General features: G+C 30.3%; 4 protein-coding genes and 2 long non-coding RNA genes across 7 annotated transcripts; 3 read left to right on the top strand and 3 right to left on the bottom strand.

Moving 5' to 3' along the window:
- The first annotated feature begins 5,788 nt into the window (after window positions 1-5,788).
- On the top strand, window positions 5,789-8,889 carry LOC125577837. Its single transcript, XR_007316236.1, has 2 exons — window positions 5,789-6,743; window positions 8,486-8,889. It is a non-coding gene; the product is annotated as an uncharacterized LOC125577837 (long non-coding RNA).
- A 13,711-nt stretch (window positions 8,890-22,600) lies between these two features.
- Window positions 22,601-24,260, bottom strand: LOC111197758 (NADH dehydrogenase (ubiquinone) complex I, assembly factor 6-like). The gene is made up of 2 exons (XM_022692446.2): window positions 24,038-24,260; window positions 22,601-23,691 (listed from the first exon to the last, which is right to left on the bottom strand). The coding sequence occupies exon 2, from the start codon at window positions 23,654-23,656 to the stop codon at window positions 22,739-22,741; it is 918 nt and encodes a 305-aa protein (XP_022548167.1). The 5' UTR covers window positions 23,657-23,691; window positions 24,038-24,260; the 3' UTR covers window positions 22,601-22,738.
- Window positions 24,261-26,813: 2,553 nt separating this feature from the next.
- On the top strand, window positions 26,814-29,775 carry LOC125577835 (hsp70-Hsp90 organizing protein 2-like). The gene is made up of 7 exons (XM_048739774.1): window positions 26,814-27,822; window positions 28,349-28,637; window positions 28,714-28,799; window positions 28,890-29,113; window positions 29,206-29,272; window positions 29,350-29,409; window positions 29,499-29,775. The coding sequence occupies exons 1-7, from the start codon at window positions 26,959-26,961 to the stop codon at window positions 29,610-29,612; spliced, it is 1,704 nt and encodes a 567-aa protein (XP_048595731.1). The 5' UTR covers window positions 26,814-26,958; the 3' UTR covers window positions 29,613-29,775.
- A 43-nt stretch (window positions 29,776-29,818) lies between these two features.
- Window positions 29,819-32,790, bottom strand: LOC125577834 (elongation factor G, chloroplastic). Its single transcript, XM_048739773.1, has 3 exons — window positions 32,317-32,790; window positions 30,221-32,151; window positions 29,819-30,130 (listed from the first exon to the last, which is right to left on the bottom strand). Exons 1-3 carry the CDS (start codon window positions 32,543-32,545, stop codon window positions 29,963-29,965), a joined length of 2,328 nt encoding a protein of 775 aa, XP_048595730.1. The 5' UTR covers window positions 32,546-32,790; the 3' UTR covers window positions 29,819-29,962.
- Window positions 32,791-38,493: 5,703 nt separating this feature from the next.
- On the bottom strand, window positions 38,494-39,575 carry LOC106366546 (pectinesterase inhibitor 10-like). Its single transcript, XM_013806158.3, has one exon. The coding sequence runs from the start codon at window positions 39,394-39,396 to the stop codon at window positions 38,734-38,736; it is 663 nt and encodes a 220-aa protein (XP_013661612.1). The 5' UTR covers window positions 39,397-39,575; the 3' UTR covers window positions 38,494-38,733.
- A 5,232-nt stretch (window positions 39,576-44,807) lies between these two features.
- Window positions 44,808-48,686, top strand: LOC106364275. 2 transcript variants are annotated; one of them, XR_002654147.2, is made up of 5 exons: window positions 44,808-47,389; window positions 47,467-47,533; window positions 47,659-48,006; window positions 48,095-48,206; window positions 48,302-48,686. It is a non-coding gene; the product is annotated as an uncharacterized LOC106364275 (long non-coding RNA). The 2 variants fall into 2 exon arrangements; XR_001273153.3 differs by having other exon boundaries at window positions 45,320-47,389; window positions 47,755-48,006.
- Window positions 48,687-51,927: the final 3,241 nt, after the last annotated feature.

The following is a 51,927-nucleotide window of genomic DNA, read 5'->3' as shown; positions in this document are numbered from 1 at the left end:
TAAGAAATTATCCAGTCTTTAAAAATTCATGTGAAGAAAAGTTCATATATGAACTTATTGGTATTTCTACGCTGATCATCTCATAAAAAATATTTTTTTCACTGTTAACGATCTTAGGGAATATATATTTAGTTAAAAAAAAACGATCTTAGGAAAAATCATCTGCTTTCATGTATTTTGCTTAGCTTGTAACAACGGCAACATTGAGTAGGATGAGAGGACAGTAAATGATGATCATCATCGTAATCATGATAATGGTTAAAAAGGTAACAAGTTTCAAGAGAAAAAGTTAAATATATGTGGAAATATCTGACAAGAAAACCCAAGACCTAGAGACAGAGAGATGATCAAAGATGGAGTAAAACCTTCAAAGAAAGTTAGGCTCTATACCTTAGCAAGCTCGAATACAGCCAGATTCAACTCAAACCTTTAAAAAGATCCGAGTCTGAGTTAGATTCTACTGAATCTTCCTCTTAGCAAAGATCGACCACTTCATGAAATACACTATAAAGTTAGAGCTAGAGAGAGATAGAGAGGGAGATAGCTAACCCTAAAGGAGAGGTTGTGCAAATGGAGAAGATTTGACAGTTATCATCGGGAATAGCCACCGGAAAGAGATCGAATCCCAAGAGAAAGTTAAGAAAGAGGGAGAAGATAGGAAAAGAGAAAAGAGAGTAAGGTTAAATAAAGAAAATCAGATGATGATGAAGAAGGAGGAGAAAGAGAACAAGAATAAAAAGTAGACAACCGTGTCCTAATAATCTATACTTTTATCTCTCTCTCTCTATGTCATCAATCATAGTCTCTCAGTGTCCTTTAACCTCAACCAAGATACTTTTATGCAAAAGCTTCGGAGAAATGAAAGGCGGATAAGAGGGCTCAAGCAAGATTTTGAGAGAGAGGGATGGATGTCAACCTCTATTACCATCCACCAGCTCTTGATGGAGACCGTCTAAAGTGTAAAGAAAAAACTATTTCTTGACGAACATTAACTCTTTTATCACAAACACAGCATATCGTGGTGTATGCCGTTCATTAAATCTAGTCTAGAGTTATAATCTTGGCCGATAATTCATGTATATGTTAGTCCAATAAAAATATCAGAAGTTCTATGGTTTCTAATATATGTTACTGATTTCAACTTTTATGATAACCATGGATAGAGAAATACCCTACAATATCACTAAAACTCTTTTGTTCTAAAAGTAGCACATAAAAAGAAAAGAAAAAAGAAAAAAATATTAATAAATAAAATTAAAAATTAATATATATTTGGAAGTTTTAATGATTAATGTTTCATATTTAGGAGGTGAGATGGGGGTTTAAGGTTAAGAGTAATTTAGTTATTTTAACCTTTAATTAATGCTATTTTGAGGATTTTTCCCCTCTTGTGCTATTTTTATTATAATTTGTATGTGTACCTAAGGCATTGCCCCCAATGGATATTGTATATACACGTAATGTAACCGTTCTAACCCCCAATTATTTACTCTTTGGATTTTCTAAACCTAATGAATGTTTGGGGAATGTAGCTAGGCAGCTAGCTCGATATTTCATTTTCAAAATATTATTTTGAAATAAAGAAAATATTCATTGGTTACAATTTTGTTCATCATATGAATTGTATATGTGGATATCATCTCTGAGCTGAACTTTTAAATTGTACACCACGTTATATAAACTGATGCTACCCATACTATACAGATTAAAAGTATGAACAATCTAATACCAAATCTTTTGTATTAATTAAATTATATATAATGTTAAAACATTTGAATAATGTATGTAATAAAGGAAAAAAATTAAAGTTATACATAAAAAAACTGTCTAGAATAATCAATACTATTAAAAGGTAAGGAGTTTTAAAAAAATCTACCTATAAAAGTTGTTTGGACCCTTTCATTTAACTCATTATTTTTTGGTCTTACCTTAAATTTAGACTAACAATATGTTACCATATATTTCTCTAACAATAATTTATTCAATTCCTTTATTTATTTAAATCCCACTCTTAAATCCTAATTATTACTATTACTATATTTACCATTTTGATTTTTAATCGTAAAAACATTGAAACTAATGTTTTATATTATCACTTTTATCATATAATATATGATTTAAAGCAAGAGAAGTTATACGACATATATGTGTACATTCTAACTTCCCCTTTCCGCTATAATAAAGTAATCATATCATATATAAACTTTTTCACTAAAATCTCATATCATATACTAAACTTTCAACCGTCTATCGTTTGATAGATATTCTCATATTTAAAAATGAGTTTTCTGAATATTCATGTTACCTTCAAAATGTAGAAATTCATTGGTTATGTTAAAGCTAACCCGACTTCACGATATCAGTATTGATTATTCACGATTTTGAAAATTATTGGTTTAGATATTATACTTTTATATACTTTTCACTTAAAAATGAATCAAAACTAGTTTTTAAAAATCTTATATAAAAAGTTTTTGGAGTCATGTATAACTATTTATTATTTTTTTGGTGATACCATTAATCATTCTAACCATACAATATTTTAAATATTTTTAACAGATCCTAATATTATTCCTTATGATACTTTTTCCAAGAAAAATATTTCATCAACCATGTTTTTGTACAATAATGTACTTGAAACTCCAAACAAATACCTATAAAATTCAAAATTCAAAATCTGACATGATGAACTAAAAAATATCCAAAATTTTATTCAAATAACCAATTTTTTTAATTTGAAAATTTACCTGAAATAAAAAAAATATAATCGTAAACCAAAAACTTAGAAAAATATCCATAATACCGAAACATATTCGAAATATCCAAATATACCTAATAAACTTAACGTATTTATGATCGGGTCTAGGGTAGGACCCGGACTCAAACAAAGACCTGCGGGTCCAAAAAAAACCAATATATAGGTTATCTTCTCTGGACCTGACTAAACCTATATTTTCGGGTCGGTTCGTTTTTTATTTTGATCCGGATATAATTCTCATACCTAAAAGAAACTTACATAAAAGTGTACATATAAAATCTCAAATAATCTAATTCATAGATTATATAACTGTTAAAAATTATATTTTTCGATATAATAAGACTTTGTATTATAATATAATCCAATAAACCCGCGCTTTCCAAGCGCGGATCAAAATCTAGTTGCTAGTTATTAGAGCATCTCCAACTTATTGTTATATTCGCCTTTAAATGCTATAATAAAAGAAAACATGTTCTATTTCATATCTATTTATTTTTCTAAAATAGAAATTGCTATTTTTCATCTATCTATAGAAGAAGAAATAACATTAATTTATTATAGAGTCATACTTTATTATTTTCAAGACAGTCTTTTAACTTTGAAACTTTTACAATTATAACTAATACATCTATTTTATAGGGAAATACAGTTTAGATAAAATTAGAATCACACTTTTTATTTACCTAATAATATTTTAAAGAAATTTTAGTTTAAAAATCAGAATTTTATGAAAATCTTGTAAATAATAAAATTAAATAGGGTTAATTTTCAATTTTCATAAATAAAAGGTACATGTTGTAAAGTAAAAAGAAAATATTTTACGAGAATACTATTTTTTAAAGTCAAAAATAGAGGAATATACATTGAAAGAAACACATCTCTAGTTTAGAATTGCTTTAATTTACAAATAAAAATAGCGGAATACATTGGAGATGGTCTTACAAATGATTACCCAAAATGCGGCAACTGAAAACACAATTAACAGTCTCAAAAACAACTTGACAACAAAATATATCTTAAAATCCACGATAAAGAAACTGTTTAAAATCATGAAAAATATAGCATGCCATCCAAGAGTTTCATGTATTGTCTAGGACCTTCTGATCGGGTGGTAAGGGGTTAGGCTTGAGATGCCAACACATTTCAGGTTTAGTTTACTTACTGCGTGAAAATAATTCACAATTATTCTGAATATCCACATGGATATGGATTTTTGCTTTTAGTCCATTTGAATACCCAAGGAAATAATCTATCTATGGGCTGCATTTTTTTTTTGGATTAGTCTGGATCTTTCAATAGGTCCGGCATAGTCCCAGGTTAATTAAAAAAAATTCATGTTTCAAATTTTCGACCAGACGTCTCAGAAACATTTTCGACCAGACGTCTCTAGCCCATGTTTTGTTTCTTTCAGCTTTCTCACATATCGCATATTTGACGAGTAAATTTCACGACGCCACAAGTTTACTTCCAGTGGCAGTAACAATAAGATCCTTTACTTTCAGCGTCGCAGAGATATATATATATTTTTTGGTGTAAGTCGCAGAGATATTTATTTGTGAAATTCAAACAAAAGGTTCGAAAGACTTCAAAAGTCTTTCTTTATGCAAATTCAAAAGGCACTTTCAAAATATGTATGGTCATATCTATGCATTTTGTATTCATATGATCATTTCCAACGATAGTAAATGTGGAGATTACCTTAATTATTGTCAAAGTGCGTGTATCTTCTTCAAGACTACCCAATTATATATAATATATATATATATATATATATTATATATATATATATATATATATATATATATATCCAATGAAATCACTAAGTAATATATACATATGATACTTTTCAAAGGTAATTATTGTACTCTATGGATATTACTTTTATTATATTCACATGTTCATTCTATTAGAACATCCTTTGGCAAATAAAAAATTATATTAGATGGACGTATACCAGCTAGCGTCCGTTTTGGTTCGATTCATTTGATAAACACAATCTTGAGAAGAAAACACAATCTGAATTTGACAAATTTGTATGCATTTTAATATGCTGCGAGTCGACCAGTAATAGTGTATTTTGGGGCTAACATTTGGAAGTTGCTGACGTGGTAGCTGACGGTCCGGCGTGAGATAGGCTTCGATCATTAATCTCACAATTTGTTCTTGGTCGTGTGGGTCCGATCCTGTTTTCTCATTTTCTTCATATGATCTTTTACAAGTTGTAACAAAACTTTACCCAACAAGAAAAATCACTTTGGTACAAAATGTCATGAAAATCTAAAAGTTTAATTTCAGTTTCACCTATATAAAGTTAGTTTTGGATAACTTATAAGTATCAGGTGATTGTTATGATGAAATAATAAGAAAAGATAGGTCAGTTCTCAAAGGAAAAAATACATTCATTTTCTTTTAACAAAAATAATATTTTCATGTTATTATTTTATTAAATATTATGTTTTGTATTTTTGATTTAAAAATTGGTGTGAAATCATAAGAAGTTTTCAGCTCTTAGGACTTCTGAAATAAATTTGCCTTGAGTTGAATTGTTGACGGTGATAATTTGAACATGTTATTAGATAACATATCATATCTGGTAACTTTTAGGCGAAGTTGTTGTTCTTGTTGTGTGGAAATGCTCTAGAGAATTGGGTGAAAGTTTTGGTAACTAATTAACTAACCAACTAACTTATACTATATACCAGTTCAAAAAAAAACACTAACTTATATATATATATAAGAATAATATTTTAAAATCCAAATTCGTGTATGATATATATAATAAAGTAGCCTTTTATAAAATAATAATAATAGTAATACAGTATAGCTTTAGATTAGGGATGTTCTGCGGCTGAGATTATGGACTTTAGGGCAAGGTTTCTCTTCCTGCTAAACTAAAATCAGCAATACAGCGAAAGGCTGTCGTCCTGACTAACCTTGACGATAGCAAGTGCCGTCCGAGCTCATTACCAACTTTTTTAGTTTCAAAAAAAAAAAAAAAAAAATACAGCTAAAGGGCATTAGAGTTTATTCTTATTTAATATTTGTGTTGTTGAAACGAAGCATAGAAGTGAAGCAAAAGCAAAGTCCATGATCCTAGAAAGTAGAAAGTGTCATTTTCTTATCCCACCTTGTCTCTTGTTGATTACCTATTTGACACTGGGACTAGATTATTACTATACCATGTAACAATCCGTGCCGTGCACAAAATAAAATATTTTATAAAATAATTATTAAATAATAAATTTTACTTTAATGTATTTTAAAAGTAATAACAAAAATAAGTAAATACTCTTTAATGTTTTGAGTAAGGTAAAATTTCTAAAACAAATTCAGTTCATGTATGATACTTATTTCTAAAATTTTGAATTTAAAATAGTTATGGATTTTTAAAATAGTATATAATTTAATTGAAAAAACATTAATATATCTATATATATAAAGAAGGGTTTCTCTCCTTCTTAAGCATGCCACATGGGATTCCACGTCACAAATTCGGAGACTGAGAGTGTGACACGTGTCACTTTAACCAAAGTGCACCGTTTCATTTAAGCGAGATACATTGTCTGTTTGCTGGGCTTTAATTACTTTTCCTTAGAATAGTCATGTTGAAGTTGGGCTGTCTGTATATTTCTTTGTTGGGCTCTACTAATAAAATTAACTGAAGTCCAGAAAGATTACCTTTATCACATATTATCTTATTATCTAACGACGATCTTCTGCAGCCGCAAGCGTTCAACTCCGTCTTCATCTAACCGCAATTAAGAACAGTGACAAAAAAAAGTGTTGCAAGAAACGTTATTTCCCGACCAATCTCTGTTCGGAATACAACGGATCTCTCTTCACGATTGATTTCCTCCCACCGCCTTATGAAACCAGCACCGTTACGGAAGTCGGAAGACCTATACATTGAATGATCATCATTAATGCCACCTTCCCACCACTGCTTACATGATGTCTCATTCAATACCCCCTTCTTTCTTCCATGGTATGAATCTACAATCTATAAATATGTGAGATTCTTGACGTGAAATTCATCAGTTCCTCCCCTCAATCATTATAATCAATCTCTCTCTCGATGGTCTGTTTCCCTTCTTTTTTCATCGCTGATATATTGCATGGATCGATTTTATTTGTAATGCATCTCTAATCTCTTTTGATGTACTTTGCTAGCTTATATTACTCTAAACAGTGACTCGATTCGATTTCTCCATGGGTGACGGTGATGATCTGGAAAATTGCTCCAAGTTTGTGTTCTTTTTTTTTTCTTTTGGAAAACACGTTTGTGTTCATTCTCAGTAATGGGAATCGTATAAAAGCTGGAAACTTTGATCCTTTCATCGAGTTTCACGCAGCTTTTGTTCCTGATTCCAGCAAATCTTTCTTACTTATTCATATTGCAAAGATTCATCATGATCTTCATAGGATACATTCGTTTTAAGAAGTTGCATTAGTATTAAACTTTGTTTTCAACATTACATTAGGCATCTGACATTAGTGAACCGTGCTAGAGCATAGAGTTTGGCTAGACGTGCTGATCTTTGTTTCAAAAATAACAATAAAATTGCCAGGATATGAAGAATGTAGTGGAAAACTTGATAAACATTATTATTAAAGAATTAGAGAGTGAGATTGTTAGATAGCCATTAGCAATTAAAGTAATGAGGTAAGAAACAAGAGGCTGAAGGGAGGAGTTAGTGTCAGAGTATATTTTTTGCAATGCTTGGTTTCCCAAAATTATATAATAAAGAATTAGCTTCATATAAATTCTAATACTTGAACATGTAATTCTGTATTGCATATGTATTTTTCGTAATCCAGAAGAAACACGAACAAATGTTAACCGTATGCCAAGAACAAATGTTATAATTCACACAGGCACCACGTCTATTCAACTCTTACACTCCCAAAACCTTAGAGTAAAAAAAAAACAAGAAAATAACTAAGAAGTTGATGGCTCTTTAGCTTCATGTTTTCTTTAAAATTTAAGCCAAAGTTGAATTAATCATTACATATGTCAAAAATATTTATAGATACCGGCTATTAGAATAAGTAAAATATTATATCACTTCTGTGTTACTAAAAATTGATTAATTCAGTATTATGTTTTAAAATTATTTATTTAAATAGTGAAAAGCTTACAAAATAGTAGATCAAAACAACCTTAATGATCAAATAATTTCTGTTTATTTTTTAACCTATTGTTTAAAAACTATTTACCATTTGTTCATCCAATATTTACTGTGTTAGTAAATTTAATATCTGAATACTATACTATCAGATACATAGTAAAAATAAAACAATATATATTTTCTAAATAGTAAATATTAATATTATGTTTTCATAATGTCTTACCCACTCAAGATACTTTAATCACGGTAAATAAACTATTTCTTTTCTTACATCATTTGAATTGCAAGCATTGGGTTTGAAGTTTGAATTATAATATTACGAGTAGACAGTTATATTTGTAAATAGTCATTAAGATAATGTTTATAAATTTTACATTCATTTACTGCAATAAGAGACATTATCCAAGATAGGTTAGTCAAACAAATTCCCATGAACAAACTAGAGAATGATGAGAATGATGACACAGCCGATCAAAAGACATAGATCATTTTACTCATGAACACGTTTACAAAACTCCTATAGTCTCTCACTCTATCTCTCTTTATCTCAGTAAAATGCATTTACTTAATTAACATATAATATCAAATGTTTTGTAAGAACAAAAGGGGAGGTAACCCACTATTCAGCGCTAATCATATAACGCGGTAATCAAGCGGGGATGAGCTAGACGCCACGGCCGAGCCATTGCTAAGGGTTAACAAGAAGGTTGGTAACCATTGCTAAGGGTTAACAAGAAGGTTGGTCAGGTCAATTATCATGATCAAGCCAAGGTTCATGAGCTTCAAGTCATGTTTGCAGGGGAAGCAGCACATAGATCCCATTACTCTACGATTCATCCTTACTTTAGTGGTTTCAGGCCAAGCATATTTATTATGATTTTTTAGTGACCGTTTTAAGATATGTTTTTTGGTCAATGTGTTTAGAGAAGCTTAATTAGTTTTGTTAGGTTTAAGAAAAGAATGTAAAGATATTTGATTGAATTTGCATTTTTCTTTGTTCTTCGCTACAAGAGAGATAGGACTCTACTATATGTAAGATCTTTATAAGGAGTAAGAAACATAGGACAAAAAATTTAGTTAATATACACAAAAATATAGGTTTATGTTAAAATACACAAAAATAAAAAGCATAAAAATTGACTATCCAATTAATTCTCACATGAGCGTAGAGATATGTAACATTACCACGGGTTTAACTGGTTTTTCCGCTACCACTACATTTTACGGTTATTGGCGGTTGTTGATATTTGACAATAATCACAAAATGTTATAAATCGCTTTAAACCGCTCCAAACCTTTTAAAATCAAAGATAGTTTCTACTACGGACAATTGCAATGAATAAAAAAATATATAAAAAAAATTTAAATTTCAAAACTGAAATACTTTAAACAAAAAAAAAAAAAATATATATATATATATATATATATATATCTTATATTTTAATTCACTAAAAGAATCATAAAAGACAAAATATATAAAAGGATTTGTACATATATAAACAAGACAAAATATTTTTTAAGAAGTTCCAATAAAAATATTCAAAAGGTTTTTAGTGAAATTATAAATTTTTGAAAAATAATAAAATAAAATAAATAGATGTAATATTGTTTTTAATTATATTATATTAATAATTATTAAATTTTATCATAATATTATGTTTTTAATATTTATAATATTATGTTTTTAATATTTATAATATTATAATGTATTAATATTGGTCGTTTATTATTAAATCGCAGGAGTGTCTCATAATTAACTTGGCATAACTATTTCGCAACAACGCTAATTTTTAACCGATATAACAGTTTTACAAATTTCTTAATAACGCTAAAAACCATAACCATCCACGTCTGCAAACTTTAACAACCGCACCCGTAACCGCTACATTTTAACCATTCATACCCTAAAACGTGTAGAGGGAATACTAAATGTTTATATGCTACTTCGTTTATGTTAATATACTACAAAACAATTAAGTTACAGCACATCAAGAGTGTAAACATTACATCCAAATGCAAACCAACTATTAAAACATTGCTTACCCAAAGAAAATATATCTCAAACAATATATATGGTTGTAAATTTAAGGGAGGGAGAATCCATTAAATTACTTAGAGACTAATTGGAAACAAACATTATAAATAGTTTTAAGTGAAATGAAACATGTCTACAATTCAACCAATTAAATACCATAACTAAAATTTAATTAATTTTTTATTCTGCTCTTCACCTTATATATAGTTTTCTATAACAAGAAAAATTGGATACTACAAATTTTGAATCGTTTAAGATAAAAACAATGAATAATTTAAAATTATTTTATATTTGTCTATAGCTACTTATGTTTTTATAATAGATTCTAAATTTATATTATAAAAACATATTAAATATTCTAAAATAAAAAAAACATACATATTAAATATTAAATATATTTAAACAGACATGAATTTAAACAGAACATATTAAATATTCTGTTTAATACAAATTAAAACAAAACATATTAAATATATAATTAAAAGTAAGAAAAATACCAAAACATGTAATTCTGTATAGTTATATTAGTCTGCTAATACCAAAACATGTAAGAAAAATAACTAATATGTATAGTTTTCTATGATATAAATATATATTAAATACATACTATACCGGTTCAATTTTTATTTAATATACATCCCGCCCGTAGGGCGGGCCGATCCTAGTATATATATATATATATATATATATATATATATATATACTAGGGTCGGTCCGCCCTACGAGCGGGATATTAGTTAATTTGATATTCACTAAATGCTCGAATTGAAATTTGTTTTAAGATTCAAAAATTTGGTTATCTGTTATGTGTTACTTATTAGTATGTGGTGGTATAGTTATTTTTCGATTATTCTTGCTTTGGTATTGTATCAAATTAACTAATTGTCCAACTCATAATTATAGATGTACAAATGTGGATTTGTGATAAAGTTTGATGACAATACTGTTTTTTTTTAAATTCTTATTCATAGTGGAATGTGCATGTGTCAGAAAGAGGCATATATCAAGTTTTATGTTTTTGCGTATAGATTTTAAATATATATTATTTTGTATAATGCATACTTGCTCTACAACATTTGATTGTAGACTAAAAAAACTGTTTTCTATATTTTTAAAAGAGAAAATATTTGGTCTAAAATATAACATGGACATATGTATTGACTATATATAGAAGTTGAGTGTTATTTTAAAATGACATATGTATAGAGGTTTTTCAACTATTACTTCACTGGCACAAAACATTTATAACTGCAAATACTTTTTTAAAAAAGCAAAACTAATAAAAGCGTGTACAACAAATGTATTTTGATATATATTATATGCATCAAGTTATAAAGGTTGGAAACATTGCAAAACTGTTTGGAGCAAAGTTTTTAACTTCACGATCTTCATCTTGACGTCAGTTCAGTGCCGGTCCTGGCCACAAGCAGAAGAAGCATGGGCTTTCAGCCGACACGATAATAAGTATTTTCGCGGTAACATATTTATAAAAAGTGACTTTATCCTAGTGGTTTCAAGAGAAATTACCAGTGCTGGAGGTGATGGGTTCAATTACCCCCGACAGCCTTTTTTTTTATTTTGGCCTCAAATATAAAGTGGGACACGTGTTACTCCCATAACACACGACTTGATGATGTGGCATCACAGGAGAGAGGCGAACATATTTTTATATATATAGATATATGAGGTTTCTTACTTATATGGTTTCTCATCATTAATATATTTTATAGTAAAAGATTAAACCATTGATCACAAATATTTTAGTTTATAATAATTTACAATCGTTTTTAAAATTTAAAATATAATATATACAGAACAATCTATATTTTTATTTTATGGTTAATGTGATTGTTTAATTTATTTTACTAATAAAAAATAAAGAAAAATGATAGAAAATATAAAAATAGTTATCAAATTTTTATTTTTCATTATAGTTAATTATAATATATTTTAAATAATATTAGGTAATTCCATGCTTAAAAGAAATAAAAAATAATAGTTTTTGTGAGAATGTTTTTGATGAAGACACGTCAGCATAAATAGTTATTATTGAGTTCACCTCCTAAGGTGAACCTAGGTTCACCAACCAATAGAATTGTGTTATTCATATTTGATATTTTTTTAAAGGAAATAAAATATTGTCAAGTTATACTATGGTTTTAAAGTTAAAAAGTAAAAAATAAATAAATAAAAATAGTAGTAGTTACAGAAAAAAAAATTTAAGAAAAATATATTTAACGTTGTCAGCAAAACACTAAATCCTAAATCATAAACCTTAAACCCTTGGGTAAACTCTAACCACTTGAATAAATCATAAATTCTAAATCAATAATACTAAACCATTGGGTAAATCCTAACCCCTTGACTGTTTTAGTGTTTAGTGTTTTTGCTTTAGAGTTAAGAATTTATCCAAGGTTTTAGGGTTTATCCAAATGTTTAGAATTTAGGATTTAGTATTTTGCTGATGACTTAAAAATATTTTTAAATTTTTTTATTTTTCTGTAACTACTACTATTTTTATTTATTACTTTTTTATTTTAAAAATATAATATAACTTGACAATATTTTATTTCCTTTTTAAAAGATATCGAATATGAAATAATACAATCATATTAGTTGGTGAACTTAGAGATTCACCCTAGGGAGTGAACCTAAGTCCAGCATTGAGAATCATTGTGGCGATGATACGTATATATGAATTGTGTTAAAATATTTTAGGTGATGTCTAACTCACAATGGAAAACTTGTTAATAACACTTAAAGCAAAGTTATTTAATAAAATGATTATTTTTAATATATAAGGGGTATTCCACACTTAATGTTAATATAAACTCATGTGTACATATAAAAATAACAATATAAGTTTTGGTGAGCTCCTATTGGCCACCAACCGTAAGTGGAATAATCATATATGACAAGTTCGAACAATACTTTTTCATATATGTAGGCTTCGTATGTTACGAACCGCGCCGTCCCGCACCGCAGTTAACATTAACAAAAATATTTACATATACCATATATCTATATATTTTTATAACTGTTAAAATTGCGCTGCAGTTAAACTGCTTGTCCCGCACCGCTCAAACCGCAGTTATCATTCGGAGCCTTAATTTAATTTAAAATATTTAATTTATTATCGTTTATTATTAAATTTGATACAGTATTCTCTGATGTTTTTCTTGTTTTTATTTTATTCTCCTTTTTAAATCTTAAACCATGCATTATAGTTGATAAAAATGCCAAAAATGTTTTTTTGTAGATCCTGCTAAAATTTCACGCTATAATTATGAATCTAATCTATTAAAAAAAGAGTACAAAATTAGATTATCCCTTAGTTTTCCACTATATTTACAATGACATGCCACTGAAGTTATTAATTAACCTATCTTTTAGGATTTTTGTTTTTTCTCTTCAATTAATATATTTCCAAAATCAAATTCTAACTAAAAAATCATGGCAGCAATAATTAATAAACCTAACTTTTAATATTCTTTGTCTTTTCCTTTTTTATTATACATATGTGTGTTTGAAAATAATTACATACATTATACGGTAATTATTTTACTAATTCCACATATACATAATAAATAGTATACAACATTTTTATTATACATGATCATAAAATTTTGATCCATAAGAACAGTTTATACAATAATTTTATTATATATAATCATAAAGTTTTGATCCATAGAAAATAAAAATATATTTGTGTGACTTTACATGTCATATTCTAAATAAATGGATGATATAATTAAGGGTTTACATGATAAAATAAAATTACTCAATATAAACTATAAAATTATTATGTTTAGAAATGTCATATTAAAAAAAATTAAATGGGTAAATTTTAAAATATATATTATCACTTGTACAAATAAATATTCATTTATAAAAAAAAACTAACACCTGCGCGGATGCGCGGGTTAAGCTCTAGTTAGGAATTAAAATAACTGAATCCATTGATATATGTATAGTTTAATGTGTACATAATGTTATGTTTTTTCTTCTTTTTGTTGTAAAAGATAATGTTATGTTTTTAGGAATGTACATTATAGAAGAAAAACTACAGATATATCTTTTGGAAACTTTTAACCATATTTGATGTCAAAAAAAAGAAAGGAAGAGGGCTACATTGTTGTTGAGTCATGCCCTTTTACAAATATTAATTTAGAGCCTAAAACATATAGCGTTCGTAACTTTGTAATACAATGTATAAAATGGACAAGACATCGAATTATAATATTCTACATACGCATGCCAGAGGTGGCAGAAGCTTGCTAATTTACTCTAAATATAAATAAATCTATATCCACCCAACTAGCTAGTATATTAAACATACATTATCCATCATGCAATTTCAAGTCTATTGAGTTAATTATTATATACATGGCTATATAATTTGATAGCTAAGAGCATCTGCAAAAAAAACTTTATAACTACAAATATAGAATTTTTTTCTCTAAAAAAAAGATTTTCAAAACTTCAAATTCTATATTTGAAATTTCACAACTCAAAAATTAAATTTGAAATTTCATATTTTTATTTGCATTTTGGTCTTTACATTTACACATTATATTCATGATACTTATTTTTTTTCATTTGCCGTCTTAATCCTTAATTTTTATATCTCATAAATATTTCAAATTTATTTTCATAAATTTAAGTTTTACACATAAAATTAAATTAAAAACTTAAAAATAAAATTAAAAATATTCTAAAACTAGAGTTAAACAATAATAATATTACAAAAAAAAAGTAATAAAAAGTTTTTTAAAATTTACATGAGAACATAATTGATTATATGGCAGAAAATGAGGATACCTGATTTCAACAATTTTTAGCTCACATTCTACAAATTAAAAATATAGTTATCTCTACTTCGAAATACACTAGTTGATCATATATAAGAGCATTATGGAAATAATTTTATGAAATAATATGGTATGTTACTCGTAATTTAATATTTAATAATTTATTTCTATTTATAAATTTAGATATTAGTGTAAAGTTTTATCAATTAATATTTATTTAATATTTTTATATATGTGCTAGTTATTTATAAAAGTTTTATAAATTTAAACTTATGATAAATATAAGAACCATAATACAAACGAACAACCCAATACTAATATTTTTTCCTTAAGATACTGGAATTTTTTGGTAAAATAAATGCTTATTTTACTTTAATTTTCATCTACAATAACTAATAACTAGAGTTTATCCCGCACACCGTGCGAGTATATTTTTATTTTATAAATATTTAATTTTGATATTATTATATAAATTTAAATATACAATTTATATCTTAGTGTTATGTATTTTATAACTCTTTAATTTTATTGTTTAGGTTTCTTATTACTTTATTAATATAGGGGTTTGTTTTATACATTTTACCTTTTTTATTACGTTTTTGAGTTTTCATAATTTGAAATAATCAAATAAAAAAATATTTTTCAACATATGATTTTTGAAAATATATAGCTGTAGAAATAATTTTTTAACATATGTTAATAACTTCATTTGTATAAAAAAAGTCTGACATGATTAACAAATTTGAACCCGTTTTAGTGGTAGATGATAATTTATTTAAATGAAAGCATTATATTACTTAATTACAAAATTAATTAATGCAATATTTAATAAAAATTATTTAAAAATTTAGTAGGATTTTGTTAGATTTTTCTCAACAGATTTTGTTATAACTGAAGATAAAATTCAAATTTATAGTTAAAATTAATTTATTATTAATATTCCTATTAATTATTATATCATATTATGTGATTAATGAAATGGTTCTAATAAACTTCTAAATAGTAGATAAAAATGGTACTTCTGAGAAAATATTCATTATCATGCTCTCCATACTTAACACTTATGTATGTCGGCTGCGCTAGGAAATTTTAAAACAGTAAAGATTGGTCAATTAAGCTAAAAGGGATTAGATGCCCTGTGGTTGGGGAATGTACGCATTCCACGTGGCATGAAGACAGATTTGGTCGAAGCTAGAAGTCTCTTACCACTAATCTAAAAAAGCCCTAGAAGATTAAAACCACGTGGGGAACTTCGTTCCTCTTGTCAGTTTCTTGTCCGCGATGAGAACATAACTTAGTATTCTTTTCATTTGAACAGTTGGTGACAAAGTTAAAGAAAAGATTCTCCTACATGCTTGATACTTATCAAGTAAATTAACGAGTTTAGTGGTTTGAAAAAGATAATCTGTATATATTAATTGTAATTCTGTAGACTGTAGTAATGGACAATCTGGTTCTACTGTTTGATTGCATAGCTTATTCGCTTTGGTAGTTTGTAATAATATACCAACAAACCCACTTCTAATTGTTTCATGCAATATAATTGATTGAACACGAAAAAGTTACTGCGTGTTCTCTATTTGACTAATATATACTAGCTAACTCTACAAATCCCTTATAGATTAATTGAGGAACATTTGAAAAGATGTAACCTCAATTTTGTATTAATTAAAAGAGGCCCCAATGCATAGGTGTCACTCAATTAGGTAGTCAATTACATTCAATTGAAAAATAAGTAGGTCCACATTCGATTTTTATATGTTGTTAGATATATAAGTTGGTCAAACTATATGATATAATGATATGATATGATATTTTCTTTCCTTAAATAAAACCTACGGAATTACCATAAATGACTAATATATATATGACAATTAATGAGTTTAATAATAAAGATTTGATAACAATGTATATCTCCTCCATCATTTTTTGTTTAATTTTATATTATTAAAATAAATTAAATAATCAAATTAGCTATAAAAAGAAAATTTAGATTTTTTCGTATATGTTATATTTTGAATTTTTAAAAACGATAATAAATGACTAAAACTATTAAAATTATTATGTTAAAAAATAATGATCAATGGTTTAACATTTTTATTATAAGAAGATATACATGATTTTAAAACCATATGAGTAAAAAATATCATTTAATAATAAAATAATATATATATATATATATATATATATATATATATATATATATTAAACACTATATACCATAAGATTACATAAATATTTTAATATTAAAACTTTCAATGAATTTTCAAGAACATTTATAAATTATAAACTTATTAAAGATTTCAGATTAAAAATTTAAATATTTTGTTATAAAACGATATGAACGATCATAGAACCGTATGATTATAAATTCTTATTTAATAAATAACTATACAAAATATACTATTCCTAGAAAAATAGGTTGGTCTATCTTAACTTATATTACACTTTTTATTAAACTAACTATCGAATTGATAAATAACGTACCAAAAAATGTTTTGCACTTTCCTTAAATAAAAGCTACGAAATTACCTAATATGATTAACGTATATGTGAAAATTAATTATAATGAATAATAAATATTTGATAACAATTTTTGTATCTTAGTTCTTTTTTTAATTTTATATTATTAAAATATATTTAAAAATCACATTAAATATATAATAAAAACATTTATAATTTTTCTTATATGTTATATTTTGAATTTTTCAAAACGTCTATAAATTATTAGAAATTTGAAGATCCCCACTCTGAAAATTTTGTGATCAATAGATTTTTTTTGTCATAATAAGTTACAAATGATCATAAAATTGTATTAATATGAACTTTTATTTAATATTATAAGAAGATACACATTATTTTAAAACCATATGAGTAAAAATATCATTTAATAATAAAACATATATATTTATATATATATATAGATTATACTATATACCATAAGATTACATAAATATTTTAATATTAAAACTTTCAATGAATTTTCAAAAACATTTATAAATTATAAACTTATTAAAGATTTCACATTGAAAATTTTGTTATCGATGATTTAAATATTCAGTTATAAAATGATATGAATGATCATAGAACTATATGATTATAAATTCTCATTTAATAAATGACTATATAAAATATACTATTCTTAGAAAAATAGGTTGGTCCATCTTGACTTACATTATATTTTTTATTAAACTAACTATCAAATTGATAAATAATCTACCAAAATTTTTTTTGCACTTTCCTTAATTAGAATCTACGAAATTACCTAATATGATTAACGTATATATGAAAATTAATTATTATGAATAATAAATATTTGATAACAATTTTGGTATCTTAGTTCTTTTTTTTTAATTTTATATTATTGAAAGATATTAAAAAATCACATTAAATATATAATAAAAATATTTATATTTTTTCTTATATGTTATATTTGAATTTTTCAAAACGTCTATATATTATTAGAAATTTGAATATTCCCACTCTGAAAATTTTGTGATCAATAAATTATTTTTTTGTTATAATAAGTTACAAATGATCATAAAATATAACGCATATGAATTTTTATTTAATAAATATTCAAACTAAATAATATATATATATATATATATATATAAACACTAATGATTTAAAGCAACAAGATTGGCTGATCAATTTAGTCGTCCAGTTGAAATCTTTCAAAAGTATGTGAAAGACTAAAATCAAAGTACATATGGATTTAGAATAGTAGTTATATTTTACTAACCAAATACCAAAAAAACCGAACCGAACCGAAACCAATCCGATATCCGGATTGAACACCCGTAATCCAAATGAAGCCAAACTATTGTTTCATTCTCCAAAATATAATAAAAATAATAACTTAATTCCGCGCAAGGCGCGGGTTTTATCCTAGTTCAACTAATAACATAGGAGTATTAGCTTTAGCGTATTCATTACCAAATTTATTAAAATAATGCGTAAAGTAGACCAAGTCAGAGATTGAACAAGTGTCTACAACTTTTTTTTTTCCATCTGAATTTATTAATTAAAGGGGTTAAACAACCCAAAAGGGCACAGCCCAAACCTTACAAGGAACAACTAGAAAAGCCCAAATACATTAAACAAAAGCACAACAACCATTATGGACCAACAGACCCAAATTCCGAAAACCCTAGCTAGGGCAACGCCGCTCGATCCGCGCGAAGCGCGCGCCTCCCTATCTTCTTCCTTCGGCTCCGGATTCCGCGATACGACGCCTAAACACTACGCCGTCATCGGAATTGAGCCGAAACCATTCAAACCCACCATTCCACCACAACTCGAATACAACCAACGCACACCGAGACTCATAACTAACCGGATCTACGAATTTAATAGAGAATAAACCCGCCTACAATCGCTCATCATCTCCGACATACATGCATGCGGAACCAGATTCAGAAACGAGAGGCAGATGAAGAAGAGAGGGTCGGATTCGTAGATCGCGGTGAGGTAACTCGAGAAACTAGCCGGCGCTAGCGGTGCTAAGAGAGCCACCGCCTCCCGGAACCAAAGCCGGCGATCTCGGTGCTGAAGAAGCCACCGACTCCCGGAAACAGAAACCGGCGAAGAAGATGCTGAGAAAGCCATCACTTCCCGGGACAAAATCGGACGGCCACCGTAGAAAGGTGCGCCGCCGAGACTAAACCCAACCAGATCCACAAACTAAAAACCTAAACACCTAAACCCCCGTTTAAAAGAAACTTGAAAAACATGACCGGACCGACGGTGGCTTAAGGAGCCACGCCGTCGGCCGGGAACCCTCTCTCTCTTCTCTCTCTCTCTTCTCTCTCCTGACTTTCTTGGTTTTTTACTCTGCAGCAAGTGTCTATATATATATATATATATATATATATATATATATAAAATAAGATTGTATTATAACAAACATTTATCCATAATTCAAACCTGTTTTGAGTCAATCATTTCTTACACAAACTCGACAACTAATTAGACTCAATTTGAATGGTATCTACCCATTTTATGATTAGTTAAAGATATTTTGTACATAAATAGTTAGAATAATGAAAAGTTATGTTTAAGCTGACTTGTTGACTCCTATAGTCAAATATCTAGCACAAAAAAAAAACCAACATATGCACACCAACCTTCATTATCGCAACTTTGGCAGCTGAAGCCGTGATGACAAATAGTGACAAGTTAATGTATTTAATTTAAATAACAATTTAACTACCATATATTTATATACAAAAGTAAAATGTAAATAGAAAATGAATGATATAATGATTTCATATTGGTTTGTATGTCTTCTTCGGATCAATGATATTAAATTATCAAGCTTGGCAGTAATTACTAATTATGAGATAAAGAAATGGGAACAAGTTAACCATTTCCTCATGGAAATAAATAAATAAATTTGCTTGGCCAGTTAATTACATGATCTCTGAAAAAATGATAAAGTTTATTTATATTGAGATACAGATTAAGGAGATTCCTATTAAGATAAGTACATAGTTTATTTGGAGTAATCTACTTTACATTCTCCATCTTTGTATACCTCGGTAAAAACACATACTTTTCCATACATAATATGATATCAAAGTATAATTGATTCTTCAATCAAACGCTTTAATCGATTCCGCATAAATCTCTAAAGCTCTTTTTTTTGGGGTGCAAACTACTCTTTCGCCATAGAAGACAAATTCGTCTTCTACTACAACTTCTACTACAGCAGCGCCCACTACAATGATGACTTCTACTACAAATTTGTATGAATCTCCAAATACTCTTCAATCTTCGGATAGTCCTAGTGTTCTAATCATATCAGTTCAGTTAGTTAAGTTCGATTTAACAGGTCTACAAAAAAACTTCAGTTTTTAATTCGGTTTCGGTTATTTTTCTTTTTTTTTTAATTCCACAAAACAATAATGAAATAAATATAACTGAAACTTTACTGTTAGTCATAATTGGAATTAGTGTTAATCAAACTGAACCGATCTACCCAGTTAACCAAAAAAATTTAAACGAAGCAACCAAACTAACTGAAATTATCTGAATTTTTAACCGAATATTATCGAAACCAATAACTTTGATTAATTTTAGTAAAAAAATTAAAACCGAACTGAACTGATTTTTTCCGGTTCAATTTGGCAATACTTTGGTCGAACCGAACTACCTGAATTCCAAACTACCCGATCCGAACTATCTTAACCCACATACCTAGTCTTATCGACTGTTACTCATGTTCCTGATGCATTCAAGCTTTAGGAATCACTACAATGAGATTATTTGTTAAAAAGGAGTCTTTAAACACAGGCTTGAAGATGATATCACCAACTGCAAACAAAATGATCAATTAGTCATTGAGTATTATGGTCGGCTTTCAAAGCTCTGAGTTACTACTGCTAATATGTGTACTTGTTCTACATTACAGCAATCGAGAAAGAACGAGAGGATGCTCAAATCCACAAGTTTCTTTTCGGCTTTGACGAAACTCATTTTGCTATCATTCGGTCTTAGATAATTGATGAAGAACCTCTTCCCCATTTAAATTCTATCTACTCTCGTGTTATACGAGCTGAACAAACTATCTCTACAATGCGTGTGAAAAAGATAAATAAATGAAGTTATATGCTTTTTTGTTCAAACAGAGTCTTCAACACCTTTTCACCATTGGCTGATGCTGCTACTAATCAATGAAGTTGAATTCAAATTGTTTTTGTTCACATTGCAATCACAAGGGTATGATACGATTGAGTGTTTTCTTCTACATGGTTATCCAAATCAGTTTCTGGAACAGCAACAACAACAACAGTCTTCTCCGTTGACCTTTTTACAATTAAGATGGTCAACAAAAGTACATATGTTGGTATTTGAAAATATTTTTTGGCCTTCACAATTATTAAACACATTAGAAGCTCCAAGCACATGCTTGAACAAGCTTATAGTGAGAACCGGTTTCCTAACTACAAGTATGAGTAAATTTTTAGAATTAAAAATTAGACATGCTTTGTATGCATAGTCGCTTAGATGAGGCCCAGCAATGCTTGAGTTGATGGTAACAAAGGAGTACTCTCTTGATTTTTTGCAAGCCTAAGTAAGTATATGATGTGATGAAACTCTTGAGCAAGATGTCTCAAAAACAACTACTTGGCAAATGGCAATACAGTTTCTTACGACACTCTTATCCAAGGTTGTTTTAAGTGAAAAAGTTAGATATGGGGGTGATTGGTTGAACTGTAACTGTAGAATTTAAAATGTAGAATTTTTTTATTTAGGTGATGTACCTTTAAAATTGATTGCTAGAGTAATATATTTTATACATCCAAAAAGATTGGGCTTTAGAAAATAAAGCTTTTACATCTTTTTATTTTTATCTTTTGGGTATAGCTTTAGAAAATAAGATAAATCATGATTGATGATTTAAAAGTTGTAGATTAATATTAAAGTCAGCTTCTACAACTCAACCAATCACCACTATACTCAAAAAAAATTCAGACAAATGGATTCTCATGGTTCGGCTGCCAATTTTAGGACCTGCAACATTTTGTTATATGGTCTTTCTACTAACAGGAAGATTGAGTAGTAAGCAATGGTTGTATTTACTAATTAGTGTGGGAAGCAAGAGTGGCATGGATCTTGATATTATATGAAGCGATGCTGGTAATATGGATAATGCTTAGAATTTGTTCTGTGGCCTCACATTCAATGGATTTGAGTACGATGTTGTATCATATTCATACACTACAATGATCCCAGGCTTTTGTAGGAAACATGAATCCATGAAAATGGGCTTCTTCAACTATAACATATTGTTTTTTTTCAAAAAAAAACTATAACATATTGTACACTTTTATGTAACTGTGTATATTATCTGAAAGCAAAAGAAATGAAACAAATTCTTTTATTTTGTATCCAATCCATCACTGTTTGTATTATTACAAGGCAAAAATACAAACAAACTGGAACAGTTTTGTAATAATGTCTTTAAAACCAGAAAAAAAAAACATAGACATGAAGTTTCTCAGAACGTAGATCTCCATGAATACCACTTGAGTCTAACCTGAAACCAAAGAGGAGGAACACCAAGAACTCCTCTCTGCATCCTCGGATCAAACACATCGAAATGTACTTTACTCAACGAATCCAGAAGAACCTGTACCGGAACAGAATGAAGCAGAACCGGTTTAGCTTCTGCAGGAACTTTTCCCGCCAGCTCACGAGCTTTCAAGATATGCACATTGGCAACAGATGCAATCTCAAACACTACATTGCATAGCCCTTCTCTTGAATCATTATCCAAAAGGATCTCTGACCGTCCACCATGTTTCACAAACAGCCCGTGCTTCTCAGCGAGTTCCACAGGGATGTAATTGTGGTGACGGTTTCTAGTACAATGGTAAGGCAACGACTTCAGCAGCAAGACAAGACCACTGGCTTTACCGATGTGTGAAGCTGCGTGGTCCGCTGCTGTTGAACTAATCCCGCCAGCTTGGAGTGTATTATACAGAAGGGTCGAAACCGTATCTTCAGCGTACTTCTCAAGCTCCTCAACACTCTCTGGTATATCATCAGCTTCTCTCTGAGCATCTTGGATTCTTGCTTCAACCGAGCGTTTAAGCCACGGTTTACTGATGCTATGCTCTGATATCGCCCAGGAGAGAGCTTGTGCAGCTGGATGGTTTACGGTTTTTTTCGTGTAGAGTTTGTCGATTGCTTCTTGCCACCAGAGTAAACGCATCAAGCCGATTTTGGGATCAGATGCAACATCCATGGCTCTTGCGGTTTCTACGTTGAAAGCGCGGAGTGCAAAGGCGGCTTTACGCATCTGAGGTGGGAGTTCAAGGAGACAGAGGTAGTGGTGGTAGTCATAGTTACGCACTTGTTGTACACAGTAAGAGAATGCTGAACGCAAACTACTCGAGCCTCGTGGTCCGTTCATCAGGTTAGCTTAAAGGGTACTTCTTTTCTCTTCTCCTGCAAACAAATTCAGACCACAAACCAGATCAGTTGATGCAAATCTGACAATGCAGCAGTAACCCAGAATCAATCTAAGAACACTAGAGCTGATTCTCTAACGATCACTAACCAAAATGAAAATAAGTCTCATTCAGGAATTAACACAAACACCTGGTGTGCAAAGCACTAGCCTTTGGTATTTGACGGAAAAGTTTGAACCTTTCAACACAATACGAGCAATACACTACCAGGAACTCCCAAGAACAAACATGAAACTACGAGTGAGATTTTACAAGCAGCCGGTTTCGAATCGCTAGAAACCATAAATGTTGTTCTGTGGTAACGAAATGAGGTAGAAACTTACCTAAACTTTAGGGAATCTGAGATCAGGGTGTCCGAATCCGAAGATCTGTCGGAACGGAATCTACCATCCGAATCAAAAATTATCGATCTTTCCACCCGAAAATGGAAATCGAACTCTGAACAATCGTGCCGGAGAGGTGTCGATTGGGCAATGTAGTCAAACGGCGTCGTTGATGTAAACAACTATCGTATGATATAATTTGAAATATCTTATTTATCATTTAAATTTGAAAATACAATGTTATTTTTTTTTAAACTGTCTGTTTTATATGTGATCAAATATTTTTATCTTGATATTATTAGTTAAAAATTGTAACTTTTAATCACTTACTATTTATTTAGAAAATTATTATTTATGTTTGAAATATATGTTTGAGATATGTCTAAGATAAACAAATATTATTTATTTATTATTTTAAATAAAAAAATAAATCTTATGTAATATTCTATTTAAAAAATAGTTATAGAAATTTGGAAAAATTATTTTTAGAGAAAAAGTGATAATTATGTCCCTTTAGACTAATTTCATATAGAGAAAAAGACCAAAATAGCACTAAATCAAGTTTTTGTTCCAAAACTAGCATTCAAGGCCAAAAGTCACAAAAATAGCACTCAAGGGGTGGGGTTTAGGGTTTAGAATTTAAGGTTTAGGGTTTAGAGTTTATGTTTTAGGGTTTAGAGTTGAGAAGTGAGGTTTTGGGGATAAGATTTCAAATTTTAAAAACTGAAAAAATTTAAATTTTTCAAAAGATAAAATGCTATTTTAGTCATTTTAGTTTTTGAGTGCTATTTTTGTGATATAAACTTAGAAAGGTGCTATTTTGGAGATTTGCCCTTTCATATATTTTATGTCACATTAGGCTAATTATTTCAAAATGGCAATAATGCCCTTAAAATTGTAATTTTTAAATATAATAAATAATGGGTTCGATAAAGTGGGATCCATCGATCCAAAATTACAAGGTCGAACGGATCGATCGATCCTGATCATTATGCAGAATAAAAAAATGTGGAGCATATACTTATCGACTTGGTCCATTTCACTCGATCGGCAAAGGTCAATTTCATACAGATTGACCGATCTTGAATTATAGACCGATCGATCCTATGCCCATGTAAGTATTCCAAAGCGATTTTCTGTTTTGTTTGGTTATATCAGATTTGATTCCCACTTGATTTGAACCGACCAACCACGATTTCAACTCTTTAAACTCGATTTCTTTATGATGAAACCCATAATTTCTCATCTCCTTCACGAACAAAGAGAAAAAAAATCAAAGTCTCACGTTCATAAACCCTAACTCACTCAATTTTACACTGATTTGGTAGAAATAATGTGAATTTTTGTGAACAATCAATGGAATATAGAAGACGGTGTGAGAAGAAGATTACCACATTTTTTTAATAAAAAATCGATTATTTCGAAATATAAAAGTGAATAGTCCCAAATATTTTGTTTCATATTTTTATGAACTGATTTCTTATCCGTAGAATACATCTAATATGTAGAAATCAGTTTCTACAGGTTTTTTGAATCATAGTAATGTGTAGATTTTGATTTCTACTTATTTTAGATTTACAGTAAATTTGTAGAAGTAGGTTTCTACGTGTTTTAGATTTATAATAATGTGTAGATTTTGATTTCAAAAGATTTTATATCGATATGTTAAGCGCGGAATGTGTATTCTAAATATTTTTAGAATACTCTTATTTACGTAGATCACGTATTCTAAACATTGTAGATTCAATGAAAAAATGGATTTCATTTTCTAGTTCGTAGAATGTCATTTTCACTCTATTTAGAACATAATCTGAAAATTATAATTTAATTTTTTTAGAACTGAAAAATACCACTAAGTTCATATAGGTATTTTATCAATAATTACTATTTTTTCAATTTTTTTGTTTGTAAAAATATTTATTAAATTTATTTTCAAAAATATTAAAGGAAATTATAAGTAAAAATGATACAAAATAGATATTAGTCTAAAAGGAAATAGTTATCATTTTTTGCTCTAAAAAACAATTTTCCCTTTAAATTTTATATAACCATTGCTCAACATAATAATAGGCAATTCTCATTTACAATCTTATTGTTGCTCTCTATCCCTTCTATTTCTAAATGAAGTTTTAAAATTAAATTTTCTTTTTCAAGATAATTGAATTTTTTGTATTCTCTAAGTAAAAATTCAATGTAGTTGACATTTACAACTAATTATATGTTAAGCTATTTTTATTAGTTAGATTAATCTTATTTAATAATATATTTAATTAACATTAAACATCACTTAAAATAAAACAGAAGAATTATCAAATAAGCATTTTTAACTTTATTTTGTAAATAAATATTAAGTTTTGTACAAAATGGAATGATTGAATTAAGAACATTTTGTTATTAATATGGTGATTACTATTTAAGAGATTTTTTTGGTTAAAATATACATATATTAAATTATATAATAATTTTAACTTTAAAATTATTATATTTATACAAAATTACTATTTTAAAACAAAATATTAATGAATTTAACTTTATAAAAAATTAATTAAATTTGTTACTAATAAGAAAAGAGATTATAAAATAAGATTAGTTCTACTGTTCTAGTTTGAAAAGTAATATTTTAGAGTATATACTTATATGAAGATATCAAACAGTTAACTACGAATATTAAAAAAAAATCTTAATATAAACCTTTATATATATCCACAAAGAAAAGTAACACATCCTTGCTCCATCCTCATATTTAGCAAACCTGTTTTTCCTTTTAAATCATTCCAGAATCTTCTTTTCTAAACAAACAATCTCGGATACTGTTGTACTCGTATCCAAACAAGTCCCAAAACCAAAACCCCATATAGTCTCCTCTCCTTCAAGGAAAGATCAAACAAACCCTAAACTCTCAGATTCAACTCAACCCAACCATGGCCGACGAAGCTAAAGCCAAAGGCAACGCCGCTTTCTCCTCCGGCGACTTCGCCTCCGCCGTCACCCACTTCACCGACGCGATCAACCTCGCTCCAACCAACCACGTCCTCTTCTCCAACCGCTCCGCCGCCCACGCCTCCCTCCACCACTACGAGGAAGCTCTCTCCGACGCCAAGAAGACCGTCGAGCTCAAACCGGACTGGGCCAAGGGCTACAGCCGCCTCGGCGCCGCTCACCTGGGTCTGAACCACCACGAGGAGGCCGTGGAGGCGTACTCCAAGGGGCTCGAGATCGATCCGAGCAACGAGGCGTTGAAGTCGGGCTTAGCTGACGCGTCGAGGTCACGCGCCGCTCCTCCGCCGAATCCGTTCGGGGATGCGTTCAAGGGGCCCGAGATGTGGGCCAAGCTGACGGCGGATCCGTCGACGAGGGGGTTCTTGAAGCAGCCTGATTTCGTCAACATGATGCAGGAGATCCAGAGGAACCCGAGCAGTCTTAATCTCTACTTGAAGGACCAGAGGGTGATGCAGTCTCTTGGGGTTTTGTTGAATGTTCAGTTCAGGACTCAGACTGGTGATGAAGCTGAGGGGGCTCAGGAGGAGGATGAGATGGTTGTGAATGAGCCTGTGGTTGAGAAGAAGCGTGAGCCGGAGCCTGAGCCTGAGCCGGAGGTTGCGGAGGAGAAGGAGAAGAAGGAGAGGAGGGAGAAGGCTTTGAAGGAGAAAGAGATGGGGAACGCTGCGTATAAGAAGAAGGACTTTGAAACTGCTATCAAGCATTACTCCACGGCTATGGAGATTGATGATGAAGATATCTCTTTTATCACTAACCGTGCTGCTGTTCATCTCGAGATGGGAAAGGTATAGTCTTTATGTACATAGTCTAAATGTGAATGTGTTTTGATTGAGTATGATGAGTGCGTCAAGGTATTGTTTTTATGTATACTATAGTGATTTACTCGGTACGTTATTGATTGACTTGAGTCTGAATATGAATGTGTTTGGTTCTCTATGATAAGTGCATTGTTTTAATGTATACTATAGTGGCTTGCTTGATCAAGTTTGATTCAGTATGATAAGTGCATCAAGGTATAGTGATTTGCTTAGGACAAGGTTGAGTCTAAATATGAATGTGTTTGATTCAGTATGATAAGTGCATCAAGAGATAGTTTTTATGTACATTGATATCTTTTATATCACTAATGTGAAAGGTATAGTTTTTTTGTATGTGTATTAGTGTATTATGATTTGCTTAGGATAAGGTTGAATCTAAATGTGATTATGTTTGATTCAGTATGATGAATGCATCAAGGTATAGTTTTTATGTACATATATGTGATTTACTTGGTACGTTGTTGAGTCTAAATGTGGAATGTGTTTGATTCAGTATGATGAGTGCATCAAGGACTGTGATAAGGCTGTTGAAAGGGGTAGAGAGCTTAGGTCAGATTACAAGATGGTAGCTAAAGCTTTGACCAGGAAAGGAACAGCTCTGGGGAAGATGGCTAAAGTCTCAAAAGACTATGAACCTGTGATTGAGACTTACCAGAAAGCACTTACGGAGCACCGTAACCCAGACACGTTGAAGAGGCTGAATGAGGCAGAGAGAGCTAAGAAAGAGTTGGAGCAGCAAGAGTATTTTGATCCAGCTATTGGTGATGAGGAGCGTGAGAAAGGTAAATTGCTTTTGCAGTTATATATTTGGTTATGTGAAGAAAGTTGAACTAACATTCTCCTGTGTTTGTTATACAGGTAATCAGTTCTTCAAGGAGCAGAAGTATCCTGATGCTGTGAGACACTACACTGAAGCGATCAAAAGGAATCCAAAAGACCCGAGAGTAAGGCTGATTCATCACCATAGGTGCTTTGGTGCTGTGTATATTTGATTGTTTGAATTAACTTGTTTGCATTTTTTGAACTTGACATAGGCATACAGCAACCGAGCTGCATGTTACACAAAACTGGGGGCAATGCCCGAAGGATTGAAGGATGCGGAGAAGTGCATTGAGCTCGATCCAACATTCTCAAAGGGATACAGCAGAAAAGGTGCAGTCCAATTCTTCATGAAGGAGTATGACAATGCAATGGAAACATACCAGGAGGGTCTCAAACATGATCCTAACAATCAGGAGCTCCTAGACGGTGTTAGAAGGTATATATAGCATATGTGTAAAAATTCAGAGAGAATTATTCACTCTGTTATCTTAGTAGCCTATGTAACGTGTTGTAAACCACTTTCTGCAGATGTGTGCAACAGATCAACAAGGCAAACCGTGGTGACCTTACTCCAGAGGAGTTGAAAGAAAGACAGGTTAGATTCTAACTAACAGTTACGAAACTTGTTCCATAGAGAGAATTCTCACAGTTCCTGCTCATTCTTTTTTCCAGGCTAAGGGAATGCAAGACCCTGAGATCCAGAACATTCTCACAGATCCCGTAATGAGACAGGTAACTTAAAGCTTCTCTAGATTTCTTCTCAAGATTTGGTGGTGCTATCCATGTTGAAGTCTCACAACTTTTTTTGTTTCTTTGAATAGGTTCTGTCTGATCTCCAGGAGAATCCAGCAGCAGCACAAAAACACATGCAGAACCCGATGATCATGAACAAAATCCAAAAGCTAATCAGCTCAGGAATCGTCCAGATGAAATAAACTTAAACGCAGTGTTTTTACTTTTTGTAACTCAAATCCAAAATCGATTGTTCCCATTTTTCTGTTATAACTTTCGTCTTTTCCTATATCGATTGTGACGTGAACCTTGTCGTGATTAAATCTTGTTCTCTTTGTCTCAGTTGAATGCATCGAACTTGAATCATTCAAAGTGTTATCTACATTCCCATACTTATCTTGACATCAAAAAAAAAAAAGAGTTTTAAATATATTTGTTCTCTTCATCAAAACCAAACAAAACCAAAACTATAGAAATGATTAAACATTATCAAGATAGCACATTTGTATGTCTTCAGTGTAGTTTCTGAACATGAAAACATAATCTGTCTGACTTAAGCAGCAACTTCTTGATCCTTGGAGGAAAGCTGGTTCTGAATATGCTGAGGAACAACATCAAACTTAGCCAATTGCATTGTGTAAGAAGCACGACCTTTTGTCATCCCTCTCAATGTACTCACATACTGAAACATCTCTGCTAATGGAACCAGAGAATCTACCACCTGCAATATTACAATAACAACAATGCATCAGATTCATAAAAAAAAACAAGTTTCGGTTTTTTAATCATTCAGTTTCACAATTTTTTATACCTTGAGGCCACCGGGTTTGTCTCCAAAGCTGTTGATCTGACCTCTTCTAGAGTTAAGATCACCAATGACATCACCAAGATGTTCTTCAGGCGTAACAACTTCAACTCTCATGATAGGTTCAAGCATCCTCGGACCTGCTTTCCTCATCCCTTCACGGAAAGCTCCTCTCGCAGCAAGCTGGAAAGCTAACACGCTCGAGTCCACATCATGGTAAGATCCATCAACTAAACAAGCACGGACATCAACCACCGGAAAACCCGCAAGCACACCTGATCCCATACACTCCTCAAGCCCTTTCATGACACCTGGAATATACTCTCTTGGCACAGCTCCTCCTTTGATCTCACTCTTGAACTCGTATCCTGATCCCGCTTCCAACGGCTCGAACCGGACTGTAATATCAGCAAACTGTCCTTGTCCACCTGATTGCTTCTTGTGCGTGTACTTCACTTCAGCTACTTTGGAGATACTCTCACGGTAGTTCACTTGCGGCGCTCCAACGTTAGCCTCGACCTTGAACTCTCTTTTAAGCCTGTCGACGATGATCTCAAGATGAAGCTCTCCCATTCCTTCAATGACGGTTTGGTTCATCTCCTCATCGCGCGAAAAATGGAAAGAGGGATCTTCTTGAGCGAGCTTGATCAGTCCCGTAGCCATTTTATCAATATCCGCTTTCGTTTTGGGCTCGATCGCCACCTTGATGACGGGATCAGGGAAGTCCATACGTTCAAGGACAACAGGGCTTTCCGGATCACTCAATGTTTCACCAGTGATTGTATCTTTGAGACCAGCGAGAGCCACAATGTCTCCCGTTAACGCTACTTTAACATCTTCTCTGCTGTTTGCGTGCATCTCCAAAAGCCTTCCAATTCTCTCCTTCTTTCCTTTGTTAGCGTTCAGCACGTAAGAGCCAGCTGTGAGCTTCCCTGAGTAGACTCTCACAAACGTAAGAGAGCCAACAAAAGGATCACTCATGATCTTGAACGCTAACCCAGCGAACGGCTCCTCATCATCCGGTTTCCGGACAATGGTAACTTCCGGGTTCTCAGGGTCTGTTCCATTCATGGGAGGAACTTCAACTGGAGAAGGAAGATAGTCAACCACAGCATCAAGCAACGGCTGCACACCTTTGTTCTTAAAGGCTGAGCCACAGAGAATAGGCACAAACTTCCCAGTGATGGTTCCTTTCCTCACCAATCTCTTCACCGTGGCCTCGTCAGGCTCAACTCCTTCTAAATAATTCTCCATGACCTCATCATCCAAATCAACAATCAGCTCCATCATCGCCGCCCTATACTCTTGAGCCAACTCTTCAAGATCAGCTGGAATATCCTCGTAATTAAACTTGGCACCAAGCTCTTCTCCAGACCAAACTATAGCCTTCATCCTCACGAGATCAACCACACCTTTAAACGAATCTTCAGCACCAATAGGTATCTGAAGCACCAAGGGCTTAGCACCGAGATTAGTCACAATCATGTCCCTAGTCCTGAAAAAGTTAGCTCCAAGACGGTCCATCTTGTTCACAAAGCAGATCCTAGGCACACCGTATTTATCAGCTTGTCTCCACACAGTCTCGGACTGAGGCTCAACGCCAGCAACACTGTCGAACAAGCATATAGCTCCGTCGAGAACTCTCAGAGCACGTTCGACTTCAAGAGTGAAATCCACGTGTCCGGGAGTATCGATGATGTTGATCCTGTGCTTGTCCCAGAACGTGGTGGTTGCAGCTGAGGTAATGGTGATTCCTCTCTCTTGCTCTTGCTCCATCCAATCCATTGTGGCTGTTCCTTCGTGGACTTCGCCGATCTTGTAGTTTCTTCCTGTGTAGTAGAGAATCCTCTCCGTTGTTGTAGTCTTTCCAGCGTCTATGTGAGCCATGATGCCAATGTTTCTGTAGTCTTTAAGCGGCACGGCGCGCTTCCCCTCTCCTAAGTAACAATAGAAACACTACAGAGTGAGCAACTAAACACTTCTCAGAGGCATTTTAACGAACACTTAGAAGGCATACATGCAATTTCAAGCACTTTACGAAGAAAATGGAAATGGGTAAGCGAAAGATTAAAGCTTTCGAAGAGAGAGCATAGAGAATAGACCTTCGGCGGCGGCGAAGACAGAGAATTGTTTCTTTCGGTGTACTAGCTTTGAAGAGCCAAGCCCAATACGAGCTTTACCGAGAAGATGAGAAAGAGAAGCGCGAGGAGGAAGACCGAGAAAGGTAGAACGATGATGAGACAGAGGAGTGAGAACAGGGCGTCTCTGTGACCCATTGAGATTACAAACCAACGAGCTAGAACTCGAGATTCTCAGAGCATCCGCCGCCATTGTTATCGCTTTGGGTACTCGTCAAACTCTCGCTTCTTCTTCTTCTTCTCTCTTGCTATCAATGTGGTGGTCACTCACTCTTTGGGATAACGTATTGTTCGTGTGGCTTGGGTAGGGGATAACGAAGCCTTTTGGGCTATGCGTTTGCGTGGTTCGCTTCGGCACCGTTAGATAAAATAATAGTTATTTTATTTTTATATGGTTCTAAAATTTTATGAAGGGTTTTATTGGTTGAAATGGATAAGGCGATACGTCACCTTGTAATCTAAACTGCGTTTTGAGCAATGAACATAGCTAGCATACAGTGTTTTTTTTTTGATGATCCAGATATACGGACCTCTCACTTAGTCCGACTATCCCACCGCGTTCAATCAGAACTGGCAAGGAAAGTCCTAGAAATCAAACGGAAACCATATTAAATCCGCTGTGGTCGGGACTCGAACTCGTGATGACGGGCACTTCAGCCGAGGTTCATTTACCACCAAACCACGAGAGTATTAGAAATATAAATATAATTACATGTTCTTACGAAAGTATTTAATATTTAAAAAAAAAATATTTTCAATTTTCATGGAAACTAGAAATATCATATCGATTTAACTTCTACTTTTAGATTATATTTGGAGCTGCACTAGACATAAATAAGAAGATAGACATGACGGCCATCATAAAAATTTGTAAATTGATCTTTGGAGATTAGTTTCTTTTTATGGATGAGAAATTGCTATGTTGGTCTATGTCAAAAATTGATTTTTCTTTGCTGCGAAATTACTAGTTCCATATATGTGAATCCATGTTTACGGTTTATTTAAAAACCTAAAAATTTATCTGTAGCTTTCACTACATTTTTTAGATTAGTCTTGGTCGTTTCATAGACGCGGAATATCCTATGTTAAGCAAAAAGATTAGTTTCTTTAATATTAGTAATATATATATATATATATATATATATATATATATATATATATATATATATATATATATATATATATATATATATATATATATATGGAACCAACCATCATTTGAAGTCCATATGAATGCGGAACTACAAATTAAGTTTGCAAAGTCTAATGAGTCTGTTTAAGTTGATGAAAAAAAAATGTTATGCATGCATGCATATAGTATTGTATTTAGAATATACAAAATTGTAACTTTTGGATACTAAATAAATCATTGAAAATATAGTTTTGGATACTAAAATATTCAAATTGGATTTGAAATAGTTCACTCGGATCGCTTTTATCAAATCTGCATTTTTTTAATAGAGAAATTTTGAATTTTTATCTATTTATATAATAAAGTTTCAAATTGTTTTGATTCGAGTACTTTGGGTATGTCCCGGGGAAGCTATCAAAATATTATGGTATATTGATAAAACTATGGGCTTCGTTTAGCTTGTTCATTAAACCCAAAATAATCTGACAATTTTTTTTCACCATTTTTATTTTATTACTAGATGTTATACATGTATATACGGACATAATATTTTTACAAATACTTATTAATTATGTCTTATTAATTCAAAAACTCACATATTAGATCTATTTTCAAAAATCTTTATAGACAAATATTTTTAGTTGATTAATATTAATTATAAATAATTTTATATTTTAATTTTATAATAAAAAGTATTATTTTTGGATAACAACACAATATATAAAAAAATTGTATTCTTTTAAAAAATATCTTTTGTTATATTAATTTTTAATCAGTTATCTAATATAACATGTAAACCTAATATTATTAATATAAATTATTTTTAATTATATAATAAATTATATATATTATTCATTAACGGTATATACGATATTAACCACTTGAACTTCTAACGCGAGAGCTCGAATGCGAAAAATCAATTCGCAAATAATAGTATAGATTATAATAGAAGTACCATTAAAAATAACATTTAGGTCATGTGTTTTTACATAAATGTTATTGAAGTTATATCTTTTTATATAATCTTTATTAATGGTGTTTTAGTATTTTTACACCAAACAAAATCATTTTTTTCTTTTTCTTCTATTTGGTCATGCAGTTTTGACTTATTTAACATATCATTTTATTCGTTTTAATATCTAAAATAGATATTATGAGCATTCAACACCTTGCATATCTAAACTATTAAAAGTGAAGTACATATGGAAATTAGCCCTTAATTATATTTGTTAATTACAAGTTGTGCCACTTAGTTTTTACTTAAAAAGATTAATCAAATTAAGAGAATATTCGTAATATATTACCAACTTAAATGCAAGCCAATGAATGCTAAACATTTAAACGCAATTTTAACCTCACCAGTCACCACCACATTATGTATGGATCGGGCCCATTTAGTTAAATTTCACGTGAGTTATAAAATTATATTGCTAACTATTCAGTTAGTATACTTTTTGCATATATTATCGTCCACTTTGACATTTTTTACATGTCAACTGAACATTATCTTTTAAACTCTATTGAACATTATATATTCTGTATTTTTTTATACATACCTATAGTACACAATAGAACTTTCCTATTTTAAAGTGTTTATTACATTTTACATTTATTTTTTCACTCTTACTAATTACTTCACTAATTTATATAATTATAAAAATTTAAGATCATTTATTTTACGTTTTAACATAATAATTTTACAGGTTTGAATGAAACTGCTTCATTCATGACAAAAATTCAAACATGTTAACAAATAGTTTTCATTTATTTACATATCATTTAGATATGAATATTCAAATATACATACATATACTTACCGGTTTTTTGGGTATCAGATTTTAAAATTAAACTCCATTTAAATATTATAAATTTACGGATGAGGTTTAAGTCAAATTCTTCCGGATCCGGTTAGGTTTGCAGGAACCTAAAAATATATATATATCTTTTTCTTATTAAAGGAGGAGCATTGATAGAAATAAATCTTGGCATCATGTGTTTATTACATGAGTGTCATTTCATAGGTGTCATCACCACATGCACTATCACTTACTTTTTAAAAAAAAACCCTTTATCAACTATAATAATTACAAACAAATGTCATTGGTCATTACATTATACAATATGATTTCGGATTTCAAAAATAACCTTGATTACATTCCGATTTCAAAAGGGATTATGTCTATGGTAAGTCATTTACACTTGATTATATTCCAATTTCAAAAAAAAAAAAACGGGAATTTAACTAAGGCAGCATATTAACTCCTTCTTATGAGAGACTTTATGGTATGTTCAAAAATTTGAAATTGTTTCATTTAAATAAGGCAACAAAATAAGTGTTTCTTTAAACGTGGTACAACGTATTCAAGGCATAATGTCAAATCGTTTATCATAATGTACATATCACTTAATGCTTCAAAATGTTGAGGAAACACAATTGAATTGTTAACGTATTCAAGGAAACAAATTCAAAGAATTGAAAGACTTACACCTTAACAGATAGGGGAATATTTATGATATATTTTTTGCGTGACCATCACTGATTTCCTTTACCTATTTCACGTCCAGGCATCACGCAATTTACATTGATGGGTTTTCCAAAATTATCTTCAACCCCATTGGTGTTCCCGAAATTGATGCTTTACGATTGAGGTAATACATGCATTCACATATTTTGTTAAATAATGTTTTTAATTTCTCTAGATGATCTCTTTGCTTGCTCATAATAGGATTGCAAACGAAGACTTTTGAAGGCATTATTGACAGCAGTTATTTTGTCTCTATTTTTTATTTTTTTTTTGTTTTTTTATACATTGTTCTTTTTATATTTTATTAGACTATTGCTTATGTTTCATTTAATATTATATTTATAATTTATCCGTATGCAAACAAATATACAATTTAATTTTAAAGTCCATCGCATATAAATTTATATTGACATACTAAAATTCTTAGCTATAATCCGTACTTTCTTACATATATTTTCTTACTATGACTTTAACTTTTGTTATATCTACATATTAAAAGTTATAATACTTTAAAAATCTCCTCGCTCCGCGCAGTGCGCGGGTTATCACCTAGTAAATTATTAAAACAGAAGTACAAATTTGAATTGACCATGATTTTTCTTAAATATTTACAATCTAATGTCACCGATAATTTTCTACACTTTTCTTAATTATTAGTAAACTTTCACGCCATATTACATAGAAAATAATAAGCCCATTAATGTTTGATTACCCACTAATAACATCTGTATTTTTTCTTAAACCATAAAATGGATTCCATCTTTCATTGCACCACAATCCTAATCTCTGCATAAAATCGTTTATCTATATTAGTAAACCAGTGGAAGCACCCTAGCCTATTGGTTAAAGTTTAAAAGCTTCTACACCCAGAGCCATTCATTGTGGTCGCATGTTTCGGTGAGAGCCTTTCCATCGAGGATATCGTACATGCAGAACCGTTTGTGGTTTCAAGTGTTTCGGGGAGAGCTTCATCGTGGAATCATTATTCGTGGAGCTGCTCATCAATATCGCATATGTTGCAGGTAGTTGATCATCATATGTATTAGATTTAAAGATTATATGACGATGTAATGTGTTACCCAGCGTTAAAAAGAATATTAGTAAACCAAAAGTTTTAAATCAAGTGTCAACATCTAATTAAATTAACATTAAAATTTCATTAGAAATTTTTTTAGTAAATGTAATTGATGAGAACATCACTAAACCAGATTATAGATGTAACATGAATTAGATACAATTTAAAAAACATTTGGTTTAAGTTTGTATTAATTGTAACTTATTTCAATTTTTTTTCAAACAAAAAAATCAATGATTTAATATATTTCCTATGGATTTAGTTGGACATAAAATTAAAACAAGAATTAACAAATTTCCTATAGAGGTGGTATATTCAAAACTGTTAAGAAATCAAATATGTATTCCTAAAATAATTGAATATCTTACTAACTTAACATTACAAACCCCTAAATTAACCTATCACATTAGTAATGATAATATATATACTTCCAAAAAACACTTTACTATAGTATGCATTGTAAATCTTTATCATAATCTTAAAATTTAAAATGTTATGGAATCTATTGTCTATCGAATTCGCTATAAAATTGTTTTGCTCAAAAATACATTAAACAAATATTTAATAGTGGCAACCTAAATATATATATATATATATTCAATCATATAAAAAAGATAGATAAATGTTAAATTAAACACATGTGCTAGGCCTGGGACTTCGGATATTCGGATCGGGTTCAGGTAAGATCCATTTGGGTCCGGGTCTTTCAGATAAATGAATTATCTACCCAATAGGTACTTGGTAGATGTTGGTTCAGGTTTCGGGTCGGATACCACCAGTTCCGGGTACCTATTTATTATGTAAATCATATATATATTTACTAAATAAAATAATTTATGTTTAAATTGAAGTGGTTCAGTGGTTACATGCTCTATTTTTAGTATGGTCAACTGGGGTTCGAGTCCCTAAAATGTCAATTTTATAAAAAAAATTAATATTGAAATACTATATATATTTACAATATAGAAGAATTCATATAAGTTGGAGTAGTCTGGTGGTAACATTGCCAATTTTCTATCTAACTAACTCGGGTTCAAGTTGTGTTGATGACACTTTTTCTAATATTCTGGATTTTAGGCTATCCATTTCGGTTTAAATGGGTACCCGATCGGATTTCGGGTAATAACCGGAATCATCGACCCGATACCCACGGGTATTAAAAGTATAATAAGGCCATATCCGAAACTGAACCGAACTGGTCCATTTGGGGTAGGATCCGGTTCGGGTAAATGGTTCCGGTTGAAAGTCTCAACCCTAACCAGTAGTCTAGTAGTTTATTAAAGCATGTTTAAACTTAAATTTAGTCTATAAGAATGAAAATATCTGCGCATGTACGCATATTAAACTCTAATTTTATTATTATTATTCTAAAAATATATTATTTATTCTATACCATCCCAAAACTAAACTAACGCAAAATATACAAACCTTCATTATAAAATTATTGAAATATGTATACATGAAAATGCACAATACCTATAACAAGGTACATGGTATACATATAAACATGAAACATAAGCAATGTTAATAGAAGTTATAAAACAATTTTGTATATGATATATGAACATTTAAAAAGAAAAAAAAAAAGAGAAAGATATATGAACATTTAAAAAGAAAAAAAAAAGAGAAAGATATATGAACATTTATGATCATTTTTCATGTGTGGACGCGTACATATTAATGACAGCAAGCGCGTTGCTAGTCAGCCGAGCAACCTTTACAACATGTCGCCGAACCAAATCTTTCACGACCGCTTTGGCTCGACCATCTTGGCCGAAACCATCCATACAAGTGTCATCATCAGTGAGAGCAGCACTAACCCATGTCTCAACATCCGACATAACCATCTCAAATTTCGAACTATCCTCGTAGTTGATCGACTCCAACTCTCTTATTGAATCTTGGAGTTCACTCACCGAGTCTCCAATCTCCTCCACACAATCAGCAACCGCACCCGCTTCGAAACGTGTTAGTCCACCTCTGCCGTGAGGAATGTTCTTGATGAACTTGGCTGCAGAATTGGCTGAGGAGAGGGTGAGATTGAGGGCTGTGACGGCGAGTCTTTGAGGGTTGGAATCGATTTTTAAGGCGTAAGGAGATAGAGAGATGTAGCAAAGGGTTTTGTAGTGTGTGAGGTTGCATGATGTTTTGATGTAATCTAAGTTCGTTTGATTTGAATATGTTGATGGAGTTGCTGAGCTTGTGATGAAGAGAAGAAGAGCAATGGAGAGGAAAATGATTTCGATTTGTGATAAGGTTTTCATCTTTTTGGTTCTGAAAGAGGAATGGGCCGAGGTGAAACTGATGTACATGAGTGTGTGTGTATATATAATATATTAATGTAATATAAATAACTTGTGAAAAGAAATTTGGTTGAGTATATTAATAACTCAATCATATCCAATAGGCAATAACTCATTCGATTGAAGCTAAGGTTTTTTTTTTGGGTGGGAAAGCTTATTGTCCGGTTCATATCTTTAAGGTATGCTTCTTTTTGTCCGGTTCATATATATTATTAAAATTTTATTTCCTAAAAAGCTACAACTATAAAACTAGATATTTTTTCTCTTTAAAACAGTAGAGTTTTTATTATTTAAAACAGTAGAGTGTGGAATATGGATTCCCATTTTTAAAAATTTGGAATAGTATGAAATGAAAATTCTATGAAAACGATACATGAAAATAAACTTTATTAGTTAAAATAGTTTACATTTATGTATTTGTGTCATCATACACATCAAATACTTAGTTGTCTCATATTGCCTCTTGTTTTTCACAGGAAAATAGCATATTGTCGTAAACTGGTTATAGAGATATTTTTTGACTAAAAATAAAGATATTTATTATTATTATCTTCATGCATGAAGGTTGTAAGTATCATAGTTATTTGCTGGCGTTCCTGCCTTGTGAACCTCATAATTACGTGAGAGAAGCCTGACCTTGAGGATCTTTAGTTGGTTGCATATTTGAATATGTATTGATTAGTCCAACTTGAGTTTGGTACAACCATAGGTCCATAGTTTCCATGTTAAGCTCTATCCTTTCAAAAGAAAGTAAATAATGAGTTGAATCAGAAGAGATTAATCTACGGTATAGCATAATGAAAGCTTTAAAACTGAAAAATTAGTGACCATCTCAATTTTTACTTTTAAAGATATATTTCTAAATAATTTTCTGAAAGTGTCTTAGATGTTTTTGTCCTAGCATAACCAAATGAAATATTAGTTCTAGATTTCCAGAATTTTAAAAATTGATATACTAAATTACTTATAATTTCTAAAACTCTAGATTCGACCATGTCTTTGTGATAATAAAGCCATAATCTGAATATCAATACATAGATCAGTCTCCCGCGAGAGTGTACGTTTGTACTTTATTATTTTTTTTTATTCTTGATAGTATTTGTTTACGAAAATTTTTAAATTAGAAGATTATTATATTATTGTCCATGGTAATTCTTCACTTTTGAATACGAAGCCTATAAATTGTTATGAATATTAATTTTTTTTTTAGGAATTGTACTTTTTTTTATTTTCAGTTAAACATTTCAATTCAAATCTTATCTTGTACACCTCCCGTTTCAAATTAATTGTCATTTTATGTTTTCAATGCGTTTAATTACTAATTTTTCAATGTTATCATATTTTAGTTCATTAATTAATATAATCAAATAAAATAATGTATTAGTTGAGGGTAGAAATATAAAATTTAATGATTTTTTAATTCATGTAAAAAACTTAGAACATAAAATAAAGTAAAACGGAGAGGGTAACTTTTAAAATCTTATTTTGTAAATTATTGCTTGAACTCCACAATTACAGGAGAGAAACCTGGGTTTGATGAGGAAGAGCAATTAAGGATATTTATAAATGACTAATTTTCCTTTTTTTGGTAAAAGACTACTTTTCTTTCTCATTATCTTTTTCTACTTTTCAAAGGATTACATTAATTTCCATTATAAACACAATAATTACATAGTGTATACGAGCCGAATAACTCGAACCCTCATGCTGAAGCTCAGACACGGAACACTACAAATTTTGCAATTCATCAGTGTCTAATTAAAATACTTAAAAACTTTTTTTGAAAATTTAAATACTTCAAAACTTCATCAGAAATTGTAAGATCATATTGGTATATTCCATATTATTATCAGTGTCTATTTAAAATCAACAAAATAATAAAATATCTTTGAACAAGATTAAAGAATAGTCTTACGTGAACGTGCAGTTTTGAATAAAAAAAGATTCGAAAATCAGCATCATACTATTTTAAACTCAAAGGAAACAAACACAATAGGTAGTACTATGGTTATTTATATTTGTAATCTCTCATATTAGAGATAAACAATTATGTGACTACTATAAAAACTATATATTTTTAGTTTTTGTAGGGAAATGAATTAGAAATAGTAATAAATCATTACTAGTTAAAATTATTATTAATTGTTAAAAAAATATGTGGTCTGTAAATGGTCAACAATAAAAAATAAATTATGGTATTTGCTTATATATGGTTCAATTTTTTCTTCTTGTTTAACAATTTTCTATTGAATTCTAAACTTTACAACTATGCTATTACGCAATGTCGTCAAGCGAACCTCATTTATGGTAACGTGTTGCTCGAGAATTCATCAATCTCATTTATTTTGCAATCAGTTTTTTTTTTTGCAAGAAAAATAAAAGAAAAAAAAAATATGTAAGAAACTAAGAACAATACTGTGATCTTGTTGTTATAGATGCAAAATTAGAGCATGATTAACTGTAAAACCGTTTATCCGGTTCTTTATAAAAAAATATTTTGTCTAAAAAAAGATAAAAAAAATTAAAAAGTGAATCAATCGCGAACCGCAACGTATCGGTGGAGTCCGTGAACAATGCAAAAACCCCTCCAAAATTGGTCCTTATTTTATGAAATTTTGGACCAATTTTTATGGTTTAGTGGAACCCATACATTGCTTTTTTGAAGAAACCCCCTTAAAATCCTTGCGATAATTATGGTCTTAGAATCACAAGTGATACCTAATCTGTTACATTCGTTTCCATAATGAACTAGTTGTTTCGTAGACGTAATCACGATGGCCAAAATGTTAACATCATAATTCATAAATCGTTTTTGCAGGCATATTTTATATTGGTAAAAGGTATACGAAATGTTTTTTTTTTTGCTTAAAATGGTATACTAAATGTAATAGCTATAAGTCTGATATTGGTAGGTACTCGTGAAAATATCTTTATGTTTGGTTTAAGAGAAAATTCTTTAAAAATACATAAACTAATTTATACTCCTTCCGTTCTATTAAGATAGATTTTTTTTTCTTAAAAAGTTTGTTTCATAATGATGTATTTTTTGTATTTTCTATGAAAAATTGTTAACTTCAAAAAAATTAATTGACTTTACTGAATTACTATTGGTTAAAAGTTATTAAAAATTAAAAATTACAGAAAACTATACATTTATTATGATAGTTTAATGTGTTTTCTTAATATGTGTGAAAATAATAAAAAGTCTATCTTTGTGGAACGGATGAAGTATTTGCTAATAAAATACACAAACTTTGGATCTCCATTTAATACACAAACTAATTTTTTTTACCTATTAAATACACAAACTTTTGAAATTCACAGATTTAACCCATTGCTTTAAACGACGTCAACTCTGGTTAACGGAAGTGATGGTGTTGTTAGTGTTTAACTAAACACGTGGTTAAACTGTGAAAGAAATTTTTTTAAAAAAATACACGAACTAATTTTTATTTTCTCATAAAATAGAAAACCTATTTTGGATCCCCATTTAATTCACGAACTAATTACCGTATTTAATTACATACACAAACTTCTAAAATTTTCAAAATTTACACATCGATTTTAACGACGTCAACTATGTTTAACAGAAGTGAAAACAATGTTAGTTTTCACTTAAAAAATCCTTTCAAATCTCCCCATATAGATTATATTGTAGATTTTTTCTCCGTTATGCTTTCATAGTGTAATTTAACATTCAGTGACTCCTTGTCACTGCAATCAAAACGAAGAGGGGATGAATAAAAAATGCATAACACTCCAAAATCAGAAACCTGAAAATTACCTCATTTTTTCGTCTTTTTCATGACATGGAAATCAAGTCCATTTCAAAGTGATATAAAGTAAAATCAAAGCGAAGAACAAGAAAAATAACATTTGGAGAATTAGAGAAGTTAGAACAGATTATGGAACTCGCATCGAAACTAACTTGAATTAGAAATTGAAACTAAATTGAATTAGAGCGCAATTGATTTGAAAGGTTTTGTCTGAGGGTGAGTTTGCTTTTCATAATTTAAATATGTGTTTAATTAAACACTAATGTCCTCTTCACTTCTGTTAAACATAGTTGACATCGTCTAAATCAATGTGTAAAATCTGCAAATTTTAAAAGTTTATGTATTAAATGGGATACGAAAATTAGTTTGTGTATTAAACATGGATCCAAAATAGTTGTGTATCTTATGAGCAAATAAAAATTAGTTAGTGTATTTTTAAGAAATTTTCCTTCTACAGTTTAACCACGTGTTTTGTTAAACAATAACGTCGTCATCACTTTCGTTAAACAAAGTTGATGTCGTCTAAAGTGATGTGTAAAATCTACGAATTTCAAAAGTTTGTATATTTAATAGGCAACAAAAATTAGTTTATTTATTAAACGGGAATCGAAAATAGTTCGTGTATTTTATTAGCAAATAGAAATTAGTCCGTGTATTTTTAAGAAACTTTTCTTTGGTTTAACTTTAAACCAAATTGAGCTAAAGAATGTTCAACTTAAGTTATATATAACTTAAGAGTATATATATAAATTTTGGTTGAACTACTTACGAAAACATAAAAAGAAGTGTGGGACACATGCTACACCCTTCTTCCACCTGAGTTTGTCCCTGTTTGTAATTTTGTATATAGCTCAGCTTTTTTAAAAGTATCAAAAAGAAATTGATCAACCAAACTATTTACCAAAATTCTACCAAACTAGTTAAGAGGGGGGGGGGGGGGGTATATCTTAAATTCTACCAAAATTTGGATAGAATTATTAAAACCAAAGGGGCATATTTGATATATCTAGAATTTTACAGTAATTTGAAAAAGCATAGGGGGCAGCTGCACCCCCCCCCCCCCCCCTCTCTTAACTAATGTGGCTCCGCTATTGCTCATACGAACACACACATTAGGCTGCACCAGATACTGCTTTGGAGACAATGACAGGCTGATAATTCGTTGTATGCCCAAAATGCTAGTCCACGATTCTCTTGAGATATCCATTTTGCATCATGTTCAAAGCTATTTATCAAACCAGATACTAGAAGATGTATCATCACTTATTTTCATATTTAATTCATATGCAGCTTGGTCAAGATGTCTAGATGAATAAGCTATATGCAGTCTTGGTTGGTCAAAATAATATTGGCTATATATAGCATTGAAATACACACAAATTTGGCAAACAAAAAAACTCAAGAACTACTCTTTGAAAAATGACTATTAACCAAACTTCTGTTGAGAAGCAATAGGCACACATAATAAACATTTTCAAGATGACATTATTAATAATGACATAGAAATATAGGACATAAACTACACAAGCATGGCTGAGTTGTACGTCGACCTCGAAAATATGCTAAAAATCTCGGTTCGAAACATACCAAACTAATATTTATGTGTTTGTAGACAGATGGCATAATTATATAATTTCCATTATGAACATGAACCGGATATATCTAATGACGTTGGACAGATCCCCATAGCCTAGTCAATTAGGCCTCAGTCAATCGGATACCTCAGGTTATCAACAACAAAAAAAGGTCACGGAACACCCTTGTTGAATATCTTCGGCACACTGGAAAAAGCCTTCCAAAATTTCATTGACAGGTACTAAGATGATGTCGAAATGCAAATAAAAATCCACTATAAAAAATGAGAAAAGCTCAACGGAAACAGCAAAGCTAGTAGGCAGTTACTGGACTATATCAAATGCTTTGGATATATCAAATTTGACTGCACAACATGATACTGTATTGCTATAGTATACTTTTAACCTTTTATTTACGGTGACAACTATATAGTTTAATTATTTTAAAGCGAATAAATATTTATTCCTTGTTGTAAAATTACTAGATTTATTAATGTTAACTTATCAACTTAAATTAAAATTTTAAATTATATTGATGAAATTGTAAAGAAGTTGTAATTTATATAGTTATATATACATGAAATTAAATTAAGCTGGAAAATTTATAATATCATCAATGCATATATTTTATCAGTTGAATTTCTGTTTTTAGAGAGAGAGAAAAGAAGAGGCTTGTTAGTTAACTTTCGAACTAAACTTGGATCGTCCTGGGAATCAGATCCACAATAATAAAACCAGAAAATTGTCGTTAATGTTTCTGTAACATCCGATTTCTGATATATTTAGAAAAGTTTAAGAGAACTGATTTATCTACATATGTCATCAAAGTGCGCTTATCTTTTTGGGCACACATCCGTTTAAAACTCTTGAGTTAAGCCTGCTGGAGTTGGGGTAGTAGAATGATGGGTGATCTATCGGGAAGTGATTCATGATATCGTGCAAGTGAAGCCAAAGCACGGGGAGGGATCATGCGGTGATTGCATGGTCAGTAAACAATACTTTTGGGCTTTAAAAAATTAATGCAATGTTGGTTGCATGGAATGGGGCCTCTGGGATGAGAGAGCGGGCGTGGAGGGTCTATTAGTTGTGGGCGGTCAGGACGTAACAAGTGGTATCAGAGCAAAGTTAGTCATCTCGGTTCTGACCCGAGAGGCGTTTAGAAACCTTTTGTGGCGTGCAATGGTTGCGTTCTGTGACTAGGGGTAAATTATAACATCATGATTTTTAGTTTATGTGGAAGGTTTAACAGAACTGATTTGGCTGTCTATGTCACCATATGTGTTTACCTTCTTGCGCACATCCGTTTAGAACTCCAGAATTAAGTATGCTTGAGTTCGAGTAGTAGAAGGATGAATGACCTATCGGAAAGTGATTCATGATATCGTGTGAGTGAGGCCAAAATACGAAAAAATGTCATGTTGTAATTGCAAAGTCAGTAAACAATACTTTCGGATTCTAAAAAAATTAATGCATCGCCTGTCTGCACTAAATAAAATCCACGGGCCAATAAAATGTAGGAGGCTTATTATCTGTGGGCACTCGGAACGTAACAATTCTATTTTGGACTATCAATGCTAGGTTTTATTTTTGGGATAAAATATTTGATCTTCAATATCTTTTAGATTTTCCTTTTCCCCTTAGCATTTGGACATGATCTCTAGATATATATTTTGTCTTCTCTAGCGCCATAAGGCTATAACATACAATGAACAAATGTTAAGAATAATCTCCTTTTTCTTTTCCAAAAGATAAAGATCACGGTTTTCTTTCAAGATTTTAAAACAATTATGTGTTTTTATGCAAAATAGAACAATAAATATTAAGTGAATGAATTAATCATTATTTTTTTAAAGTTAAAAATAAATATATTTTTTTGAAAGTTAACAAAAAAAATTTTTTTTTTGAAACTTATGTTTTTAATTATTTATTTTGTTAAATATATTAGAACAATGATATTGCTTGGAAAACTTGAAAAATGCCAGGAGGACATGGCTGCAAAATTATGGCCACTCCCACCACATCCAAAGGTTGAAAACGTTAGCAAAAACGTTACATTGTGAAGATATAAATTCTTATAAATCCTACTATATAAAAGGGACTAAATTCTAGCTTCCTAAGCCTGCCACGTCACCTAAAATATTTAGAACCAATCAATGTTACACATCAACATGTAAATTAGCTAAATTCTCGCGACTCCTCATGTCATCTCTGTGGCGGCTCCGCGGTTGCCTCCCTCCGTTGCCGTGACCAAGCTTCCTTCGCGACTATAAGCCACGTTATTTCCTAGCTCCCAAAGTCGTCGATCTCACTTCCAATTGCAGAAGATCTCAAGCCGCGGCAGCCAAATTAGCCAATCTCACTTCTATTTCGTCTGAAGGGTTGATGGTTGACCGTCTCCGACTCTTCACTTCGTCGTCACCACCACATTGATTAATCAATTATCTTCTTTACTCATTTCGTCTCCTTTTATATCAGAATTATGCTTTATGGTTTGAATCCGGTGGTTTATTATTTTTATTTTTGTTTGTAATTGTTTTCAGGCACCACTCATTCCAGCCAGAAACATCCGGATACTCTGTTCACGTAGCTATGTTCACAAGAAGTTGCTTAGCAGAGGATGATACTCTGATCACGCAGCTATTCGTAAAAACGGTATCTATCTCTTCTTGGCCGACTACAAGTAATATTTTTTTGGTTGTTTCATTCAATTGTTTTTGTCTGGTAATTAGGAGATAGTGAAATTGAGGAGACAATCAGAGAGATGGAAGCAATGATGAAATGAAATAATTTGAGCAAGTAAGTGTAAAACTGGAAAGCCTATTATCCTAAGCACTTTGCTATTGACAAAATCTGTTATATATATATATATATATATATAATGATTAGAAGGATGCCGAGAAACAGCTGTGAAATTGTTGCAGAGTGGACGACCGTAATGCAAGAAGCTATATAACTTAAAGGAAACAAAAAAATGTTTTACATTTTTTTTAGGATAAATGGTCATCCGTTTGATGCAGAAATGTTCTACTTGAGGCATGTATGCACAAAGTGACAGAAGAGTCAGAAAAACGTGGAGCATTTTGGTCTGAAAAGTGGCCAGAGTAGAGATTGTTCATCAGTGGTTTGAAGACACATATGGAAATCAGCACAAGAGGATTTCACAGCAGACATGATTGTTGAAAAACTATTGTTTCAGTCATACTTCAAGGGTGTAGGAATTGATTGGTGGTATGTGAGAAACGTTATGGATTGAGAGCTGTATATGGAGGGTAAGCACTGAAAAAAAATCTTTCATCAATACAAAATTGGCTGCATGTATCTGTTACAAAATGATATATCTCTCTTTCTGGCTTTCAGTTTTATTGCTGCATTGAAGGATCTGAGACAGTGAGACTCTGTGTGATTAATGTACTTTCCTCAAACTTACGACCTTCATGATGATTCATCAATTATCTGCACTGAAGAAGAGGTATGTATATATACAGCACTCTCACATATATGCATCTCTATTGCCTTTTTTTATATTTATGAATGCAAAATCTGATGTGTAAACAATACCTTTAGGTGCAGCTTGGTGTCTGTAATGGTTGAAGTGGACCGAATTCTTAGACCACAAGAAACATTTATAGTAAATGATGGCATGGAAAAGATAGGAGAAATTGAGAAGATGATGGAATCACTGAAATGGAATGTAAGAATGACACATTCCAGATATGGAGAAGGAGTGATCTCTGTTCAGAAGTCATGGTGGCGTCCTACAGAGGTCGAGACCATTACATCGGCCATATCAAGTGAAAGAGAATTGGTTTAATATAGTTTTATGAGAATGTTTCTTTCATGATCACGTTGATTGCTTACATTGTATTAGGCCAATATGTGTATCTTTTTTGCCTTGACGAAAATTATATACAAGACATTGTCCCTATAATATAAGCTTTTTATAAGTTTTTAATTTGGTCCTAAACACCCGTCACCCGTGGAATATTTATACTACTGCAGCAAACTTATATAGACTGTCTATTTGAACTATAGGTATAGGATGAGCTCATGTTAATTACATCACCAAAGAACTCTCAATAGAAAAAATAAACTAGAGCAAAAAGAATTATTAAATTAAAAAAAATTATAACAAATTTAAAATATAGCTTCTTAAATTCAATAACCAAACATAGTAAAATTGTTACTATAAGAAATAACTTATAAAATAAATTCAATGTAAATTCTTATACCAAAAATTAATCAATAAATCTTATTTTAAAAATTATAATTAGTTATTCAGATAACATGGTTTTGTTTGGTGTCCAAATATAATAGCATATAAAAAATCAAATAAATATCTATATTTTTAAGTAGTGACAATTGATATTAGGTTTTCATGCTACCTACCTTAAAATATTTTTTTTATAGGAAAATAACAAAACAATTCTACAAAAAAATTATATATCAAAAAAATATTCTATTGCATATAACTTACAGAAACAATGATAATATAAATAGTGAAAGTTGTTATAAAAATAGTGAAATTAATGTCACATATAATTGAAAATGAATTAAAATTTTAAAAATTACATCAAAGTGGTTTTAAGGGTAAAATAAGTATTGTGAACACAAAATGTAGGGTTAGTTTATTTAATTAAATGTGATTCTTTTACAAAATAATAAAATAAAAATATCAACCATAATTTAATACAAAAATGAAACTAATAGATATACTTGCATAGTCCGACAGAAGACATAATGTAAAGTACCTATAACTAAATAAGTAACAGAAATAAACTTATATAACGTATACTAAAACTAACATATTAATATATATATATATATGTATATATATAATAAATATAGACACGTTTTCATCGATAATCACAACAATTACATTAGAAAATTTATTCACCTAACGAAATTAACTTTGTGTCTTTTACAGTAAACGAGTTCAACAAAAAAAGAATGATAAATTTTTTTAAAAAAATTATAAAATAACATTTCATACATTAATTAGAATAAAAAATTTAAACTAAAAACAAATGTTAAGCAAAATATAATAGAGAAACTTCCTGCAAGTGGAATATGATGAGTCCATGTAAATATTACATAACAATTATTAAAATAGGAGATCTCCATTATACAAATGTATTATTTGTATTGACAATTTATAGACTCTATTACATGTTCGCTTCAGTTTCAAATGTATTTTGTTAAAAAAATTATACAATCAGTGAAGTTATTGCTTTAGTCGATAATGTTTGGCAATAAAAATATTAAACTGATAACATGTAGAATCATTATATATATCGACACAAAATAATGAAAAAAATAAATAATATATATAGTAGAAAGTCTATAAATTAATACTCGGCAAATGAATAGACACAATAATTAATAAATTTTAGTAATTTTCAATTGGAAATATGTAAAATATAACTGAATTCGATAAAATAATAATAACATAACTTTTTTATATAAAATATTTATAAAAACATAAACAAATCATCTTTTAAAAATGAATTAATCTTTCTTTCTTTTTAAAAATTTCTCTATTCTGATGTTTTTATTGAATTACAAAGAAAAGACATTTATATACTATCATCAAATTCAACACATATTATATATCAAATAACTTAAATAAGTAGATAAAATTTAACTAACATATAGTATCATAAAGTTATTTTTTTTTTAAAACAAAAACAACTATTGTAAACAAATAAAATATATCTTATCACATATCAATATCTCACCTAAAACTTCCTGAAAGACGAAAATCATTATCATACACATTTCTTGCAAATGCAAACCTAAAAAACATATCACAAAATCATACAAAAAATAATAACCTAGATCACAAGTAAAACATATCCCGCCCGTAGGGCGGGCCGACGCTAGTGATTACTAAAAGCATGTCTTATCCCGTTTGATTAAGAACGTCATTGCCGAAAGTAAAATGTAAACATTACATTGTGAAGATATAAATTTAAAATAAAGTTCGACAAAAAAAAAATCACTTCCTAAATCCTAATGTCACAATACAAAGAGCCCATAGATGACAGAAAATGGTTAAATATGCCCAGCCAAATCTTAAGAACAGATTACAATTTCTTTTAGCGTGCATGAAAATTGAGACGGGAAAATTTAAACGAATGCACAAGCCTTTATATTCGTAAACAAAAAGTGAAGGCATCATTATTGGGAGAAACCCTGTAAATTTCTCTAAAATAATAAAATATTAGTATCTTTATCATATGATTATTTTTATATTTCTTAAAAGTTAAACTGTTAATTTCAAGTGTGAATTGAGTTCTTAGAAAATGTTGAAAGTTTCCCGTTTGTGTTAAACAATTTTACTGATAACTGATAATTTGTCATTATATTTCACATAATTAATAACTAGATATTAACAAATTCTAACCATAATATCGTAGATATCCCGTTAGTTTCAAACTGGCTATAACTTAATATTTATTTATTTTTTGATAAAAAAACTTACTATTTATATTTGTCATGTTATATGAGTTCATTTTCGCGTAATATTTTTTTTGAAAAAGTAACGTAATGCTGATTTAAATTTTTGATATTTAATGATATATGTCTAATATATACGTTGTAATTAGGATATGCAAAGCAAGTAGCATATTTTTTAAATCTAGTGAAACACTGTAAATTTTACTTGATATATTTATCTGTGAGAATATAAAGATAATGTTTTGTAATTTATTGTTTTTTTTATGTTACAGTTTTTAAAATCTAAATTGTTAATAATATATGATATTTACTAACTATTTTTATTTTCTGTTTTGTTAACTGTAATTTTTAGTATTATCAATGCCACTGAGATTATTTCGATCCATAATTACAAAAGATTATTTCAAATCAAATTGATTATATGATGGTTTGGTTATTAGTATTAGATAAGATTTTTTATCTAAAGTAAACACTTTTTAATATAAAAAAGCAGAATTTAATACATCATTTATTAATTTATATTTTAAATTAGTAATTATATTATTAAGTTAAAATTTATATCAAATTTAATAATTCAGGTTCAAATAAAAATTAATAAAAAAAAAACTTGGGTACATATATATTAGCCTGCAGAAGGCGGGCCCACACTTAATATTTAACAGTAAAGTCATAAGTATATTTCATTATTTTATATACTTAGTGCTTGATAAAAGGTTTGTTCATTACTTCTTTTT

The sequence above is a fragment of the Brassica napus genome, chromosome A9, assembly GCF_020379485.1.
Source record: "Brassica napus cultivar Da-Ae chromosome A9, Da-Ae, whole genome shotgun sequence".
Classification (NCBI taxonomy): domain Eukaryota; kingdom Viridiplantae; phylum Streptophyta; class Magnoliopsida; order Brassicales; family Brassicaceae; genus Brassica; species Brassica napus.
The sequence above is the reverse complement of the archived record's forward strand: the minus strand, read 5'-3'. Positions and strand labels throughout refer to the sequence as shown.

What these genes read in the sequence shown, in the direction of transcription:
- LOC111197758 (XM_022692446.2), bottom strand. Translation starts at nt 23,656, where the DNA reads ATGAACGGACCACGAGGCTCGAGTAGTTTGCGTTCAGCATTCTCTTAC.
- LOC125577835 (XM_048739774.1), top strand. Translation starts at nt 26,959, where the DNA reads ATGGCCGACGAAGCTAAAGCCAAAGGCAACGCCGCTTTCTCCTCCGGC. An exon ending in TGATGAGGAGCGTGAGAAAG is followed by an intron (nt 28,638 to 28,713) that starts GTAAATTGCTTT and finishes TTTGTTATACAG; the next exon opens with GTAATCAGTTCTTCAAGGAG. An exon ending in AGGAGTTGAAAGAAAGACAG is followed by an intron (nt 29,273 to 29,349) that starts GTTAGATTCTAA and finishes TCTTTTTTCCAG; the next exon opens with GCTAAGGGAATGCAAGACCC.
- LOC125577834 (XM_048739773.1), bottom strand. Translation starts at nt 32,545, where the DNA reads ATGGCGGCGGATGCTCTGAGAATCTCGAGTTCTAGCTCGTTGGTTTGT. An exon ending in TGTCTTCGCCGCCGCCGAAG is followed by an intron (nt 32,152 to 32,316) that starts GTCTATTCTCTA and finishes ATTGTTACTTAG; the next exon opens with GAGAGGGGAAGCGCGCCGTG. An exon ending in ACAAACCCGGTGGCCTCAAG is followed by an intron (nt 30,131 to 30,220) that starts GTATAAAAAATT and finishes GTAATATTGCAG; the next exon opens with GTGGTAGATTCTCTGGTTCC.
- LOC106366546 (XM_013806158.3), bottom strand. Translation starts at nt 39,396, where the DNA reads ATGTACATCAGTTTCACCTCGGCCCATTCCTCTTTCAGAACCAAAAAG.